Source organism: Euprymna scolopes, chromosome 2, assembly GCF_053919585.1.
Source record: "Euprymna scolopes isolate OS-2025 chromosome 2, ASM5391958v1, whole genome shotgun sequence".
Classification (NCBI taxonomy): domain Eukaryota; kingdom Metazoa; phylum Mollusca; class Cephalopoda; order Sepiida; family Sepiolidae; genus Euprymna; species Euprymna scolopes.
The window spans coordinates 41297073-41369161 of NC_136483.1; positions in this window are offsets into that span (position 1 = coordinate 41297073).

Sequence of the window (72089 nt, forward strand, 5' to 3'; positions counted from 1 at the left end):
TACATACATATATATGCATATATATACATACATATATATATATATATATATATATATATATATATATATATACATATGTATCCTCGGCTTGGGAGAGGTGTTAGTCTAGCGGCACTGATGAGTTGTGAAACAACGAAGCAGGACTGTATGTCGATTACTAAAATATATTTTATAAAAGCCCCCCTCTTGGGTAGAGCACCATCGTAAATTATCTTATTCGCTACTTAATTTAGCTGAAAAAATGCGAAGCTCGTGGTTTGTTTACAAACAAACGTTTGAGCCCTCTACGAGTGGCGGACGGATGTTTATTTAAAATAGACATTCGGACAGTTTAATTTCGGCCACCGATTCCGTAGTCAGGGGGTAGAACTGCCGACTGTCATCACGACGATTCTAGGTTCGATCCTCGGCTTGGGAGAGGTGTTAGTCTAGCGACACTGATGAGTTGTGAAACAACGAAACAGGTCTGTATGTCGATGACTAAAATATATTTTATAAAAGCCCCCCTCTTGGGTAGAGCACTATCGTAAATTATCTTACTCGCTACTTAATTTAGCTGAAAAAATGCGAAGCTCGCGGTTTGTTTACAAACAAACGTTGAGCACTCTACGAGTGGCGGACGGATGTTTATTTAAAATAGACATTCGGACAGTTAAATTTCGGCCACCGATTCCGTAGTCAGGGGGTAGAACTGCCGACTGTCATCACGACGATTCTAGGTTCGATCCTCGGCTTGGGAGAGGTGTTAGTCTAGCGGCACTGATGAGTTGTGAAACAACGAAACAGGTCTGTATGTCGATGACTAAAATATATTTTACATACATATATATACATATATATACATACATATAAATATATATACATACATATATATATACGTACATATATATACTAACATATATATACATACATACATATATATATATACATATGTATACATACATATGATGATTGCAACGTCTTGTCAGACGAATGCCACTCCCTCAGACATTTAAAATCCATGAGCTCAAATGTCTGAGGGAGTATCTATACACAGATGATGTTACAGAGTCTTAGCTTTGTACGACAGCTAAGTCTCTCTCTTGGTTCAAAAATGTTGAGATCCAGCAACAAGCAAGAGCAAGATAGCCAACAACAAATTAAACTGCAGACCAGGTTAATGCGGGTACTGGTCTTCCGCTTTATGGTTTTTTAAATAAGAGATTTGCTTCTCCTAGAAAGGTTGCCTTCACTACGGCTTACATATACATACATATACATACGTATATACATACATACACACACATATATATACATACATACACGCACATATATATACACACATACATACTTACACACACATTATATATATATATATATATATATATATATATATATATATATATATATATATATCGCGTTCGAACTAGGGGATTTTTAGCCTGTTCCTCCTATCCCGATTTTTTATGTATCTCCGTGTATTGCTTATGTAAAGGAGAGCAATTTCACTGATAAGGCTTCAATCGGTTAAGTCAACAATAAAGGAATTTCTAATGAAGGATAGTGTAAGAATGATACTGACGTAAAGAGGCAGAAATATTAATTGTTATGAGTAGGTTATGGTTTGACGTGGCGAGCCGATTGTTCGGATCGAGCGTCTCTGCCCGCCTGTCTAACTCCGATAAGGACCAATGTGGCGAGTTTTAGAGCGCATATCCACCTTCCCGGGTTATTAACTACTTAGTCACCAGGATCTTATCCTTAAGCGTTACGGGTTGTAAATCACGGCAAACTGTTAGCACTATAAGGAGAGAAGAAGTGAAATAGAGAAAGAAAAAAGAAAGAAAGAAAGAAAGAAAGAAAAAAGAGACAGAAAATTTTTGTTTTTTGTGTTTGTTTTGCAGAACATAATTGAGCTTTGCAAAGGTAAAAAATCAATGTTTGCTGCATTTTAAGTCAGAATGTCGGTATCTTCCGATAGCCTAATCTAGTAGAACAAGTAGAGTATCAATTTACGTAACTTTAAACGCTAAACTTCAGCCCTAGTCTAAAAAGTAAATAAGACCAAAGAAAACTGGGGAAAAAATCGAATTCTATTTTAAATTTATTTACATTAAAATTTTACACTTATTTATACTTATATTTTTCTTTACCCGTTTCCAAATTATTTGTAGATATATTCTTTGTTCATATTCCTATAATTGTTAAGGAAAAAATTGAAATACTCCATTATCTTTAATATCAATAATTTATTTTTGGACATGATATTTTTAAACATTTTGGTTTAACAACGGGTTTTAATTCAACAAAGCGAATGCTATTAGTGAAATTAAACAACGAATCCAATTTTCTTTTTCTGTGGAGATGAGTGAGACATGCAGGCAAAGTAGAGATTTATTTGATATGTTACATTACCAGAGAAACGAGGAGTTGAACTATTCAGTATAAGTATTGATCAATTCAGATTATTCTGGTCTTTGTACTTCTTGCAAGGTCGATTGTTATTATCGAGTAAAACCTCTAGAGGAATCTAGCTGTCTCTGTTATAGAGCGGTTCTTCTTCGGGCGTCACTTTCTCGTGCAGGGTCATTCTTTTGACTAGGATTATGTCTATATCTCCTGTAACTTCTTGAAGATTAATGATCGAAAACCTCTTCATTTGACTGGCACGTGATTGCCTTTTTTGAGACGCAAAAATCCCAGTACTTATTAATTGCAATTACTTAACACAAGTGATTGTAATACAGACATCATCGTCTTTTAGTAACTTTTTTTTTTTTAAACATTGTTGGGATTAGAGAGAGAGAGAGAGAGAGAGAGAGAGAGAGAGAGAGAGAGAGAGAGAGAGAGTATGCTATCAATGTTGCGAAATTTTACTGCACAAGTTTTCTTTTGTTCAATTTCGACGTGTTCTTACTGAAACGTCGCCCATGTTCGTAGATCATGTCACGTGATTCACTTGCTCCCTCATTTCGGTTTCTGTGTTTCAACAAATGTAAAAAATGACCCATGAACTCCTTGAAAATCATTTTCCTCTTGGTTATATCATTGAATGGACATCAAATAACACAATATACAAAATCTCTTTGTGAAAAACTCCCTTGGCATATTCGCTAGATACGCCATGGACATAAGGATAGGTGGATTTGCAGTAGTAACAAGCAGTGGTGACTCGTGGCTAAGAATAGTTGGGTGCTGCTACAGAAAAGTTTTACCTATTGTCTTAATATTGTGTAAAAGGAAAATAAACATATAAAAATATATACATACATATAAAAAATACAATACATAAACCTAATTTTATTTACAAATACGTTTTGTGATGCGCACTTTTTTAATTAAAAACATTTTGAAAATTAAACTGTTATTAAAGAAAAAAAGAACCCTTTTTCCAAATAGCAAATTGCCCTCCTGGCGGGTTTCCAATTTTGTTTTAATAAAAAATAAAAGCTATAAAAAGATTCATAATTAAAATATATTCAAAATATTTTTTTGTTTGTTTGCTTACAGAAAAAAAGTGTACACTTTTTATTCCCTAAAGTTTACCAAATTAAAAAGAATACTTTTAATTAATTTTTTTCCGCATTACGCGTTTTCATCTGCTAAGAAGTTAAATGGCAAAGTTAAAGGTGTGCATATTAAAAATTTCAGCTTTATTTATAAGCACATTTTGTTATATGCGGATTTTGAATAATAAAACTTTTTACAAATGAAGCTATTTGCAAATAAAACTTCTTTTATTTAAATAGCAAAACATTAAAAAATACTTCATTTGGTAATACCTTTAAATCGACTTTATTTAATATAGGGTTCGTCAACTAATACTATTATTCAATGGTAAATATGTATCACCACATAATATATTTTTCTCCAAAATTTTGTTGTCATTTACATAAACGAATTTTAAAGTGTAAAATAATCTGAAATTCTTTTATAGTAATGCTGTTACCGAACCATGCCATACAGTACAATTGAAACTAAACATTAAAACAATTAAATGCAGTAAATATATATAAGAGCATATTTTTATATGCAACATTAATACTGTTCTCAATAAATAGAGCAATAGTTAATAAAAAATTCGATACTATGAAATATTCAATCTAAAATATAAATTACACTTTAAGGATCGGGTCAAATTTGTATTCAAGGGGATTATTTCCTTGTGGTTCGCAGGAAATTATTTCCCTTTTATATTGTTTACATAATCAAATGTTGGGAAGATTAATCTTATAACGCATCATTCAACAAAGAAAAACATATTAAATATATTATACTTTTAAATTAATATAAACTTTTTATTGAATACAACAAAATCACGTTGACACACTAGTTCTCGCCAGATCAGCGAAGTTAAGCAATGATCAGTCTAGCCAGTACGAGATGGATGACAATTTGGGAGAGCTAGGTGCTGTTCGTATCGCGCCGCGTCGTAGAAATATCCACGTTGGTATCTGGGGGCGCATTTGACTCACTGGAGGAAATGCACCCTCGAAACAAGATGGAAAGCAACGGGAAATTACCGTCTTTACTTGTCTTCCCAAGATTACTATGGCTCTAGAATTTGGAGAGCCGTGGTCACCGGCACTGTTAAAACAGCAGGGCCGCTGATGATGCTGATTTTAAATACCTATGTTTAATAATAATTTGTAAAATCTTTTGCATGTAAAAACTTGTCCAGAGTTTCCCATTTGTTGTGAAGACACCCGTAAATACTTATTTATAAAGAAAACCTTTTAATAACTGTTGTAATTTGTTTTCATTCACAGGGCTTTGTACGTGGAATTAATCTGTTCCCGTTTATTTACGAGTGGTACAACATTTGAATCAAGTCTATTACTTTTTTAAAATTACAGTAGACTTAATTATTTAAAAATATTTTAACAAACATTGTTTTAAGTTTTTTTTTATATTTCTAAAGTTATTGTTTTTCATTCTTAAAATTAAAAATTCTGTCCCCGGTATACGTAAGAGAGATCCTCCGATTTTAATTTTTTCTCAATACAGAGTCTTCGTTTTTTCCAACATGAAAAATCAAAACACCCTTGTGTCTAAGTTTCACCTCGTAAAGAAGCAAATAAATAGAGACTTAAACAAAAAAGGTGATAAATTTTCATTTAAAAAGTTATTTCTTTTTATTCACAAGTTTTTTTTACATTTATTCTGTGTATATTTTTATAAAATCTATTGTTTTATTATTAAAATAGAGTTAATTATAAAAATAAATTAATCACTAGTAATTTTTCAGTAATGTTTCTTCTAATGAATCACTACTAATAAGTCCAAAAATATTTGAAAGATCAGAGAGCCATAAAAGTACTCAAAGGTAAATTCCAGCTTGGTCCAAAAAGCTGCCATCAAAATGTAAAAAGAAAACAGAAAGATTTGAACTGCAGAAGAGATTATGTTCATCATCTAATAATGTGTCAACATCTCATGACCAGGATGCTGTTCTTACCTACTTCAGTCCTAATAAAAGTTGAATACTTTGAGCTTCATAAACTTTTCTCAGGGACTTTACAATCTTATTAAAATTTCTCGATATTAATCAGTGATGTTCCTTTCACTCTTGGGGCCAGCTTTGTTAATTCCTTGCTAATGTCTTACTACTTAGAGTTTTCTTTAGATATATAGATGGAACCACAAAAGTCCTACAACTTCCACTGTTTCCCTGGGTAAATTATCTGGTAATCATTTAAGTAGCATTCACACCAGTCGGTTGTCCTCTGGATGTTTGTTTTAGTATTGAAGAAATAAGCGAACTAACCTGTTACCAGAGATTTCTATTAGAATATGCACTTGGCATTTCTAAAGGAAAAGTTGACCCTAAATTTGCTACCTGGAAAATCAGGCAATATGGTAAATTTTGCCATCAGATAAATGAAAACGAGATGTTTATCTACAAGAAATGTTTGGAAAACTTTACAGCCGCATTAGGTTCACAATTGAAGTATATGTAGTTAGAAAGTTTGAAATAAAAAAGAGATAAGTTCCATAATCAGCAACTGTATATTTTCTGTATGATCAATAGGATCAAGAAACAGTTCTCTGAAATTCAACGCATTACGTTACCAAATTTACAGTATAATGCTTTCACTTTCCACGAAAATGTACTGTACGCTATGTTAAAATGAGATGAGCTAGTGAGGGAATAAACAAGAAAAAGATTTTCCACTAGGTAAGTAAAATTTATTCATATAAAGTTTATTTAATTGGTTATGTCGACTTATCGAATCATTTTAAATTTCTATTCGAATTTCATTATAAACATTAAAATAGGTAGGATTACATTTTTAAATTAACTCAATAAATTAATCTTAGATTCTGTAAGGAATAGCGAGTCATCCAAAAAAATTAAAAAAAATTATATCAATTAACATTTAAACCAATCATTGACCCGAGTTAATTAACTTTTCACAAAGTGGAGTTTGCGACCCGGCCATTAAAAACCATTTCTGAAAATGAAGTCCACTAATGAATGGAACTAAGTTGAAGTGGTCAGATTTTCCCTCACATTCTCAAAGTGTTGAAAGCGCAGTTAAATTAAAAGTAGAAGCTTCCAAATCAGTGTATGGGTTTGCAGCAAAGACACAGACATATACTTGAAAAGTTGTTGTGTCGTACAATATATTAGTTTGCTTCTAATGGATCTTACATAGAGCAATTTAATACAATATGTTAACCAAACACACAATTATTTTTGTAATGTATTATTATAAATAATTTACATTTTTAAGTCGGACAATTAGTAGAGACATTCTTTATGTGGTTTTCGTTCTCATATCTAATCCATGGACATTTTGAGAGATGTTCAAATTAAAATAGTGATTTCTAAATCAAATGAGCGCCTATTTTAGCCCAGGAGTACACATATTTTTTTCTTTTTTATCACATTTACTACTACTACTACTACTACTGTTTTTTTCAATCTTTTAGAATGTTATCAGTGTTCAAGCTTAATTAATAAGGTAAAAAGCAGAATGTCGGGGCTGTCGATGGTGATGTGAGTGCGTGGAATTTTCAATTTTTAGTTCTTTTATCTATTTAAATGGCAACCTTTTCTGGTTAAAATATTGGAATTCTATTGCTATTTTAAATTTAATTGCACCAAAGCATCTTAAAAATTATCCAAAACTTAAGAATTACAAATAAAAGAAAATGCTACGCAGAGCATAACAGACTAATAATATATCTCAAGCTTAGGCGTTGCAGATCGCCGAATACACTATTAAAAAAAGCAAAAACAAAAACATAAGGGTGACAAACCCACATGCGGAAATAGCTTTGTATATAAACGCGTGGATGCATCTAAAATAAATTGCGTCTATTCAATATGCACATTTAGTGATGCAATGTCGACCTTTTTGGCTAGGAGGAAAATGTAGTATCTGTTCTGATAATACACTTCATCTTTACTGTCCTCAGCCAGTAAAAAAGTCCTTCTTGATTGAGGTAATTTTTATTTTTGGTTCAATCCAGAGTGCCCCTTTGTAAGGAGCTGGATTTTAATTCATATTAAAAATCGACATTTTGTCTAATTATGTCCTCGCAGAGAAGGCAAGTAAATAAGCACTCGAGCGGAAAATAAAATATTTAGAAAACACACTTTTTATTAAAATAGGGAAAATGGAACGAAGGCTAAAAGTACATATACGTCTGTAGAATAAATAGCAAATTTGTTAAGTAGAAAAAGTCATTTTGGATAACAAATGAAAATGTGTAAAACAAAGAAAACGATCTCTGCTTATTACGAGCATCCTTTTCTGTTTGTTTTCTTGTTTCTTCATCTCTTCGGCTTCAAGAGTCTCTAAAAATAAGGCCAGCTCCCTCACTCTAGCCTAAAGCGACAATATAGACAATAAGAATGGCTTTTCTTTTTATTTTATCGATTAACGTTTCTTTGCGTTGCATCGTCCATTTTCGTAATCATCCGTTTCTTCATTAGCATAATATTTTTCTCATGTTATTCTTTTTTGTTTGAACGTATTTTTACGGCCTTTTCTTTTTAAATCTAAATTTACAGCCTATTCTTTTATTTACCTTATCGTTTGTGATGTTTACTCCAAACAAAAGTTACATAAACCATTAATTGGAGCCTCTGGATAGTTTCTTTTCGTTGTCTAGGTAAACTCTGTGGTCTGACTACTTCTATTGGTCATGAAACTGGAATTTAGACTTACTCTATTAAACCTTTCTATTGGATCAATTCCTTAACTATGGGTTTCTCCTTAATACATTAGTATGCGTTCCCTTATAGTGGAAAAGGCAACATTAAATAAATAACGAATATTATTCACACAAATAATAATCAATATTCATTTAGTAAGCTTGACTTAACATATCCAGTAAAAAAGTGTCTATAATAAAAAGAGAAAGGTCAGTATTTTAAAATAAATTCTGAAAAGAAAGATTCACAAGGTACCAATGTATCTTAATAGTAATTAGTTGTGCAGCGTTTCTATGGGAACGTCAGACGAGGATTCATATGAAAGTTTTAGGCTGACTGACTGGCTATCTCCAAATCGCCGACAAACCTCCCAATATGAATGTATTATTCTGGATTGACTGAACTCCAATTTCAGTAACCTATAAAAACCAAGGAAGTTCAATTTCAGTAGCCAATCAAAATTAAGTATTGCATAAAAAAATATTTTGCTTCTGTTATTACAATAAGTTCCTTTAGCAAACTTTTGGTAAATCGTAAATTTGGCGTCTGCATTAATTATTGGCATGGTTGTTCTAATTGCAAAAATAAATCTCATAATATTAAAAAAGAAAAAAAGCATTAAAATATAAGAGTAGATGAAACTAAAAACAAAATGAAGAAAACTTGTTTTCTATCACTACTGCATAAAACATTCTTTTATTCCCCAGTGTATTTAAAATCAAACGAGATTTCTAGGAATAGAGTTTATTTCCAAGAACTTTATATCTGTAGAACACATTACCGCAGGGCCGCTTTCCTGAAAACGATGATATCATCGTCTTTAAGTTAAATCTCATCAAATACTTGTCGATCCGTCCTTCCAGTCATCGTTATTAACCCTCTCCTAGTATTATTCATAATTCAATTGCTAGCCTCATTAGCTCTTATTCTCGAGTTGTTTTTAGCCTTGGTAAGTGGTGATCTATTTAGTACAAAAAGAACGCTAATCATGTGAAATCCCAAATAGACGGAAAAAAACTAGAAAATGTGTATGCTGATTTCCAAGAACAACTTCAGAAATACATCACTAAAAACGAACACCACATGAAAAGGCATGTTGTTAGCTTCACTTTGATCTTGTCAAATGCGATTTCAATGCAGTTTTCAATAAAACGATGCTAAAGCTAAAATTAACGCATTTGAAACAATCGTTTTATTTGCTTTATCTTATAATTTGCATTTATTTAAGGGTCCAGCGATTGTTTGTTTCTCTTCAAACTACGGAAAATAGGCGAGCATCTCGCGCTTCGGCATTTACATCTTCCAACTTGGGACACCGTGGCACAACTGGCTTCTTAAAATTGTTTAGTTACCTCGTCGGCATTCCTTGGTGAGGGCGACTCAGTCAGCAATTAATTAACTCCTTCCTAAAGAAGGAAGTAAGGACTTGAAGCTGGACCACCTAAGGGTGCCCAGATCTAATACCATAGCACGACAGATAAAATGTAAGTGCAATAGCCCAGTCACCGTCGGTCTGATTATCGAGGACGGTTATATACTGGCATATACCGTGTCCGTAAGTAAGATTGTTATGCATCTCTACAACGTTTTAACACAGGCTTTGTAGGCTATATCAAAATCATCATAGCCTCAATATACAATGACTACTCCCTGTACGATATCTATGCGTATAATTATGAAGCAAGGGTTACGAAATATCTCACAACAACTCTCCTGAGTTGGCATTTCCGGATTGCAATAGCAAGGAGAAATCCAGGACGATTAGAAACAATGCCGAGATAAACAGAGAGCGCATACAGCACCTAGTATTCCCAAATAGTCACCCTTTTTGGTACTGAGCAGGTTCCACGTCACTTAGCTTGAGTGATCTAACGTGAGCCAGTGTGTCAACGTGATTATGTGCATATCGCATCAATAGTGCGTGGACCACGCTATATTGACAAAACATCGTAATTTATTCTGGTCATGAGTGTACTAAATGACACTGTTATAATAGCCACAATAAAACTTGAGAGTTTGTGAATTTTATTAGCGTTTTTAAATAGTGTCGTTTTTAAATGATTACTTGAAGACTTATCAATGTCCCTTATTCGCTTTTCATGTTTCTACTTTTTTCTTGGTTCTCGAAAAAAACCTATGAACGACGATATTGCTTTTGACTTCTCTCTGGGCGCAGATGTAACAAAAACCAAAAATACGACACGAATTAAAAATTCTTTAGATCTATTCTTGCATCTATGTGCATATACATCATAATTACGTCGACACACGGATTTTCGCAAGTATCAGCGACGTTAAACAACGTTAAGTCTGGCCACTATTACATGAGCTATCATTTGGGAAGACCAACAACAAACATCTCTTAAGAAATGAATCTACAACTAAATCTTATGCACAAGCATGCCACTAGGCGTGTTACCCACTCATCTTTCGCAGCAACCAAATAATGTCACCCGCATGTTCACGCACTTCCACTCATGTCCCAGCGTTAGTTGATGTAGAGTCGCTGACTTTTGGTCGTCTTTACGGGACACCAACGATGATGTTCTATTCCTCTGAAGAAGACGAGTGTTTTCGAAACGTCGTTATCGACTGAACTGAACTCCCTCACGTTGTGATTATTGAACAAGAGATACAATCGTTACGGCTCGGTTTATCAGCTGAGGGGAAGAGAAGTACATGTGAAAGAAACAGCACACGAAACAAGTAAATCAGGGCATTGACAACACAAATATTCTTTAATATATATATATATATATATATATATATATATATATATATATATATATATATATATATATATATATATATATAAATACTAGCTGTACCCTGCCACGTGTTGCTGTGGTTCAGATTGGCGCAATGGAAAAAGTTCCAAAATAAGAAAAAGCATGTTTCTTATAGGTTATAATTTTCCATTTCGTAAAGGTACACAGTTTTTGTTGTTCCATTTTCTTAGCTGATGTAGAGATTTTCTGGTTTGGTGCTGTTCAAGGTAGCAGTAATTTCCAAATAACTTCTATTCTCACAGTCAGTAATTTAGGTGACTAAAATAGGATTTATCCATGTTTTGACAATGCCTTATTCACTGTAATTAATTTAGGAGACTAAAATAGGATGAGGGATTAGAGATGGACAGATAGAGAGGAAGATATATAGATAGAAAAGAGAAAGTGAGAGGAAAATAGAAAGAGAAGGAGATAGAGAAAGATAAAGGGATTGCATACTAAATTGATAGATAGACGGAGAGAGGGGGAAAGTTAGAAACAGAGAGGGCGAGACAGAGGAAAGGAGAGAGAGATAGAAGGAGTTTGAGAAAGGGGCTCAAAGAGAGATGGAGAGGGTGATATAGAGAGAAAGATAGATTGAGAGAGGGAAAGGGTGAGATGGATAGAGAGAGATTAAGAGAGGAAGAGAGAGAGAGAGAGAGAGAGGGGAGAAAAACACTTCACCGTTTTTTCCTCGTTCAGTAGAGAAGAAATCTTTCGAGACTGAGGCAATTTTAATTTTTTATTACTATCCAAAGTACTCTTTTTTTTTTCGGGAGCTAAATTTTCCACACATTAGAAACCGACCGGGTTATCTATACTTTCACCTAACAAATTAATAAAAGAAAAAGATATTGTAAAATTTGAATTTAGTGAAAATACTATTTTAAAAAATAGCACGATAACATAAGTGCATAAGTGCCACTTTAGGTACTCCTTTGGCGTTGAGTTCCATGGCGACCAGCAGAATTATTTAATGGTTGCTCCCTTAACCCCCCCCCGAGTCAAGGCTAATGCATACGCACGTAACATTTTTATTTACTGACGTTGGCTTAGTAACTAAACGATTTATTGATAATTTCGTAACCCTTACACGCATGCCGGAAGATTTAAATTGGTTCATTATTGTTGTAATGAAAAAAAAAGTTTCATTCAACACAAAACCAAAAACACATATTAATGATAAATGATTTATTATTCTATTCATTGAAATTTACTAATTTTTAAATAAAAAAGTAAAAAAAAGTTAATAAAAAATAGTTGCTTATGTGCGCATGTAAAAATATTTGTAAAAGTGAGAAATTATTTGAATCATTTAAAAAACTTGGTATTTTTTTTTTTTAGATTATGTCCACCTTATAATCACACCCAACCTCCTCATCTTAAGAACAGCTTCCGGAATAAAACCATTTTTGGAGGGGGGTGGTGGTGGAAATATTTGCAAAATTTAACTGATATTTGTTGTCAGCATATCCACCCGAAAATACTAATTAAAAAAAGGGAGGGGTTCAGTGCCCGTTGCAGAAAATTAGATTTATTTATCAATAAAAGTTGCAGAGAAGTAGATTTATTTATTAATAAAAGTCGTCATTTAAAAAAGAAAATTGTGAAGGTGGACCTAAATGTAAATATTTACCCAAAAATTATCCACTCATGTAAATTAAAAATGTCTGTAAAAGTGAGAAATTATCAATACATGGTTTAGTTATTTTTTTTTAATATTCATGAAAAGAGTTAAGCCTACGTAAGTAAATACATGAATTACAAATGTTTGTAAAAGTGAGAAATTATTAATAAATGTTTAGTAACTTTTTTCTTTTAATATTAATAAAGAGTAAAACTTTTTTTCCAATATTCATGAAAAGAGTAAATAAATAAATGTTTGTAAAAGTGACAAATTCAGGTTTAGTTACTTTTTTATTAAGCCAACGTAAATAAATAATATTTGTGAAAGTGCGAAAGGCAACGTAAGTAAATAAATGATATAAATGTTACGTGCGCATGCGTTAGCCTTGATTAAGGGGGGCTAAGGGAGCGACCATTAAATAATTCTGCTGGTCGCCATGTAACTCAACACCCAAGGAGAACCCCACATTATTTTAAATATTTATTTTCCAAAGGACTGTTTGAATAAATCAACAATGAATAAAATGGTGCTTCTACCCTTTATTGCCGAAATTGGAGACGCCATTTTTTTTCACGCACTTGCTATCCAAATATAGGGGATACATCATTATATGGCCGAACGATTGCTTCCGTAAAGGGAAAGAATAAATTTACCAAAATTAACATTTAATATTTCCGGAAACGTTAAATTAAACTAAAATTATCATTTATTACTTCCAGAAACTTGGTAAACCGACATTACTGGAGAAAATGAATCTTGACAATTGTCAAAAGAATGTTTAAAATTATTTATTTGTTCGGAAAAAAACAAAAAGAAATTAAACTTCCGGAAAGAACTATGAAAAAAAAAGTAAAAAAAAAGTGAAAAGAACATATATCCATAATTGTTTAATTGGAAATGTTTCGATTTAATTAATGAGACGGGAAAGTTTTTCATGGAACATTTTTTTAAATTAAAAACAGAAAATTGAAATATATTCACATAGTTTAAACTGGGCGAGCGCCATTTGAAAACCAAAGCATTTATTAGTTTTTTTTGTTTATTTTTTCGTTTGTGTGTGTGTATTTTTTTTTTCGAACAAATACATAATTTTATACATTTTTTTTTGAATTAAAGCAACTTTGAAAGGCCAACAATAAATTAATTTAAATGATTGTTTTTTTTAACGGAGAAGTGGGGTGTTTTTTATTTTTATTATTATTTTTTACTGGGAATCGAAATATAATTGTAAAAACATTGATTGAAAAGTTTGCGTAAAAAAATAAAATTTTAAGAAAACAATTTTGAAATGAAAGCAATAAATAGTTATATAACTATAAAATAGTTTTTTTTTCGAACAAATAAATAATTTTAAACGTTTTTTTTGAATTGTCAAGATTTTTTTGTCAAATAAATAAATTTCAAGCAATTTTTGCAATAAATAATAAATAGCAACTTCGTTAATTTTACGACTCGCCCCAGCATATTATAAACACCCTAACCTCCCCATGTTAAAACGGCTTTCGGAATGAACACCCCCAACCTCCCCATGTTAAGAACGGCTTTCGAGGTTTGTGGAAGGGCGTGTTTAATTTGAAAGCCGTTTTAACATGGGGAGATTAGAGTAATACGCTGAGGCATGTCGTAAAAATGAAACAGTTTAGAAAAAGTTAAAACAAACTTTTTTATGTAAACAATGCCGTGAAAGAAACTAAAAAATTAAAACGTAATGTTTCATGAGTGAAAAGCCTTAAGATATTTAAAATTAAAAAAATTGTTAAGATACATAAATGAATTTAAATTTAAAATATATGGGATTGTTTTGTGCTAATGCAGTATGTGATTCGCGCTATTTTTTAAATCGTATTTCCACGTTTAATTAAAGTTTTATGATATGTTTTTTTAATTCAATTGTAAGGTTAAAGTACAGAATAGGTACAACACACCTTCCCTTCTTCATGTTAAGAATGGCTTTTTAAATAGTAACGTTATTATTTCAGCACGGATCACTCTCTGCATGAGTACCTTCTTTTTTTTTTTTTTTACTTATCTTGTAATTCGAGAGTAGTTGAAACGGAAGTTACCGGAAATAAAACCGGGCAGTTTCGCAGAAACGACTTACGAAAAATATTTATATTTTAATTAATATTTTTATAATTCGCAATGTTAAATTATTTTAATAACATGCAAACATTCATTGACTTTACAGATAGATTTTTTGAAAATTTCAATTAAATTGGTAATGTAGAAATATGGTTTTATTGATGTTGAACGAACTAAGAATTACACACACACACACACACACACACACACACACACACACATATATATATATATATATATATATATATACTCAGTCAATTTTCAGTCTACAGACTTGAAACTTAACTTTAACCTGTGGAACAAATTCGATTTAGTTTTAAGCCGGTAAATTAATGCTAAGGTATTAAAATTGAAAAAAAATGGAACTTGGCATGCGTAAGTCGATTAAACGTATTACTTCTACGCATGCACAAATACACATTTATCTGCTTAACGACCTTAATTTCTAAGGTATAGATATACATATATGCTTAGCTCAAATGACAACGGATAATGCCGAAGAGCTACATGTTGTGGTTTCGATTCTAGCTGATAGCACCCAAGTCATATTTTTTAAAAACTTTTTGAAATCGCTATTATATATTGGGTACACTATAATAATCAATTGAATATTAGTTTTCTAATAATGAATACGAAATCTGCATAGATTAAAATATATTCAAGCATATTTTATGATCGGGCCACGCCGGGCGGCCACTATCATAAATTGAGCCAGTATAATGATTAATAGAGAATCTATAATTATAAATAATAAATTTGCATAAATTAAAATATATTTAGGCGTTTTTTACGATGGGGCAATGGGGCCTGCTAGTATATATATATATATATATATATATATATATATATATATATATATATATATATATATTTGGCTATTCGTATGTCTGTCCGTTCCACTTTCTCTCGAAAACTACCGGGCCAATCTGGCTGAAAATTTATACGGACTTGTTTTATAATGAGTTGCGGACTAATTATTATGGTATCCGTTCAATGCATAGTAAGGGATTAATAGAGGTTAATAGTGATTACTTACCACAATACCACATTTACTCTATTTGTTTTCTCAGAATCCATTGAGCTAATTTGGCTGAAATTTTGTATAAACCTTTATTATGATTAGGTACAGCGAACTAATGGTATCCGTTCTATCCACAGTTCAGGATTAATAGGGATTAGTATTTAATTAAAAAATCAGCATAATTTTAACTATATTTAAGTGTCAATTTGGCATAAAGCACTCATCCCAAGTAAACGGGCTATAACTTTTCTATTTTAACGGGCTAAAACGTGCAGTAAACACACACATATTCCTTTGAAATTACATTAATAAGGGACTTAAAATCTTTCGGGAGTTAGGGACATAATGCTTCGGGTTCTGGATGGAAACTGGTGTTCCAACTTTGACTCGTTAACTTGCTTGGTTAATGGACGACCGACGTTAAAGCTGTTCTCCCGGTTAGAAAGCAATTTACCCAAAAGAAAACGGTAGTTCTTCCACTTTTAACTACTCAACTCTCTTCAACTCTTCTTACACAACAACTTCAGCTGAATGATGTGTGCTCCATTGCACCTTATATATAAAAAAAGCAAGGTCATGCAGCGTCGTCCGACCGAATTCTACTTGCTCCAGCCAGTATGCGATCTAACTGCCGCCTCTCGGGTTGAATTTTCTCCTTGTCAATCAATTGCCCCTTTCTTGGCGTTGCCGGTTGCAACTTGAAGAATGCGTTCTCACCGCGAATCTTGGCCTCGAATACTTTTGCACGAACTCATCTCAATCTGACATCTTCCAAATTATGATAGGTCCAGCAGTTGAGCTGACCTCTGTCCCTCTCCCTGACTCCCAACACTTGAAATACCCAACAATTTTAACTACAAACCATGTCTTCCAGAATAAAAATAACTATTTCCGCGTGAACAAAAATTTCATCCCTCTTTTTTCTCCAGACGCGGTTTCCCAAATATATATATACTAGTAGATTAATCATCGTAACTGCGTCGCAGGGTCTTGGTACTCTGTCATAGTCATCTACTTATTAATATATAGCTTTCAGATGGATATTTGGCAGATTATATAGTTACAAAAAAGCTGTGCTAGAAAAATATTCAAATAAAAATGTCAAACAATTTCATTAAACTCAAAGATAATTCGAACTAATAAAAGATTCCGTCTTATCGAAGAATATTCTAAAAATTTGTATTCTGTTTACTAATGTAATACTTTAGTATGCCACCATACTTTGGCAATTCCATTTTAAGTGAAACTGGAATGTATCTCATTCTTCCCGTTTTTGATGTCCATCACAAGAGAATGACATGTCGCGGAATATACTTATTATTTATGGAAGTCAGTAAAACTAAATGAAATAGAACGAACACAACAAAAACGAAATGGTGCTGGAGAAGTAGATACCGTCACGAAATAATGACTAGGTGTGCAGTAGCCCTGTTAGATCCATAACACCACATTCACTAATGATGTTGGCAACCTTCATGTGGTCCTTTTATAGAGTATCTAATTTAAAAAACCGATGCTACGAATGAAGCAATCAGAAAGTGATAAAATACGAATTGAGTTTTTTTTTTGTACAAAACATGAATTTGATTGGTTTGGTTTGGTTGTTTTGTTTTGCGGCATATCAACCCTTTTCGTTTTTTTAATGCCGAATAAAGTTATTTTGCAAACAGTTTTTATGCTTCAAGTTCTTTATATCTTTAAATATTTATTTTTAGAGTTTGGTTTGGTTGTTTTACTGCATATCAACCCTTTTCGGGTTATTTAATGCTGAATCCAGTTATTTTGGAAATAGTATTTATGTTGCATCCAGTCATTTTGTAGATGTTTTTTTTTATTTTTTTTATTTTTTTAATTTTTTTAAGCTCTCTGTATCTTCAATCGCTAGTTTGTAGTGTTTGGCTTGGTTGTTTTATTATATATTTTATCGTTTTTATTCCCTGCCCTGCAGAACATGTATCAGTTTTGCAATGGAAGAGGGAAAAGTATTAATATTTGGTACATTTTAATTTAGGAAACCAGTCAGGAAGTGGGGTAGATAGAAAGAGAAAGAGAGAATGGGAAGAAGGAAAAGAAGTGGGGAAAAGGTTGGTTGTTGTTTTTGTTTTTTCAGAACATAATTAAGTTTTGCAAACGGAAGTAGAAAACAAAAAAGCATCAATGTTAGACGCATTTTGTCGCAGGAAGCCAATATCTTCATACAGCCTGATCTGGTAGCACCAGAAAATGGATTTGACGGTTGTTACTTTGATCAGAAAAAAGCCTTGCGGGAAGGAGGAAATAAACACAAATGATGAAAAGCTTAATAGACTGAACCTTGTAGATACACCCTGAATTTTACGGCGTCGTAAATGGTGAATAAATAAAAGAATTCGAATGGTGGCTTCGATCAACGTGGATGCATTACGATAGGAACTTTTATGAATTGTAAAAGACGCTTAAAACAACCTTAGGCATCTCACGGATCGTTAAATATGTGGTATAATTCACGGGAATAATAGCGTCGCCAGTTAATGTTTGAGTCATGAATACATATTGTAAAATACATTTTTTACATGATGTCGTTTACATATCATGCAAAAGTATATATTTTCTTTACTTTCTTTCATTATACTTTTATTTTATTGTACAGGGTGTCCAAAAGTCAGTGAAGGGTTTTGAACTTAAATAGATTCTTTATGTTTGATGATATCTTTCTGTAATTTTAATACAATCTGACTAAGATATTGCAAATATTTTTAATGCAAAATTCAAACAATGTTTATTGTCAAAATAATGTTGCACATTTTCAGCTTCGCATATTTGTGCTCTTTCCAAAACATTATTCATGGCAGATTGCAGAATCTCTGGGTTACGATTTAACTCCCTTATTTCGTTCTTGATGTTTTCCTTCAATTCTTGTAGGGTTTGGGCTTTGACGTTTCAAGGTCTCCAGCTCGTGATACGAAATAATGGAGTTAAATCGCAACCCAGAGATTCTGCAATTTGTCATGAATAATAAAGCTGAAAATGTGCAACATTTAAAAGACATTATTTTTCATAAATAAAGATTATTTGAATTTTGTATTAAAAGAATCCAAATATCTTAGTCAGATTGTGTTAAAATTAAAGAAAGATATCATCAAACATAGAGAATCTATTTAAGTTCAAAACTCTTCAGTGACTTTTTGGACACCCTGTATGAAATTGTTTTTTATCAAAGCTGAATGCTTATAGCCATTCTCGGCCGTATCGTTATATTCACTGGAATATCTTGCTCCACTCTGTAAGCATTCCATCTCAAATCTGTTGAAAAATAAATTTTAATTTATGTTCTAAGTTATCGACCATGACACTATAAATAGGCAGAATGAGACCATGCTCTTCTCAAATTGTATTAGTTATAGTCAATATATTTTATCTGTACTATTATATAAAAGGAACTTTGTGTACGTGTATGCGTGTGTGAGTTCGTTCCCTATGGATTCGGACAATAACTTGAAATTTCACACAAATATATTTAATGTGACTGGAAGTGTTTTTACGTAAGTTTTGTATCAGAATGCATTTGATAAGTATCGAAAATCGATAATCGAAAAATCTGATTAAAGAAGGAAGTCCGATTTTGACCAAAGTTAACATTTTTTTTTTACATGGAGTTCATCACTTATCAAGGCCCAATGGCCACTCAGGGATAAGGGTTATTGTGTGTACAGTAATCAAAGGGATAGTGTAGCAATAGTATTGGAGAAATTGTGAGGTGTCATTACTTAGGGGGGGCGGTTCATCAGGAATTTGTTTGTGTTGGACTTGAAGACATCCAGGTTGAAGTCGGGAGGGAAACAGGCAAGCGGAACATAGTTCCACAGGCGTGCAGTTCTAAGAAAGAAGCTTTGTTCATGGTATCTACGTTTTGATTTAGGCACAGATAGGGAGTGGGGAAAATTATTGACGGTGGTTTCAGCTAGTCGGGTGTTTTTTGAAAAAGATTGGCGAGGGGGGACCAGAGAATTGAGCTCAGACGAGCACCTGCCATGGAAATAACGATAGAACAATGACAGGCTCGCTACGTCTCTTCTTTTATACAACCTAACATCACAAATGCACATGAGAAGTTGTATCACCGTACAAGCAGAAATGCCCAGCCTATAAAACCAACTGTAGATTCTTTTATGTTTCTTTATAGAGCACAATTGAACCATGATACTTGACTTTTGTACGTTTAACTTCAATTCAAGTGATTATGTAAAATTTATTTTATGAAATCAACTGTTGGTTCTTTGATAAGACAGGTGGGCGTTCGAAATAATGTTTGTTTGAAACAATTGAACCATGATACTTGACTTTTGCATTTTAAAGTATTTACAGATAATTTTATAATGTCAACAGTAGATTTTCTACAGTGCAATGTAGACTGTAATGTAGACTAAGTCACTGTTGGGAGGCATGTGAAGTTTCCTCCTGGTACACTGCCGGCAAATTCCTAACTAGAGCAGATAATCAATCGGTTGGCGATTTCACCGATTTCGATAACAATAAAAGTATGTGAGGGTGGAATATTTGTTGATCCTTATTCAATCCCAGACGACGTCAGATCTCCTTGCTAGTACCAATACATTAATTATGCTTAAAACCAATGTATGAGATATTTTCAACATATTTTATACCACTATATTAGTTATGTTCAACATATATTATACAAATATATTAATGAATGTAATGTTAATATCCGGAGAATTTCATATATATATATATATATATATATATATATATATATATATATATATATTAGCAGGGAGACTCGACGTTGCCCGGGATTAAATGATGATCAACGAATATTTCACACTCCTATATTTTTATTCTCATCAAAATCTGTAAAAATGCCCGGGAGGAAGTTTCACATGCCTCCATGCAGTAACTTAGTCCAAAATATGTTATTCCACATTGCACTCTAGAGAGCCTACTGTTTATTTTATAAAATCATTTTATATAAACTTCTTTCCAGTTAACGAAAAAAAAAATATTAAGAAATTTACGTGCGAGCTTTAAACCTACAGACCACGTCATGCAAAAAACAAACAAAAACCAACCAAACAAACAAACAAACAAACAAACAAACAAAAAACAAACGAAAAATAAAAACCCCGTAAATTTTCAAGTCCTCTAAACTTTTTTGCAGTTAATGAAAAAAAAAATTGAGAAATTTACATGCGGAGTTTGGACCTAAGGCCACGTCATGCAAAAAACTTACCCCCCCCCAAAAAAAAAACAAAACAAACAAACAAACAAAAAAAACACGCTATCAACTTACCCACAGTAGAATTTTCACGACCCGTTATTCTAACATCGTTGCTAAGCGACGACATGTAAATAATGGCTTTACCGATGATAGATAAATTAAAATAACGGTTTCGATTATCGGTAATTATTGGGGTATTATGAGACAAAACTTAAGTAAGATCATTCCCAGACTCATGCACTAAAGTTCTATAAATTTAAAGAAAATCTGGTCATCCGTTTCGGGATCTATAAGGAACGCACTCAAACACACAGACAAAGTTGCATTTATATAATCGTAGAGAAGATATATATAATTAGTCCTTGTTAATATTTTTCAGAGGTGAAACAACCAATGAATGTAACAGGGTTCATACAAGAGTGTTCAATACCGAAGTAGGGCAAAATATACTTTTATTTGTTGTACATAAGCATTTATATGACGCCAATCGTTCAGCAGAATGTTTCAGTCAGCCAGTTACTAGTGATTAGACCTCTTTAGGTGATGATGCTTATACATTAGTAGAGTCCGTAATGAAAATTGGAAAAAGTTTAGAATAGATCTTGGTAGGAGTCACATGATATTCACAAATAAAGTAATTTAACTGCATTTAAATAAGTGAAGTGTGTGTTTCTCTCTCTCTCTCTCTCTCTCTCTCTCTCTCTATATATATATATATATATATATATATATATATATATATATATATATATATAAAATCATTTTTTTACTATAATAATTAACTACCTACAGACACTGGTGTTTCATCCTTTCGGGAATCTTCAGTGCAGAGTGTCACGATTAACACCAGTCGAACGATTCGAACCTAGCAACACAAGACATCTCTGGCTCGATTAGCGAAGACCGTATCGGCTACCATTAACCCCGTGAAATAAGGTTGAATTTAAACATTTTAATTTTAAATGTTCATTTACGTCAGTCAGACAGTGGTCTAATCGTTATAGGATGATCTATGCATCATTCGTGGTACGGGTTCGAGCCTGCCTGCCTACTTCCACTTTTTTTTGTTGTTGTTCAACACACAACTCTTAACACCCGGGCAACACCGGGTACTCAGGCTAGTATAAAAATATAGAAGACAATAAAACTAATCTTAAGTTGTCTCTGAAACGTTCTTACGCCAGACCATTGTTTATCATAATTCTAAGAACGCTACAAACTAGCAATAATGTAAAACCTTTTATTTGCTTATCACTATATATATATATATATATATATATATATATATATATATATATATATATATATATATATATATATATTAAATTTATTTATACGAACATTAATGGCTACATATGTGCATACATGTTTCTGTAATCACCCGCGTTGATATATATGGGTTGATTTATGAGGACGTGTATCCAGTTGGGCTCCACGGGTTTTGGAGTTCCCAATTATACAGTATTATTATTATTATTATTATTATTATTATTATTATTATTATTATTATTATTATTATTATTATTATCATTGATATTGGTTGTGTCATTAGTATTATCAATATTACAAGAATTATTATTATTGGATTATTAGTAGGATTAATATTAGTTTTGATATAATAACAGCCATGATGTATGGTACCCAAGTGTGTACATGGATGTCTGGATTTGAGATTCCACGTATGGATATTACTACGTATGTTGGTATGGATGTAAACATGTCATAACTGTATATGACCATTATATGTCTATGTATGTCTATATGTGTGTGTGTATATATGCGCGGGTGTAGCAAGGTGTAGGCGTTTATAAGTATATTAATATATATGTACATGTGGAGTTTAGATAACTTTCGAGGTTTTATGTTTATTCTTATTTTGTTTGTTTATTTGCTTTTATTTTTTTATTTTTTATTTTTATTTTTTATTTATTTTTTATTTATTTGTTTTATTTACCTTATTTTAATTTTAATTTTATTCTTGCGTAGTTATAGTTATTGCCTAGTTTCAGTGCGTGTGTGTGAGTAAAATAAAACGAACAGCATATATTCGCTTCTGAATATCTGTATTAACGTGTGTGTGTGTGTGTTGTGTGTGTGTGCGTGTATGTGTGTGGATGGGTGTAGATTGAAAGACACCGGTCAGTACTCAGTGACCATAGGAAATGTTTTTAATTTACAGACTGCAAGACAAAAATACTAAATTCTCAAGTACCTTATCCCATAAAAACCAAAAGATAGGATGGATAAAGAGAAATGGAAATGAAAAAGAAGATGTTTATTATCTTCAAAGACCTCACTTGTCCTCTCACCGCTTTATGGCTCCCACCCAGGTTACGTTCTAACTTTACAAACGAAATAGGAAAATGTTTTTGATTGAAATATCAGTTTTCGACGGTAATTCTTGGCCTGAAGACGTAGTCCCCCAACGCGGGTGATTACAGAAACATGTATGCACATATGTAGCCATTAATGTTTGTATAAATAAATTTAATATACCTGCTCTGTTCACTCATTGAGCACTCTTTGGTAGACACATGTTGTTTCATTTGATGTACTTCTAGGAAACTAAACTCTACTGGCTATATACATATATTAAATTCAATAAAAACCCTTCAAAATTTGCTGATGAGGAGACCTTGCTTATCAAAAATCTATATATAATTATTGTACATAACTTGATGTATACCACAATAAAAAGCATTGTTTTCCGAAACGATCGTACAGATAATTGATTTTGTTGTTGTTCCTTCTTATGAAACGGATTTTTAATTTTTAATTTAATTATAATTTGATTTTTAAATTTTAAATTATCAATCACATTACTTAATATTATATATATATATATATATATATATATATATATTTATATATATATATATGTCTGTTTAATATATAATCATCCACATACAGATTGTTTCGCTGTATCATAGCTCTTCAGTGTGGCTAGACTAGCACTCATCCCAAGCCCCTGGGATCGAAGACAAAACAACCATCGAGTTATATATATATATATATATATATATATATATATATATATATATATATATATATATATATATATATATATATATATATATATATATAGAGAGAGAGAGAGAGAGAGAGAGATAGATAGATAGACATATGAAGAAAATATGAGGAAAATAACGTTGAAAAAAGTGACGTGTTTGCGGTATCGTCTATCGCCAAACCGGAAGAGGCGAAGGTTTAAATTAAGGACAGTCAGGGTATGGAGATTTGGGAAAAATCTTTGTAATCCGTATTCGGCCAGAAATTTGGCTGTTCAACGATTTTACCTTTAAGAACTCTACCACACTCCTCCGCCAATTTGGGGTGTAGACACTTGAAATTTTAGATATGGGTTCCTTGGACGTGGATCTAACTTAATAACTTGACGTGAGCGCAAAACAATAAATGTTAAGGAGTCATAATAGAAGTCAAATTTTAAAAAAATTTACCTCTGCGGTCTCTACCAAATTACTCAGACACTTTCTGATCTAAACATTTGAAATTTTACATAAAGGATATTCAGAGATAGGGCAAGCTTTTTAATCGGTTTAAGTCGAAAATTTGAGCTACCAATATATGAATGTATGCATGTGTGTTTGCATGGCTGCCTAAAACTTTCGACAGAGGCGACGGATTTTCACAAGATCAGTATCGTTTTAAAGCTCAACCCTTCAAACGACAAATACCGAAAAATTGGCTAAAAACATTAATTTCTTCACCCTCAACTAGGCACTTTTCTACAGGGAGGGGTTGATTTTTTCGTCGATATTTTCGAAAGTAATCCCCTCTTTTCAATTGTTTCGCCGTAATTAAAACCTACGTCACATCCAGTAAGAGGTGGTCGTAACAGCAAAAACGTCACGTTTTTTTTCACGTTATTTTTCACCTTCGCAGTACGAGTTCGAGCCTACCTTCCTACTACACTTTTTTTTTTGCTGAACACACGGGCTGAAATGCTAGTATATATATATTCTATACATACACATACTTACGCGTACACACACACGAACATATATGGATCTCTGATGAGTTGCTTGGTAATGAAACACGTGTAAGACGTACCATACAACCACTAAAATAATATGAATGTTATATAAATATACTTGTGGTATTGAGATCGTTTAGTAACGATATTTATATATCTGTGAAAGTGTGCGAGTGTACATTTCCCTATTAAACCACTCTCTCAATTTTCAGTGTATAAATTCGAGATTTTACATAAGGAGTATTGAAATTTGGGAAAATCTTTTTAATCGGTTCTCGGCCAGAAATTTGGTTATCAAGGTGTATAAGTTCAACGATTTGACCTTTGAAAACTCTACCAAACTTATCCGTCAATTTTAGGTCTAACACTTGAAATTTTAGATATAGGTTACTTGGACATGGATTAAACTTTTTAATTAGATTTAAGCCCAAAACAATAAATGTTAAGGGGGTCAAAATTAAGGTCAAAGTTAAAAAAAAATTAACCTCTGCGGTCTCTACCAAATTACTCTGCTAATTTTTGCTTTAAACATTTGAAATTTTACATAAAGCGTATTCAGACAGAGAGCAAGCGTTTTAATCAGTTTCTGGCCCAAAATTTGGCTGCCAAAGGGTCAAAGTTCAAAAATGTTTTACCTTTGTAGTTTCTAGCAAAATATTCAGACAATTTTGGATCTAAACGTTTGAAATTTTACATAGAGGGTATTCAAATATGCAGCAAGCTTTTTGGTCAGTGTTGGTGCGAAAATGTGGCTGTCAAGAAGTCAAAGTTGAAAGAGTTAACCTTTACAGACTTTACCAAACTCTTCCGCCAATTTTGAGTCTAAACACTTGAAATTTTAGATATAGATTACCTGGACATGAGTCAAACGTTTTAATACGTATATATATATATATATATATATATATATATATATAATTATTTTTTTTACTATAATAATTAAATACCTACAGACACTAGTGTTTCATCCTTTCGGGATTCTTCAGTGCAGGGTGTCACGATTACTACCAGTCGAACGATTCGAACCCCGCGACACGAGACATCTCTGGCTCGATTAGCGGAGGCCGTATCCATTCGGCTACTATTAACCGTGTGAAATAGCGTTGAATTTTAAACATTTTTTAATTTAAATGTTCATTACGTCAGACAGACAGTGATCAAATCGTTATACGATGATCTACGCATAAGAGCTAAATTGACCGACTTTTAATTCAACGGAAAGTGCTCAACGATAAGAAACGAATTTCTTAAAGGGGCTGTCATAATTATATATATATATATATTCAAGCAAACATTATTAAATGCAATCGAGACACTTTGTTTTATGATTCTTTTTTAATTTTTCGATTTTCCGTATAATCTTTTTTGTATTAAAGTAAAAAATATTAATAAAAGTTCCACAATTGTTGCTGTCACGAGCGCTTTCAATTCATCCACGAATCATCGTCAGGTGTTGAAGTAAAAGTACGAAGGAGCGAAAATGAAAATTAAAAGTGAAAACTAAAATATATAGTAAACGGCGTTAGAATATACAGAGTCGATGAAAGTCGTTCAAAAATATAGGTCGATTAAAAATGCGAGTATTAAAATCAGCAGGTTCGTGGACACCGTTAACAAAGCCCGTCCAATGCGAACTACGCAATACATTTTAGAACATTACCGCTTTTCTCAAATGCAATATCATTTATAGTGGGTTGAAGGGTTCTAATATATGACGCTTCAATAATTTTTAATTTTTTAATATTGTTTTCATATTGTATAATTTTTATGTTGTCAACGAAGACCTTTCTAAGATTGGAGAGGGGAGAACAATTATGTTGTTTTATCAAATGTTTATATATAGTACTAGTATTATTTAGATGCATGGTTACTCGCCGGGACAACATTGTCGTTCATCAGTCAAAACGTGACAACACTTCATTCATGGACGAATGGTGGAATTGTACAGACATAAAATACTGGCAGGTGAGAGAAGTTTTTAGACCGGTAAAGGGAGCTCAACTTCCATGCACTAGACTTGGAAATGGATGTTATTTATTTCAATTCATGTTACTTGTGTGGAGTTTGAATTATGAACTCTCGGGTAAGATGCTATTAGAAAAGGTTACTGATATTTTTTAAAGGAAATGAGCTTTGTATCAACAGCATTAAACGTTACTATTCACTTATGATTCTATTTCATTAGAGACTGATTATTTTCTAAGGATTCAGTTATTGCTTTTGATATATGTGTGTTCGTTTTGAACACATATTAAGAAGAGAGCGTGGTGTTCTTTATATCCCAGACATAATAACATCAGGAATGCCATTTATAAAAATAAGGAATAATAAAAGGTTCAAGAAATGATTCCAGGGGCACACCCGCATTAATGTTATGGTTTTAGATGTGTGGCCATTGAGGAAAATCTAGATCTTACTTTTGGCTGAGAAGGATCTGTTTATATTAAATATTCTTTCAGTGACAATGTAAGACTTATACGGTACAATCAGGTTGACACACCCGTTCTCGCAAAATCACCGAAATTAAGCAACGATGAGTCAGATGGGTAACCATTTTGGAACGCTGAGCGCTGTATATGCTTTCCTCTTATCTAGGCATTGTTTTCAGTCGTCATAAACTTATATATACTTGAAACTGAAATTAAAACAGTGACGACCAAGGGAAAGTGGTTAGAATTGCGCAACTCTTGCCACAATAATTTCGCGTGCAGGCACTATTCAATAGGTACCCATAGTCTGACACGACTGAACAGAGCCGTTTTTTTAAAGATTTTTTTAATACCGTACGGATTAATTTTACTGAGACATTCATGCCAGACCTTGACTAAGGCTTCGGGTATATCAACCGCTATCACTCTAGCTTCACCTAGCTTGTCCAGTGTATATGCGTTTAGAGATGGATGTTATATAAACAGTAGAACGGACTTGCTTAAATCTAAACTGTTGATCAGAAAGAAGTTTAGCATTGACTAGCGTTTCACCATTTTTATGTCCCATTACGAAGTTTGATATCAAGAAACGTTTTAGTTTGCAAAGTTGGTTAGTTAATTTTTTATTGTATATAAACATCGGAATTTGATTCAACTTTGTCTAGAAAGTTGGAACTGTTTACCTTATGACTACAAATTTCTGGATACATAGTTGTCAAAAAAAAAAAAAAGAGAAAACAAAAAAGAAGACCCCCCCCTCCCAGAAAAAAGACACGCACCAAAAACTCTGTCATCCACATGCAACAAAAAGAATTGAAGGAGGACGGAAAAAAAAACATCCCAAGACAAAATATTTTATTGTAGAAAAAAGAACCCCTCCCCCAAATAGAATAAAAAAAATATGACTCTATTTAACACATACTTCCATCTAGCACAAATTTTTAATAATAATAATAAAAAAATGGTTTCACGTTTCCATATAAGCACTAAATGTCCCCAGAAGTGGGTGCTTATTTTACGTTATATTTACATAGAAAAGTTATCCCCACTCTAAAAGCTAAAATATTGAATTTCTTTTAACATTTCCTTTTTTGCGGATATTTTTTATAGTGTCCCGGCGTAAAAAGTGCGCTAAAATGGTTTAATTTAAAAAGAAGAAAAAATAAACAAAAAACATTAGAGCGGCAGCACTTTTTATGACCGCTTCTACCCGTCACCAAACTCTTTCCTACGCGGAAGAAAAAAAAAAAAAGAAAATGCACAAATCAATTGCAACCATATTAAAATAAAAAAAAAGAATCGTCTATCTGCAACATTTAAAAAAAAAAAAATGAAATAAAAAACAATAAAATTTGGTTAATTTACTCGAATGTTAACCGACTTTAGCATATTTTCTTCGTTTTCGTTTCAATGAATTTTTATTGTGTTACTTTTCAAAATAGAATTAACGTAAACGTTTTTTCGTTTCACTTTATTTATTATTATTATTTTTTACTTTTCAAAGTAAAATTAATTTTAAAGTGTAGTATCTGTTCTGATACTATACTTAAATGCTTTCTATCATCGACCAGGAAGGAGAACTTCTAGACTGCTGCAACCTTTACTATTGTCTCAATCTAAAATGTCCCTTTTTTTAATTTTTTTTTTTTGAGAAATGAATAAGTTTTTCCTGTCGGAAAAAGGCATATGTTCACATGAAATTAACCGTGCACTATTTGATCAGTTAAAAATAAAATAATAAAAAGTAACAATATTATACGTCCTTGTTTTAATCGTTCCTTTATATATTTAGTCAATTTTTCATTGTATTGATTTTAAAAGTTCGTACGCTTTTCAGATCCGGTCGCTCTTTGAATATTCCCCTCCATACATAGACCGTTCTGATTTTTCTTTTTTAATTAAGAGAAAATATTTAGGCACATATTAAGAGCATTTATTACAATCGACACACAATTTTTCCTAAAGCTTTTAATTGCAAGAATTGCTGAAACAAATATAAGCGTAGCAATTCGATCGACCGACAAAAAAGTTTTCATAAAATATAGAATTGCTATTAGACATTTTTGGAACCAGGAGAGTAGGAAAGGCATGTTTTACTCGGGATTCTCATAACAAACGTCCGAATTATAATTGGGTATTTGAATGATATGTATTAATAAAAATATGCGCCTTTTCCTTTAGTCTACATATTGCATTATTATTTCTTTTACTAACAATAAAATATTTATCGAAATCAAAAACGTAATAACGTAAATAAAAAAAAAATCTTAAAGGTCATATTTCAAGTTTCATTCTCTTCTCCACGTTCGCATACAAGACTAACATTACGTATTCAGTTCCACCATCTCCGCATACGTCACGTAATCAGTACCCCTCTCTCTATCGGCCTGTTTGCTAATTTGATAGCTCTGCTTCTTATCTTAATCTATATAAAGTTAACTACATTTACATGTTTATATATCTGTATTAAATTCACTTCTAAAGAAATAAACCGCTACTTATGAATTTTAGAGCACAACTGCTAAGCGTGATGAGTCCAAATGTTGGTTATATTTAGTGTAATTTAATTTTAAGCAAAAAAGTAAAGTTAGGGTGGAAGTCGTTCGTGAAAATTCAGATACCTCCGAATTTTATGAATTTTTAAGGATATATACATTAGAGATCAATTAATCAATAATTCACAAATTTCATTTATTTCGGAGTATTTTAAAGAGTTTTAGCTTTCATAATATATTCGCAATCTGCAATATTTCAGATTTGCATTAAATTTGATTCATAGTCACTAACACAAATTCCATGAATTTCATTTATTCCTTAAACCCCTTAAGCTCAACATTAATATTTTCGGTACTGGTACACTTTTGCCACCGTGCTGAAATAATAACGTTATTATTTTGAAAACCATTCTTAACATGGAGAGGGGCAGGTGTTTTGTAACTATTCTATGCTTCCACCTAACATAATAATAATAATAATAATAATAATAATAATAATAATAATAATAATAATAATAATAATAATAATAATAAAACAAGATATCGTGGAGCTTGAATTTAACCTGAAAAAAAAAAAAACTATTTAAAAATAGAACGGTGTCAAAAGTGACAAGCATCATATTTCCTAATAAGAATCAAAATCATGTAATGAATTTTTAATAAAAATGGAATAAGGATGCTAAACATAAGGTTTAATATCATTATATTTTATTCTTTGTAAGGGGACATAAAAGTGGCACAGTACTGTTCTATTCGAGGAATTAATTTTACCCGTTATGGGATGGGTATTATTTTAGTTATTTATAAATTTAATATTAAAACAAGAAAACTTGAATGTATTGACAGAGACAAAATAATAAAGCGAAACAAAATATTTAGCTATGAACAAGGTGTAGTATCTGTTTTGATACAAGACGTAATCTTTTCTATCCTTGGTTTTAACTGATGCAATTTTTATTTTTGCCCGAATCCAGACTGACCCTTCATTAGAAGCTAGATTTTCTCACATTAAAAACCGACTATGTGTGTTGTTTTGTCCCTCATGTGGTCGCAAATAAATAAGGACTGAAGATCGGATGAAAAAATAAAACCATCTAAATCGTTACATATGTATATCGCACAGTGGAAACTTGCTGTCACTTGATCCGATTTTCTACACAATCTGCCAGTTATTATTTCTAAAACAGAAAGTCAACAATCAATAAATTACATTCGGATTGAGACTGACATCGCAATACTGCTGATATACAAAAATTGCTAATCAAGTGAAGCGCATGAACGAAGAAAATATTGAAAATATTTGCTAATCAATCAGACAGAAAAATAAAACAAGGTTATTGCAAATGAGAGAAAAAGGCGAATGACTCTGCTATTAATGGAATGAATAGTAGTTCGATTCTTAAACAAATTAAAATTAGTTCAAATAATCCTTAATTTTCCTTCGCTTATTCTACTTTCGCGTGCATTCTTTAAAGTAAGAAAAAAATCTGTTTCAAATATTGCGATACCGTTGTCGAAGCCGAGGTTTTTATAGTTATAATTTTCATTGAATAGGAGATATATTTTGTCAATTATAAGATACACAAAGAGAGTCAATGAATTAATATTAATACTTTCCTAAATGCCGATAGATTATTTTTACTTTTCCTCAGTCCATCAATTATTTTCTCCAGCCTAAAAAATATTCGTATTTATTTATTTAATACTAGATCTACCTACCTGGCGTTGTTCAGGAGTGTTTTTTTTTTCTATTACTTTTTGTGTTAATTTTTTTCTTTAACGATTTTTTTTCAACGAAGGCCTCGAAAAATATCAATTCCATGTTGTTTGTTTTATGGTAAACTAGCTGGTTTTACCAGCTAGCTATCTATTCACGAAGTTTGCTACTTAAAATACTCGAAACAAATATGTTAAATGATAAACATTTGAGTCATAATTTTATTGTAAACATGGGACAAAAAATTAGCATTTATTAATATAATAACATTCATTCGCATACATAAATATTAACATTTTTATAATTTTAATATAAATTTATATATCTTTAATAAGGCACCATAAAGAAATGAAAAAAGGAAATCAATTCGCCTAAGCGATGGCGTGTGAGTGTGTGTGTGTGTGTGTGTGTGTGTGTGTGTGTGTGTGTGTGCCCTGTTTTTAAATGTGAATTGTTTTTATTGAATTTATAAACCGTAAACAAGGTGTCGTTGTTCGCTTACGGGAGGAAGCAGTGTCACTCTCTCCTCTTTCTCTATGTGATATTGCTAACAGGATGGGAGGGAAGGCTATATATATATATATATATATATATATATATATATATATATATATATAGAGAGAGAGAGAGAGAGAGAGAGAGAGCGAGGGGCATTCACCTTCTTTCTCTGGACTTTTTTGTGCATTTTTCTTTGCAATAAGTTTAATTTAATTTACCTCCCCTGAAAATTAACCAGCAAATATTTTAAGAAAATAATAATGTCTCCCTTTTTTAATTAACTCACTTTATTTGATGACAGTTGATATTGACAAAATTAGTGCATACATATGGAAACAATAGAACGTTAAAATTACGAATGAATAACAGCATTAATATATATGAACTGTTTAAAAATGCTTATATAATTTGTGGCATTCAAACTTCCGTCGTTGGGTCTCTACGATTTAAATATATTTCAAAATTCCGTGTTGTGTCAGTGATTAAAAAAAACAATCGCCCGTTTTGATTATGATATAGGATAAATAAAAATAAACTTTCGCATTTATTCACTTATACTTGCATAAAATACACTGTGCTTTTAAAAATTGTTTAATAACCTCAGAATTGTGTGACAATCAATATAGTAATCTGAAAAGAAGTATTTTTAGAATCTTGTAAAGAAATCCTCAGAAGATATTAATTCTATATGGACCAGTTTATATTAAACTTACATTGCAAACTTAGCACCTTACAAAAATTGAATAGTAATTTTGTTTCCGAAAAAATATTTAATAATTTGAATATTTCTTTTAACTATGTCGTTTCTTATTTTTCAAAGTTTTCCATCAATCTCTATATCAATACACTTGTGCGACCACTTCTCGTGGGTCTGCTGCTTACGTGTGTGTTTCGTTCTCGTCGCCGCTATACAACTCATGCTCTCTACCGATCTAAGTTATGACAACAGAACCATTTCCAGCACTCTCAAAATGCATCGCTGGGTTATCACGAATAACAGGGACGTGCCCAGGTTGATGAAAACAAAGTCTCCAGTCACGATTATGGTATTTGGTGAGGTTTCAAGTCAGGGCTACATCCTGCCATCTCACATCTTCAAAGTCGGCTTAAGAGTTAACACCAAAGTGTACCTGGATGTATTGAAGACAATTCAATTATCACAATATAAGTTTGCCATGAAAATTTCGATTAAACCAATAAAAAAATAAAAATAAAATGAAAGGGCATAAATCTATAAAATTATCGTCAATTTTTTAATATATGAGGATTTGCTAAGAATTTTATAGCCATAAATTACTTTCTATTCGACAGTATAATACAAGTTCTTTTCAAATTTCGAAGCTTAACGACTTAGTTCATTATATTTTAAATTATATCAACAAAAGATTACAATAACTGACTTATTTACAAAGAAATGAAAATGCATTTACTTTTTTAAAATTTATTTTGCATAATTAAAAGAGGTTTTTATCATAAGATTTTTATAAAGATAATTTTAGAAATTTATGTTAGTACATTGTTTACTTCAATAAATCAAAGTAAATAAAAATAGTAATTTTCAAGTTACGTAGAGGCGAGAACCAAACACACACGTAAGCAGCAGACCCACGAGAAGTGGTCGCACAATTGTATTAATATAGAGATTGATGGAAAGCTTTTTCTGTTTTTATTTATTGTAACTGATTTTTTGAATACAGTTTTGTTTTTATATTTATCATTTCCTTCGAAATGAGAATAATTGCAGCTAATTTGAGGTACAATATGTGGTTTATATGCGGAAACCCAGTGTCTTCCATTTGTTGGTTACTTCTTACAAACGTCCATAATTTATTTTCTTTTTTATTTACAAATGAGTTACTATTTATCAATAATAAAATGAGGTGTATACATTGACATTTGATAAATATTATGAGCGGATCGCAAGAAAATAAATGCAATTTATAAAATAAAATAACTTATGATGATGGTTTTGCAGACATACAGAATGGAACGATAAAATTGTCGCCTTTAAAAAGACGATATGATTCTTTTCGTTTGATAAAAACCGGTTTTCCATTTTTGTTGTAGACTATCTACTAGTTGGCCAATTGTGTACAAATCCCAAGAGCTATAGGAGTTTTCTATCATATCTGAAAGTGACACAATGTTTAACGAGCGAGATCGGAGATGCGCCACTATACAACTCTACCGATCCAAGTTATGACAACAGAACCATTTCCAGCACTCTCAAAATGCATCGCTGGATTACCACGAATAACAGGGACGTGCCCAGGTTGATGAAAACAAAGTTTCCAATCACGATTATGGTATTTGGTGAGGTTTCAAGTGAGGGCTACATCATGCCATCTCACATCTTCTAAGTCGACTTGAGAGTTAACATCAAAGTGTATCTGGATATCCTGAAGAGTGTGGTGACCCCTTGGTACAATCAGATGGCCGCTAGCAGATCCTGGATGTGGCAGTAGGATTTGGCGCCGACCCACAAGTTCAAAGAGACCCAGGCTTGTTTTCAGAAGGAGTGCTACGACTTTGTACCCTTCGCTCACTGGACCCCTCCTCTCCTGACTTGAATCCGCTGGACTACTTCGTTTGGTCATGTCGAGAACATCACCAACATAACCTCCCACAACACTAAAGCCAGCCTCATCGCCGCTATCCACCGAGTATTTGATGAACTCTCACCAGCGTTTGTGGAAAAGCCATCTTCTTAGTTCCGGATCCATATCGAGGTGGTGATTGAGGCTGAAGGTGACTACATTGAATAGATGTCAGCTCTATTACATAATCAAATTACCTGAATTGACTTTTTTGAATAAAAGTTTTAAAATAAAGCTGTTGTTTTATTTTCTTTAAGGCGATAATTTGGTCGTACCACCCTGTAGTTGAAAGCAGCTGTGACAGAGACCGTTGTTATTACATATCGCCTCTTCATTGGAAAAAAGTTAAAATCAGTAGTTTATTTCAACCAAGTAAAACGAATTCCAGCGCGTATTATAAAAATTCAAGCACAACTTTTTTCTCTTTATTTTAGTATTTTTTTCCCTATCCGACACACCGGGGTAAGTTTTTACAAGTTACATTCTTTTTTAAATTTTACAAAGGAGTAACCACTTATCAAGGCCCAGAGGCAATTTGAAGATAAGGGTTAGTGGAAATTCGGTAAATTGGATTACTTAAGGGGACGGCTCATCAAGAATTTTCAGTTGGAAAGCGGGCAAAAGGAAGAGAGTTTCACAGATGTGCAGTTATAAGAAAAAAGCTTTGTTCATGGAATCTACGTTTATGTTTAGGCACAGATAAAGAATGGGGGGGAAATTATTGATAGTGGGTTCAGCTTGACGAGTGTTTTCGTGAAAGTCAGGCAAGAAGGAACCGTAGATTGGAGTTCAGACGAGCACTTGCCATGAAAAAAAACGATAAAGCAGAGACAGGCTCGCAACGTCTTTTCAGTAGGAAAGAGGTTGGAGGGGAGAGAAAAGGGCACCCCACATTAGACTACGAACTCTGTTTGGAAATCTCTCAAATATATGATAAGGGCGCATTTACAGTTTATCCACTCAAGTAAAGGCACATAGTTCTAACGGAAATGCACACAAGCATATGTATAATATTTTCGCAAAAATCAAAACAACAAAATATAAAATGAGAACATCATATTGTGTATTTTCTTATACGTTACAGTTGTTCCATAACCATTAGGACAATTTTAAATATTATATCATTTTAAAAATATTCCAAAATAGTTACTCTTCAAACGACAAAATACACTAGTTATACACTCATAATCTCTATTTTAAGAGATCCAGCATATGGACCTACCTCTCCACCACTCTTATATTTACTTTTTATTTTTTATTTTTTCGATAGCCTTCGAGTTAAGTAATCGATATATTTTCGTATTTCTAATTTTTACATGATATTTGAACCAATTACTTATTTTAATATAAATTTAATCTTTTATGTTTTTTATTTTAATAATTATTTTTCGTCCCCAATTTATTTATTTAATATATATATATATATATATATATATATATATATATATATATATATATATATATATATATATATATCTTATTAATATGTTCTTAACTAAAGATTTTAATATATTAAAATTCCGGTAATGTTCAAATACCAATAAAATCAAAGTCAAAACTAATTGACTCAATTATTTAAGCTTCATAATTATCGGTTTCCATAATCGAGCATGTACATAATATTTTCCCAAAAATTAAGACAACAAAATATAGAATGAGAACATCATATGGTGTATTTTCTTATGCGTTACAATTGTTTCATAACAATGTTAAATATTATATATTGACATAACCAATATCGGATGAAGAAAATTTTAATTAATACTATTTTTGATAAAATTTTTGAATTAATACTATTTATTTACTTGCATTTCCGCCTTTAGAAATAAAATGTTAAATAAAATTACTTGGAAGATCGTAATATGTAAACAAAGTTTATACGAAACTATGGTAGATTGAGGAAGAAATAGTGGAACATCTAAATTTAAACTAGAATTGGAAAGTGCAGATTAATATTTGGGAAATAAATAAATTAAATAAATAAATCATATTAGGTTGGTGCAAAAATAATGTCGTTTTTGACACGCAACTTAAAAAAAAAACGACATCATTTTTGCATCAGCCTAATATATAGCCGAAGAGCAAGATAGTATCAAAATACTAAACCAGGTCTTTAGGGCTAAAAGCAGAGGTGTGTGTGTGTGTGTGTGTGTGTGTGTGTGTGTGTGTGTGTGTGTGTGTGTGTGTGTGTGTGATAAAATGCAAAGGGTGAATGCATTAGAAGGATATAAAAGGAATTGGAGTTAAATGATTATTTTCTAATTAAAATGATAGAGGGCAAAACAACAAAACAAACAAACCCGGATTAACGGAGCAGTAAGCATGAGGAGAGAAAAGTATTTTGCTCTGACGAACTGCAAGCACTTGTACCTTCCCGACGTAACTACCCCCGACAAACCCGACAAGCTACTAAGTCTCATCCCTTTACAGTAGAGATCCCTAGGTGGAAGAAAGCCTTTTACTCCAATAGTTTCTTCCGCAGAACTGCGGGTCTTTGGAACTCCCTTCCGGGATTCTGCTTTCCCAACTGCAACGATATGCAGAAGTTCAATTGTAATGTCAACAAACATCTTTCTACTCATCTCCCTTCATAATGACCCCGCTAATTAAGTCCCTGATAGTAGCCCCCTGCTTCAAAGCGGCACTGTGCCTTGTTTGGGGTGAAAATTGAATAAATAAAAAAGAAAAAAAAGAAAGGTAAATAAAAGAGAAAAGGAAATTATAGGTAAAAGAGAAATTACAGGCCAGGGTGATATAAGAATTATAAACTAATGACTCGAAGATGAAGTGAATGGGGTGGGTGGAAATAGTTATGTTATTTCGAATTGGCTATACTTGTATTTTCTTTCCTATGATTGCAATGGTAATCTTAATTTTTGTTTTGAACTTATATAAACTATACATAAATGCTGCTTAAATTTGTATATTTTGTTTTCTGGTAAAAAGATGTCTATTAAATAATAAAAAAACACGTTATGTTTATAAAAAAGTATTTTGTTTTAATTCTTAGTTGTACGTTTTATTTAAAAACAAAACACACTAATTGTTCTTGTGGGTTGTCTGCCCTTGTCAAGTTTTGCTTTCATTCAAGTATGGAAGTTATTTTTTTCCCCTTATCGTCAACGATCTCAATTTGATTTTCATGAATAATAATAAAAACAAAACTACTTGATCTAATTACATGTTTTTTTTTTTAAATATTTAATCTTCGTGACATGACTGATAGGTACATCACACATATTTTTCTTTATTTTCTTTACTTTTAATTGCCATCATAAGTGCCATTTTGATTAAACACCTGGATTTCTATATCGATTGGATACCAAAATGCTTAGACTATCAAGAAATTTCTTTTGAAAAAATACTGTTAAATTCTTAGAGTATTGTTCAACTTGCTTAATATAAGTTTAACATAAAATTACTTCATCTTTCCCTCCAAATTCTGAAAAAGCGTTTGTAAATCTAATTATTTTGTGCTTAAAGACAGTCAAAAGAACGGATAATTTTACGTTGAACTTACAAAGAAACTTGAACTCTGTGATAAAAATTGAAAAATAATTAAATTTATTAAAATGTTTTTATTACGTCTGTTTCTTTCCTTCATTTACTTTTTGTAAATCCTAAGCATTTGTTTTGTTTGTTGATTCTTCTTCTGTTCACTATTGCCTTTCTATCTCGACACGAGCTGCAGAGTTGATTCTAACCACGACTACTATTTCTTCTGCTGTTCCAGATTGTATTCTGAAACCGAAAACCATGACAGCGCTTGATTCGATTCATTCCGCTAGCAAGGCTAGGCACCTGTGTCTGCTGAGGCTTTTACCATTCAATTCCTCTCCAATCCCTCTCAATCCCCCACCATCCAACGATCCGTTCGCTTCCGTGAACGCCTCCCTCCTCCATGTTCTTATGCTCACGCGCATTAAAAAATAGAGTAAATCGAAGATGGCAGTACCGTCACGTGGTACAAACGAGACAATTTCGAATATAGACAAATAGATAACACACACACACACACACACACACACACACACACACACACACACACACACACACACACACACACACACACACATATATATATATAAATTCTTCCTTGGTGTCCCTATTTGTTCACCCACCCACCGCTTCATGTCTCTGTCCGCTTCTTGTCCTGGGGTGCCCAATTATTGTATGTCTCTCAATTACGTGATTAATCCTACTTAATTTCACTATATAATAATAGCTTCTGTGTATTGTTTGTTACACACACACACACACACACACACACACACACACACACATATATATATAATACAATATTTATTCTTACTTTTTAATTTCTATCATTTTCAGTTCACTAATAAAATCAAATCGAGTAAAACCCGGTATTTCTTTTATATGTATTTTCCAGCGTGAACACAAATCACACGATATTGTATGTCAAAATCAAATATATTTGCCCGAGTACACAATGTAATGGAGTTTCAAAATATATAGAGTAATGATGATTTATCTCCTCCAATTAAAACTGTCCCTTATGGATGTCCAGCGCGAACGCAAATCACACGATATCATTGTTCCTTTTTAATAAAAATGAAATATACTCATGCGAGTATTTTCGGTGCTCTTGTTTCAAAATTAAGAAAAGTAAACCGTTGCATTTTTAGTTCATAAACGCAAACCATTCGATATTATTGCTCCATCTTTGATTGAAATGAAATGTAACTATTCCTTTTTTATAGATGTCTTGCGCAATGAAGATCCCACGATATTGTTCACACTTTAATCAAAATGAAATATATTATCCAAGTACCTTGGGCAATAGACTTTCAGAATATATATATATATATATATATATATATATATATATATATATATATATATATATATATATTAGTGATGAGCATTTATCTACATTTCAAGTTATAAATACAATAAAGTTGAGTCGTTTGGTGCTAACGTTACCCCAAGATATTTTGTTCCCTTTTTAATCAAAATGCAATATTCTAATTCAAGTACGGAGTAATGTAATTTCAGAATATATATGCTTATGGAGTCCATCGCTCAAGTCCTTCGAGTAGTTCGTAAACAAATAAACTAACACACAATTACACACATAGAAAGAAAATACGACCTTATATATCTTAGATACAAGCTAAAGTCAGTTTTCCAAACCGCATTTGTGTTCGATGGCTTTCTTAAAAAATTTCATAACGAAATCTGTTTTTTAGCCGAAAAGGGCATATGACTCTAATCCGTGATGTCAGTATATTTTTATTTTCGATCGATTTTTTTAGACTTTCATATTTAATCCTGATCAATATCCGTTTTTAGATACTTTAAAAACGCTCATAGTTTCTAGTACATTAAATTGCACCAAATGTGAAATAAATTAATTTCACTCACGAGATCCTGTTTTCCCCTCTTATTATATCACATATCACTTATCTATATTGTACGATTTTTCTAACAAGTTAGACAAATTAAACTAATGTTAAAAAAAAACGGTAGATTTACACCCATGTTCAATGCCAACTAATCCAATGCCAATACAATGTAAAATTATTATTTCATAATAGTCTGAACTTTTAGATGTTTCGTGTGTCGAATTCTATGACTTTGTACTCATTAACATCTGATTAACATACTTTCTTTTGTGCCGACAGAACCGACCACTTACCAAGTCTCCGACTATATTGTGTCAACACCCACATTCTGTATGTGTAAAACGATTGACAAAACAGTCCCTATTTTTGTTTCATTTGCCATTACGAAAGAAAGTCTTAAAACGCAATGTCTACGAATCAACAAGTTGCGATATTTTGATTCGTATGTTTCTATTCTGATGGTAATAATTTCTCCCGAAAAGGACCTGGCGAAAGTTGCTAACATTCCCAGTGAAAGTAGTGCTATGAAACCGACATGATTCGCGCCGATACATCAGTTCGCGTCCGTATTCATTCCGCCACAGCCCCTCCAAAGAAAGTTAAGGCAATATCCAGCGACTCTAAGGTGCGATTAAACATGCCCGTTTCCCAGGAAGAGATTTCTATCAATACGCCCTTTCAAGCTGTCCTTGCATATTTCATTGACTTACACTAGATGGTTGGCAGCAACATATCTTCCTGACACTCTCTAATGAATTAACGTGATATCAGTTGTAGCGTTCAACGTGATATCAGTTGTAGCAGGAACGGCATGATGCTGGATAATAACGGGCAAGTGAGATACCACATACATTGATTTTAAAATCCAACATATAAAATTATCTTGTCGAATTTTCAAAACAGAATCCAAATAGTAATCATTCTGACGTATCAATTTTAAGCAGCATATTTTACGCTTTTATTATCCCACTATGTTCATGATACAAATATATTTTATTTAGCTTAAGTTTTTTTTTCTGAAACTACTTATTTCGACCAAGAAAACTTTTAGAATAGAGAAAATTTATCTTACTTAGCGAAACAGATTAAATGAAAATTATCGTGTGTAAGTATAAATTATCTCCCTTACCTATTCTCTTCCCCCTTCCTGTCTCCCTCTCTCTCTCCACACACACACACACACACACACACACACACACACACACACACACACACACACACACACACACACATGCGCGTGCGCGCTCCTCGCGTATACATTAATTATGCATCATTATTTATGCAATTTATATTTTTCGAACTTAACTATTAGGTGTTATTCTCACAAAATTTCGGCAGATATAGAAGCTAACCCCTTTCAGCTTTATGTCGAATTCAAGAATTGTCACGAAATTTCGAACGGCATCCTTCATTTCATTTAGGAGATAGCTTTTATTTCGTCAGCTATGGTCGGCAAGAAGTCTAAAATAATTCGCATTGTATTCTTAGTATCGCCTGTTTTAGGGTTTGGACTTTCAACCCCTGGAAGACTATCATATAAAACTGATTACATTTAGCACTTATATCCGTTGCGTTACAGAGGTTACATTGACCGAAACGTTGTGCAAATAATATCCTAAATGAGAACAGTAGTTCGAATAATACAAATCGTTCAAATTATCAATCCTTATCTAAAATTCCGAAACAATATTATTCTTTATTAATAATTCATTAGCTTCAAGTAACTAACATTAACTTTAAAATAGTATTTTACAAAATAATTTGATTACGAAATTAAAGTTACCAAAATTATTTTCGATTTATTTGTAAACAAGTCGGTCACATTTTCAGCTTGTGGTCAATAAAGTTAATCACATCGACGGAACTCAAAGTTAACAGACAGGTGAGCGTGCGGCGTTCATCTTGTGACTACTCTGAGAAGAAAACATGAAGGAGAACGAGCATTATAAAGTGGTAGAAATTAACTTATGAAGCTATCATCTGACGGATGGTTTACCCATTTCTGCGTTAGATTTATAACTTTCCATGTAAGAATGAACGATTCATACCTTAATTATAAGATGATTATATTTATGATTTTATAACCCCAAGAAAATAATCTGCCGTTCAGACTCGGAGTCCCAACAACAACGTTCGGACACTGCATTAGACGCGCACGGAAAGGAGTATCCAAGTATGACACTAATTTGATGTAATCTCTTGAGAAAGGTCAAACCAAATTTTCCCATTTCTCCTTTTTCCTTTGGTTACTTAATAGTTTGATATCAAATTAATATTAGTGGTGAATTATTAGCCTAATGGATACCGTTGTGACTTAGTGAATCGATTATGCAGAGTTCAAATCCCATCGGATCTATTGTGTTCATTTACACACTAATACCATAGAGGAAAAATACGAACTCGGAATCTATTCCCCCAACTGCGGTTAAAAGAGTAATATATGTTGAACTAATAATAGACATGGAATTGGTGAAAATAAACATTGTTTTTATATTAAATTACTTCAAAATGATTGATTTGTTATAAACTTGACAACAACAATATTTTTTTTATTGTTTTGAACATGTATTATGTTGCGACATTAATCAATTCAAGAAAGGTTAATTCACTGTAAAACAGAAAACCCTAACCAATTAACAAATCATTTAAACAATTGCATTTTCATGATTAATCAAACCACAAAAAAGGTTGATATGCCGTAAAATTCACAAACAAGCCAAATTATCTAGAATAAAAACAAACCAAATATCGGCCAGTACATCTGTGATTACTATTAAGAATGATTGTAAGAACCTCGCTTTTATTTGAGATCCTGATATCCTGAATAACCTTATTTCTAACATTAAAACTCAAGGGCGGCCTGTATGGATAGATAATATTGTTGCTTAGAAAATAGCGAGAGAAGTTATCGTGGCCCCTCTCTCTATCGCACTCTTTTGGCTTGCTCTTTATCTCGATGTGGATCTAATAAAGAACAACGTCTTTAAAATCGTAATTTGTATGAATCAACATGTTACGTCTTTTTGTTTTTTTTTGACATAGAAGGCATCAAGGCCCAGAGGCCACTCGAGGATTAGAGTTAATGAGTGTATAGTAGTCAATGGAACAATAGCGTAGTAATCGTTACAAGTGGAAATTTGGTAAATTGGATTACTTAAGAGGACGGCTCATCAAGAACTTGTTTATGTTGGGCTTGAAGATGCCCATATTGTAGTCAGCTGGAAAGCAGGAATACGGAAGAGAGTTCCACAGGCGTGTAGTTCTAAGAAAGAAGCTTTGTTCATGGAATCTACGTTTAAGTTTAGGCACAGATAAAGATTGGGGGAAATCATTGAAAGTGGTTTCAGCTAGGCGAGTGTTTTTCATGAAAGTTTGGCGAAGTGAGGGACCATAGATTGGAGCTCAGAAAAGCACTTACCATAAAAATAACGATAAAGCAGGTTTGTAACGTCTTTTGTGTGAGAAAGAGGTTACAGGGAAGAGAAAAGAGCATCCCCCATTAGGCTACGAAGTCTATTTTGAACAAGAATATTTTGGAATCAAGGTTTTTGGTCAGCTTAGCAGCATCATGTACAGGTACTTGTATGTCGCATAGTGTGTGTTTCTGATACAGGAGGAAATACAGAGGGTTGGTGGCCTTAATCGCATAGGGTAGTATTAGCTGCAAAGTTCTTGGAAAAAAGTTTGGCATTGTCTGATCCTGACAAGATTACTGCAGGTCCATTGATGATAGTTAGGATAGAGCACACGCTTCAGTTCAGAATCCTGTTTACTATTTGCCAAAACTGGTGGGACCAAGCCACTGCTAAGCTACTTTGGACTTAATGGACTGAGCATACAACACTCTTGTGGTCTTTATTACTCTTTTACAGTGGTTGCTGACAGTTCTGAAAGCGGCTTTAGTTTCAATACATCTATTACATTGGAAGCAACAGAAAAAGTGATTTATGTGCGCAATAGCAGCAGCACATTCTGGAGAGAACCGCAGCTGGCTGTTTTTGCTTAAATGTTTTGAAGGATTTGAAGCGCTTTATTCCTACAATTAACCATTCCCTCAGATCTGATACTACAGATGACACATTCTTTTAAACATGGAACGCAGAGGTAGATTTGATATAAATGTACGGAAGTTAGCTTAGTCAGTCATAGAGTATCGATATTGATAGAGAGGTCCGTCTGAGAACTTATTACATTTTGTCTTTATCTTAACTGATACAACAGAGCGGTCGGAAAATCTCAGTGGAGACAGAACTATAGACGAACGTAGCTCAGGGCAAGTTGTGAGAAAAAGGTCTAAGAAACTTGCGTACTGACCGTCAGTGTCAAGCACATGGGTGGGTTCATGAACAATCTGAGTTAGGTCATAAGCGATGGAGAAATCGTAACAGAACACCTCATTATCTGTCTTGTTTGAGTGGGCTAACCATTTCAAATTGTAAACATTGAAGTCTCTATAGATGTGAATGTTAGACATGAATGTTAGAATGTGGATGAGCAGATAGGATATGGTCAATTTTCTCAGATATGCTCTTAAAGATAGTAACTCTACTGTTGTGGAGCGATGGCAAATATAAACGCAGTGGTGTGAGCAAGTGCTACCCAAAAGCACGTATATGGTAATTTCGGGTCTTCTCTAGAGATGTCCCTACCACATGGAAAGTCATCTCTAATGTAGGTACGTATTCCATGCCCATGACGATCTTGGGGGTCGGATTTTAATGATAAGCCAGAGTATCCTTTAATTACGAAATAATCTAGGGAAATAATTGGTCGAATGCTAGTTTTGCTTAGGAATAATAGGTCTGGTTTAGTCTCCTGTAATTGGGTTTCAACTTCTGGAAGATTGGAATGTAGATTTTTTATGTTGAAGACATGGTAGTGGGGGGTCTACACTAGAAGTTCGAGTTCTGAGTCTAATCGTGTATTTTTTCTGGAGACTTTTCATGATGGAATTTTGGAATTTGTGGAACAGGACGACAGACATGATTAGAGCAGGGAAAGTAAGGGAGAAAAAGAAACGAAAAAATATCTTTTTGTAGCCCATGATAAGGTAAAGCTGTACAATTACTCACTAATATGGCATTGAGATGCCCCACCAGAAGCTACTATATGGTCTAGAATCCATACACCAAATGGCAATACAGCAGCTCCAGTACTGTATTGCCATTTGGTGATAGGACAGCCTCCTTAGTGATTAATCCAAGGTTCGGGTCCTTGACTATCAGGCAGATAATGTCAGCCCAGTTAAAACGTTTACTTCCAGCATGCTTATTAGTGACATGGCTACAAGGATAGACATAGAAACAAAAGATTTCCGACATCTCAGGCGATTGCCCATGCAAAAAATACAGCTTTTTCTGCTCTCTTTGTTAGAAAAATCACTCATCCTAAATGAGGACTGAGGGACAAATAAGGAGAAGCAAGAATTACGGGAGCTACCGACAATGCATCCGCAATGCATTATCTACTCTCCGTATCTGACCTGAAATAGTGGTACATATCTGGGTACAATCTCTGGGTTAACGCTGATATACTTTTTGTATGGCACATGTATCTTGTTAATGGTGAAGTCCTCATTTTATCAAGGCCCGGAAGCCACTCAGGGAGAAGGGTTATTGCAAGTACATTACGTTAGTGTGGAGATTTGATGAAGTGTTTACTTAAGGGGGCAGTTCATTAGGAATTTTTTAACATTGGACTTGAAGACATCCAAGTTGTAGTCCAGTGGGAAGCAGGCAGAAGGAACAGAGTTCAACAGGCATGCAGTTCTAAGAAAGAAGCTTTGTTCATGGAATCCGCGTTTTGATTTAGGCACAGATATAGAGTGGGGGAAATTTTTCACAGTGGATTCAGCTAGACGGGTGTTTTTCGTGAAAGATTGGAGAGGGGGGACCAGAGATTGGAGTTAAGACGAGCACCTGCCATGGAAATAACGATAAAACAAGGATAGGCTTGCAACGTCTCTTCTGTGGGAGAGAGGTTGCAGGGTAGAGAAAAGGGCATCCCCCACTAAGCCACAAAGTCTATTTTGTACTCTGTCAAGGCAGGATAGGCTGTTTTTAGCAGCTCCTGCCCAGATATGGCAACAGTATTCCATCCTTGGACGTACTTGGCTTTTATATAGATAGAGAATTGCATCAGTAGTGAGATATCTTCTGGAGCGGTAGAAGGATCCCACCATCTTTCCAGCGACCTTGGCAACAGACTTGATGTACGTATTCCATTTCAGATCAGGAGTAAAGTTCAAACCCAGAAGCTTGTCAAAACACGGGGCCTCACCCAGACGAGAGCCATCCATCCCAATTGATGCCAGATGGGGATCAGAGCGTTGATGATGTAAGGATAGGAGTTTGGTCTTAGATGCATTAAAGGTAACCAGCCACATCTTCCCCCACTGAACCACGCGCTCGAGATCAGAGGAGAGAGAATCATTTACAGTCTTTGATGTGTTGCCGTAGATGGTCGTGTGATCAGCATAGATGTCAACGAATTATTTAAGTATGTGTTTAGGGAGGTCATTGATGTAGATCAGGAAGAGAGTTGGGCCCAGGATTGACCCCTGAGGGACTCCAGCATTTATATTGCAGGCCTCCGATTTTTGTCCATCTACCACTACTCTTATGAGCCTATCGGAGAGAAATGATTTAATGATTGAGAAAACATTTCCAGTTATACCGTAGCTGGAAATCTTATGAAGTAGACCCTTATGCCATACCTTGTCGAAGGCCTTTGATATGTCAAGAGCAATTGCCCTAGAAAGGAAGCCTTTGTCAAGAGATTCACTAATCCTGTGGGATATAACCGTCAGCACATCTGCGGTAGATCTTGCAGAGCAGAAACCATATTGTGTGTCACTAAGAAGGTTATTCCTGCTGAGGTGGTTGACTATTTCTCTATTTAATATGGATTCCAGCAACTTACCCATAACACACACGGGACTTATTGGTCTGTACTGAGAAGGAGATGACTTATCACCTGAATTCTTAAATACAGGGCAAACTGATGAGGTCTTCCAGGGAGTCGGAAAGCACTTCTCCTTAAGGCAGCGCTTAAATAGTTTCATAAGTATGGGAGCAAGTTCTAGTTGAAGCTTTTTTAACACTATAATTGGGATGCCATCAGGGCCAGTTGCTTTACTGGAATCTAGGTTCTTGATTAGCTTGGCGACCTCATGCACAGATATTTGTATGTTACCTAGCTTGTTCTGTGTTATAGGAGGAAATATGGGGAGTTGATGGCCTTCGTTGCATAGGGTAGAATTAGCTGCAAAGTTCTTTGCAAATAGTTTGGCCTTGTCTGACGCTGACGAGATGACCTCTGGTCCATTGATAATGGCATTGATAATGGTTGGGATAGAACGCACACTTCTGTTCAGGATCCTATTTGTTATTTGCCAAAACTGGTGAGAACCAAGCCACTGCTCAGCTACCTTAGATTTAACAGACTGGGCATATAGCTCTCTTGCATTTTTTATTACTCTTTTACAGTGGTTGCTGGCAGTCCTGAAAGCATCTTTAGTCTCAGTGCATCTATTACGCTGGTAGCTATGGAAAAAGTGATTTCTGTGCGCGATAGCAGCAGCACATTCTGGGGAGAACCATGGCTGGCTGTTAGGTTTTTGTTGGAATTTTTTAGATGGTATGAATTGGTCTATGCCTACAATTAACCATTCGGTCAGATCTGATACTATAGAGGAAACTTCCTTTTTAAACATGGAGTGCAGAGGTAAATCAGATATGAATGTATGGAAGCTATCCCAGTCAGCCATAGAGTATCGGTATACAGTACGGTGGAGGGGTACGTCTGGGGGACTTCATACATATCGTTTTTATCTTAACTGATATGACGGAGTGGTCGAAGGATCCTAGAGGAGAATGAATGGAACATGAACATAGCTAAGGGGAAGTTGAGAGAAAAAGGTCTAGGAGGCTTGCATATTGACCGGGTGTATCGGGCACACGGGTGGGTTCGCGAACAATCTGAGTGAGGTCATAAGCAATGGCAAAATCATGACAAAACCTCCCCTCATCGTCTGTCTTATTTGAATGGGTCAGCTATTCCACGTTATAGACGTTGAAGTCACCACAAATGTGGATGTTAGCCGAGGGATGTGCAGACAGTATGTGATCTATTTTCTCAGATATGCTCTTAAAGATAGTAACTTCGCTGTTGTGGGGCCGATAGAGGGCAAATATAAATGCAGTGGTGTTAGCAAGTGCAACCCTGAAGCACATATAGGGTAAATTAGGATCTTCTCTAGAGATATCCCTGCCACACGGGAAGCCATCCTTAATGTAGGCACATATTCCATGCCCATGGCGATCTTGGGGGTCAGATTTAGCTGTTAAGTTAGAGTATCCTTTAATTATGAACTCATCTAGGGAAGAAATAATATGTTCGGTTTCGTCTCCTGTATCTCCTGTGTTTCAACCTCTGGAAGGTTGGAACATAGACCCCTGATGCTGGAGAAGGAGACCTGGTAGTAGGGGTCTACGTTGAAAGATGGGGTTCTAGGTTTAATCGAGTTTTTATTCTGGAGATATTTCATGTTGAGGTTTTGGGATTTGTGGAATAGGTCGCCATACTTGGTTAGAGCAGTACAGAGAGAGAAAAGTAAGAGAGAAAAAGATAGGAAAATTTTATTTTTTTGGTAGCACACGAAAAGGTAAAGCTGTATTAATTACCCACTAGTATGGCATCGAGAGGCCCCACCAGAGACTACTGCATGGTCCAGATCCACTCACCAAATGACAATACAGCAGTCCCAGTACTTTGCACCTGCTGCTGCCTCCTTAGTGGTTAATCCAAGGTTCGGGTCCCTGACTATCAGGCGGATAACGTCAGCCCAGACAAAACATTTACCTCCAGACCCCTTACTAGTGACATGGCCACAAGGACAAACAGAGACAGAAAAATTTCCGACATCTCAGACTACTGGTCACCAAGTACTACCGACCTTTAAGCAGCTTTTTCTTCACCCTTTGTCAGAAACATCACTCATTGAATGAGGACTGAGGGACAAAAAAGGAGAAGCGTTACTGGAGCTGCCGATAACACATCCACTGTATTATCTACTCTCCATTTAAAAAAAAAAGGGGGGGGGGAGGAGGGGAATGGGTACAAGTGACTTATTTATATCTAAGTAAGTCCGATGCTAAGTTAATTCATGACACTTTTGATGATAATCTCCCCTCCCATATTAATGGGTGGAAGTTTGTCGTTATCTATCGAGTTTAACATTGGAGTTTCACCTTATAATTAATTAAAATCCAATAATTAACTTTTATAGATGCATCTCTATCCTATATGTGTATCGAGAAACTGAATTTGGTGTTACGGTCCTTATTTGGGATCCTTGGGAGTATGGTATCCTCTTTTATTTCTCATTAGCCCTGGTCCACTCTATGGCATGAGATTCATATGTGTATATATATATATATATATATATATATATATATATATATATATATATATATATATATATATATATATGATATAAAGCTGAACGTCTGTGTGTGTGTGTCTGGTCACAAATAGGCTCCTATATGGTTGACTATTATAGAAAACTGATCACATATAATGATAGAAGATGTATCGACACACAGGAATGGGTATGTTTGATCTGGCAGAACGGTGGTTCATTAAAATTGTGGGGTCTGCGTTCGCGCCTGGTCCACAAAGTATGGCAATAAATTTACAAATAGAAAAAAAAGTTTACAAGTATTTTTGATATAGATGTACATAAGAATACTTTGATAAGTATGTTTTAACTTAAATAGGGATGGTATAATAAAATTGTGGGGTCTGCGTTAGCGCCTGGCCTCCATAGAATGGAAATAGGCACAAACTTTAATAAAAACTTTTCATATCTATCTGCATAACTATACTTTGATAATTATGTTTCAGTTTGAAGAAATATGGTATAATAAAATTATGGGGTGTTCGTTCGCACCTGACCTCCATAGAATGGAAATATGTCACAAAGTTTAACAAGGTTTTTTAATATATATCCACAGAATATTGCGATAACTGTGTCAATGTGAACAGGTATGGTATAATAAATCATGGGGTTTATCTATTGTATTTTTACTGTCATCATATTTTACTTTGGTTTTGATACCCCCAAATTCGAAGCTATCTCTTTACAACCCTTCCTTTTCATAACCTATCATACTTTGATAAATCAGAGTCCATTTTCTGTAGGCTGTTTTTGAACCCAGTCAACGACGGGTACTTTTGCTAGTATATATATATATATATATATATATATATATATATATATATATATATATATATATATATATATATATAATGGAGATATACACATGCATTTATATCATGAATTAATGAAAACGCTATGAATAGATAATTAAATCTAGTAAGTATTTGAAACAGAAATTACTAGATTCAGCATTAAATTATCTGAACTGGGTTGATATGCCGTAAAAACAACCAAACTTTCCCCAATCCAACGGGTTTAAAGTTAATTGACATAGTAGTGACTATTTCAGTGGGTTGTTATCTCTCTAAACCTCCCAACATGTTAACCGTCATGGATTCCTTCCACTTCCGATTATCACATAGTCCCACGTATATCACAATTTATCATTGAACTCCTGGACAGCTGACATCCCATATTCGATTTCCCAAAGTTACTTAACATATAACATCAACGAACATTATTGCGGATTATGAATGTACACATCTTCAGAATATTCGTTCTTTCTATCAATATCAGTACTTATTATTACTTATTGAGTGGCAGATTTTTCTCACAACCAATGGCTGTAGAGATTTATGAAGTGATGTATCCTCTGATTGGATGATTATTGCGTGATACCGGATATAGAATTTCTCGTTTGACGGATGATACCGAAAGATGCAGAGGTGTTGTTTCAACATTTTGTGCGCTAATTGCAGTTTCTAGAGCTTAAATGTAATCTGCATTTGATTCAAGTTAACCAAGAGCAAAAGGAACATGTTTTTTTCCTTTTTTAAATAAAAATGACAGTTTTTATATACACAAATAAAAAAATAAAATCATTATCTGTAAGAAATTGCATTTTCTTCAAGACAATTATATTTAAACTAAAACTAACATTGAAGTAAAAAACGAAAGCGATTTATTCTAAACATGCAATTTGCAAAAGTCTTTCTAAGTTTTTTTCCCAATTGCATGACCCCTAATACGGATTATGACACAATCTTTAAATACACCACAAAAACATTTCACAGAACATAATAATGGCTGCCAATTCGGCTGAATTAGGAAAAAATGTACGCCTCCGCCACTGAGGAAATAATATATCACATGCCTTACACACTCTGCACAAACTTTTTGGACATACTGATAAGAAGTGATTGACACAAATGAATACCAAACACCACTGATCAACAAAATCCAGATTTTTATCTGGAGTTTTCATTCTAAACTATTTGTCCTTTCTGAGGATCTAGAGTCAAGTATTCCCTACTAGTGCTTCCATAGCTATAAGCTCTAGATTAATACTTTTTTGAAGAATATTAATGAGTGGTCCAACAACTCGACCATGATTTGAACACAGCACATTGATCCCATAATCCACAATCTAACTGATTTCATATAATAATTATGGAGAAACGCCGGGTTAGGAGACTTTGCTTTTAACCATAGTTATTTTTGCTAAAGTTTTGGACACGTCTAATTTTATTGATATTATTGTTACGATACAATCGATCATTTCGTACGTTACACGCTATATCAATCTCTTCGACAAATGGAATAGGAATATATGCCGCCTGCTTGTTTATTCTCTGCAGGGGGTATGCCCTCCTTGTCTACGTCTCGCGTTTCTCAGCCGTTTCACTTTCTTCTTTTCTCAGATGCCAGATTCCTTTTAAAGAAAAAATCGTTTTAAAATTACCTATTTTGGGGCGAGATTCGACTCAAATCTCTTCTCTCTCTCTATCTTTCTCTTTTTTGCACTCTCTCTTTCTTTCTCTTTTTTCACTCTCTTTTTCTTTCTCTCTCTTGTCTATTACGGAATGGATAGTTCCACGACCCCCTTTCACTGCATTCCATGGAATTAGTCTCGTCACGTTATTTTTAGTATTGTGCTTATGCCCCAGCCTAGGAAGTGGGCATCTCCCCAGGGTCGGACCCCCACGTCCAAACTCTCTGCAGAAGATGTCTACATTGTAATCAACCAGTTAACGCACGCTGAGTGACCTTCTTGTCAGCCATTTTGGCTAGACTAAAAAGTCTGTTTGATAACACCAGGAATTTTTCACCTTTTTTCTTTCTGCTTAATTTTTGTTTTCGGTAAAGCACCCGTCGCGTTCGTATAATAAGCCAAAGTGTTGTTTTGGTGATCATCCAAATATGATCCAATATTTTTCGGAACTCTTCTCGGCTAAATTGATTGATTTCTAATCATGTCGGTTGATACATTGTTGCCTTCTTTCTTAAAGAGATTTCCTACAAAATCCTGAAAGTTCAAACTTTCAAGAAGAACAGAATCATGTTCCACACATCTTGGTTGGAGCATGGTTTCGCTTTCTTGGCATAACTATCTACATTTTAGGTCTTGACATTTTTATTGTAAGGTAAACTTATAGTCAAACTACGCAGGCTCTTCTTCATCACGACATCACATGTTTTGATGCCATAGAATTCATCAGGAAATTAACGCTTCCAAGGTTAAATGCTCTTTGACGAAAGTTTGGTTGTATGCATTACTTCTGGTTTTAACAATATGATAGTAAAATATATATTATATAACCAATTTAGCCGATATCCGCAAAGCTTAAAAGAATTCGTTTTTGCGTCACTTTCATTCAGCTTACATGTAGTTTTTGATTGAATTCATACTGTATATTTGACCGGAACTTTATCAACACATGGAATATTAAATGCTAACAGTATTAAAAACATGCAGTTTAGATTCACTCAGAAATTCATTTAAATAAAAATAGTATTTTACAAGTAAATGCATTGAATATATTTTCCCACAAAAACAGTCTCAATTTTCTCTAATCGTTTTGATATGACTAGATACTCCCCACTCTATCAAAAGTATTCTGACAAACATATGCACGAGCTCGAAGTTTATATTCGTAAGATCCTCTCCTTGACTAGAGAACATAGTTCAGAATCAGATGGTCAAGTTTATAGTGCTTTAGAGTAACCTTATAACACAGCGTTAGTTACTTATATTTTATCACCATTATTCTTCGACCAAGGGCTGTAAACTGCTCGATTTAGTATCTGATAGCGTAAGTGTAGCACTTCTATTAGACCCGAGCAATCAGATACATGTATTTGGCGATTTTAATGTCCACCACCGAGATTGGCATGGATTCTTGAGCTACAGAAAAATCAGAGTGTAGCCCCACAGGCAGATCAGTGTGGTACTTCGACTGTCTCTGGCAGCTACTGTGGTCGAGCTGATCATAAACGCATTGGTCCCACCATTTCTTCAGAATACACCAACGAGATCAGAGAGGGGGATATTGATGCTTGGGCAACTCAACTTCTCCATACACCCTTGCACCCTGGAGAGAAACTTCAGCTACACATCGTAGAACCAATCAGAAGAATGGCAGTTACCGGTTATAAACCCAAAGCTGGATTGGCATACAGCTAGGTGCCAGGAGCTATTCCTGACGGTGGAAGGGGTTATTCAACCCCAGCAGACAGCTACCGCCCTCCTTAACAGCTCTCAGCAAGTAAAGTGCTGTCCCGCTACTGGCCACCTGCTTCATGGGGTGCATGGGGCATGGGATCTCTTCCGAAAAATGCACCAAACAATCAAACAAAACACAAAAAGAAACCAACACTCAAGCTTTGGGTGATTGAATGTTCGCATAATGCTGGCCAGCTTAACAAACGATCTCCACTTCATCTCTGACATGCAGAAAACCGCTGTCTTCAATAAAGAACTACTAAGCCTACAGATAGACATTGCTACTCTGCAGGAAACCCGTATGGCAAATTCAGGGAGCCTCAGAGAGCCAGACTACACCTTCTTTTGGGCAAGGGAGCACGGTGTTGGCTTCGTAGTCAAAAACGTTCTCCTCGACAAGGTCCAATTAGGTCAAACCACCACTACCTGCATAGTCACTATATGTCAACACCACAGATGGACTTATCACTCTAATATGTGTCTATGCTCCAACTATGTTAGAAACTGATGACATCAAGGATTCATTCTACAGCGAACTTGATGCTTACATTCAAAATTTCAAGAATCATGAAATCCTGATAGTTATGGGTGATTTCAAATCTGGAGTTGGAAATAACAACGATGCTTGGCTCACCTGTCTAGGACACTTCAGACTAGGAAAGTGCAACGAAAATGAACAAAGATTACTAGAACTCTGCTCAATGCAGACCTGTGTGTAACCAACACTTTCTTCTCTACAAAACCCCATGAAAGAGTATCATAGAGACACCCAAGATCAAAACATTAGCACCAACTTGATCTGATCCTCACCAGGAGAAAGTTCCTACCTCTTGAGTTGGAATCCATGTTTAGTTTCAGAAGAGTTTCCGATGGGTAATTATTCTATATGCTCTGGAAGGCGAATTCTCAGTAGACAGCTGTTCTGAACAGGTTCCGGACTTTATAATTTTGCAGCCAAAGAGCAGAAGATCTTTTACGTGTTGAAATGAAGAAAACATATGCAACGTTGCTAAAAGGGTTTAATTTTTATGGAGCAATTCTGGTTTCGGATTGGTTAATAGCAAAACGTGAATTAATTTGATTCGTCAGTTCCTAGCAGCAGCGTTTATGAATAGAATCTCCTATCTGTAAGGGATCATACTCCATTATGACTCGTTCGTGATGGGACGAGTCTCCTAGCAGCTTCAGTGGCTTGGAGACTGGGTAGAAAGTATTCGTCAAGGATCTGTTCTTGACAATCAACCCAACAGGTTCAGAGCCGGGAACCGGCTCAGTACCTAAAGGACTGAGATACGCTGCCTGGGTATCACCCAGGAGGTCCACTCTCCCAGACCTTGCCACCCGACTTTCGGGTGGGGCAAGTTTATTGCTCGTCGCCTGAGGCGGACCGACCGGGGAATGCCGACGGGGATGCTCAGGCAATTTTTGTCGAGGCAAGAGTGTCCCTTCTTTAGGGGAGCTTGCCTATTCCCCACTTTCCGACATTGTGTCACACTTTGCTGTGGTGGGCAACAAACAAATATCTACCCTATTATGACTCAAAAATATTACAACAATACGATGGACTGAACTTCACAGTCACTAGAACTTATCACTACTGACTGTTACAGTCCAAGCACTGTAAAAACTGCTCCTTTGAAGACAGGAGAAATTCTTACATATAAATCCAAACAACTTGACAGATGTGTCGAACACTACTCTGAGTTATATTCAACAGAAAAAAAGTAAGCTAGAGCGTCTTCAATAGCATCCCACACTATGCACAATTATTTAAGCTGGACATACCACCCACCATCGATGATGTCTCCAAGGCGATCGACAAACGCACACTGGGGAAAGCTCCAGGTACTGATTCCATCTCAGGCGAAGTGATCGAAAATGGCAAGTCTACTCTCCTCAAGCCATTATGCCAACTCTTGCTACGTTGTTGGAAAGAAGATGCTGTAACTCCAGGACATTAGAAACACAAACATATTCTCCCTGTACAAGAAAAATGAGGATTGCAACGGCTGCAATAATTATAGGAGTATCCCGCGACTGAGCATCATCAGCAAACTGTCTGCCCACATCTTTCTGACGAGACTGCAAGTTCTTGCTGAGAGAATATACTCTGAATCACAGTGTGGCTTTCGCTCTTAACGTTCCACCATTGACATGATCTTCTCACTACACAAACTCCAGGAGAAGTGCAGAGAACAAAACAGGCCATTGTACCTTGCCTTCATTGACCTTACTAAGGCATTCGATCTAATCAGTAAAGATGGGCTATTCAAGATGCTGTCTATCATTGACTGCCCTCCCAAACTCCTGAACCTTATAGAGTCATTTCATGACGGTATGATGAGCACTATGCAATTCAACAGAGACACCTCTGCTGAGTTTGGGATAAAAAGTGTTGTCAAACTATACTATTTGGCATTTTCTTTGCCCTTCTCCTGAGACATGTAGTCAATTAGTCAGAAGACAGAGTTTACCTTCGCTCCAGATCGGATAACCGCCTCTTCAACATCAACCACCTTCGATCCAGGACTAAAGCCCAACAAGTTACAATCAGGAACTTACTGTTTGCTGATGATGCAGTGGTAGCATCTCACACTAAGGAAGCACTCCAAAAACTCATGGAAAGGTTTTTCAATGCTTGCAAAGGATTCAGTTTTACCACCAGCCTGAAGAAAACCCAGGTCATAAGCCAAGGAACCCCATCATCTCTCATCATCACTATGAATGGGCAGTGCTTAGATGTAGTCCATCAATTCTAATATCTTGGGTCTACAGTTTCAGACAACCTATCTCTTGATGTAGAACTCAACAAGCGCATTGGAAAGGCATCTACCACTCTTGCAAAATTGACAATTCAGGTGTGGGAAAATAAACATCTCACCATCTTCACAAAAGCGAACGTTTACGTGGCTTGTGTCATCAGCACCCTTCTGTATGGCAGTGAAGCATGGACAACTTAGAGCCACCAAGAATGGAAACTGAACACATGTCATATGCATAGTCTGTAGATAATTCTTGGAATTTCTTGGAAAGATAAAGTTACAAACAATGCTGTGCTTATAAGGGCTGGTATCCCCTCCATGTTCACCCTCTTTGTCAAAGGCACTTAGACTAGATAGGCCATGTGCACAACATGATCAATGGTAAGATCCCAAGACATCCTCTATTGTGAACTCACCACTGGCAAAAGGAAAATTGGCCAGCCTTATCTCCACTATATCGTGGTGTACAAATGTGGCAAGAAAGCATGTGATATTGACTCTACCAGCTGGGAGCTCAAAGTCGGCAACATCTGGAGACAAAGGATAACCAAAGGCCTGACCACTAGCGAAAGGTCTATCGAGAACAGGCAGAGACCAAAAGACTATTCATGAAGGCCAGTCAACAAAATTCAACAGACCACCGACCTTCACCTGCGATGCTTGCAACCGACAATGTAGATCAAAGGTAGACTTATCCAGCCACAGAAGATGATGTTCAATCATTTCTACAGGCGCAACGTCATAGTTTTCTAGACTGACGGAAGCCAAAAATAACAACTGACACAGCTGCTAAGAGTATGCATAGTTTCTCCATTGCACAGTCCCTTTCACAGACTGTCATTTTCCTGCAGGTTGTATGTATTATCCAACCACAATGATGTCGTTTGCATAGCAACTGATAAGGTTGAACTACTTGCCTAGGGGTTTGTCTTGAACTCCATCTTGAATTTCACAAACCACTTCCTTCTAAATTTCTTACCCCATGTTTTGGATATTATAAAAAACCTTCACACATCCTAAGCATTTGGGCCTAATCTTACCCTTGTTATAGTAATAAATAAATGCTCTGCTGAACTAGCCCCTGTCCTCTCCAAACACTACAAGTCTTGTTTTCCTGATAGCTGGAAAATTGCTTTTGTGGTATAAGTGTTCAAAACTTCTGGTGAATAAAATGACTTTAAAAATTATCGCCTCAATGGTTTACCTCCTTTTTGTTAAAATTTTTAATCAATTTTGAGATAGTCCACCACCTCATTAATGTTAAACTTCTTTCTGTAAATCTGTATGGATTAAGGCAAGCACGTCCTATTGTGAATATGCTAACGGTTAGCTCTGAATGCATATATCATACACTAAATAAGACAGATTAAACTAGAGCGATAGCCCTTGACAAGTCTTTGACAAGGTATGGTATGAAGGTTTTGTCATGAAAGTTATTTCATATGGTATTACTGGACCAATATTTAATATAATTAGATCTTTACTAAGCAAAAGAAAGTTATCCTCGGTGACTGTACATCCAAACAATTTTACAATGGTGCGGGCGTATTTCAAGAGTCGATCCTTGGACTTTTAATGTTTCTGATTTTAATGAACGACCTTTCCGATAAAATTCTGTCAGAGATGGGTATATTTGCTGATGACACCACAATCTATTCCCAATATGTGGATAAAACAAACATGCACTTATCCAAGACCATGGCTGAATACTTAGAAAATGATCTCCAATCTGTAGTTGAATGGGGTCATATTTGGATGGTAACATTTAATGCTACTAAGAGAAAGCTTGTTTCCTTTAACAATTATCACAAATCTTTTAAACCACAAGCTGCCATGAATAATAACACCCAACACGAGTATCCAACATTAAAAATACTCGGCCTAACATTCACAGGTAACAGGAATTGAAACAAAAAACACAAAATATTTGGCTAAGTTTGCTACAAGGAAAGTATGCTTTCTTTACAGTACCAGAAAACTTCCCACTTGCCAGAATTCTATATCTTTACAAAGCCACCATAGGCCTGTACCTGGAGTATTGCTATCACATCTGGACTGGTGAATAAACCACTTGTGTCTCCCTCTTCCACCAAATATTCTCCATTTTAATAAGCCTCTCAATGTCCATCAAACTCACGCTCTTATCTCACCGCTGATACGTTGCATCCCTGTGCTTCAATTGAATATGCTCCATCGAACTGCTCTGCCTTTGCACCCATGTAAGTACACCCGACCAATCCAATCTCTTTATTGTAGTGGTTGCCAAATGCCGTAGGGTTTTCCAGTCTAATAGATTATTTTATCAAACTGCAGATCTTTAGAATTCCTTCCTTACTCCTTGTTTCCCTGACAGTACCAACACGAAGACATTTAAATGCAATATTAACAAACATCTCAATTCACAACTTCTCAATTAGGAGTCCTTCTAAAAATGTGATCCCTAATTCACAGCAGCTATTTCGTGGTTAATGTGCCCTGTTTGGGATAAATTAAAGTAAAAAACAAACAAAATAAACAAAATAAAGAATGACCCAGGCAGATAGACAAGCATCTAATATCCTACAAAGACTCAACGATTATTGAAAAACTAAAGGTTAACGCAAAGACTGCAATCAGTGTATGATATAATGCAACTCTTTTCCAACCCTTTGCCAAACAAGCACATACTGAAGTGGTCTCTTCGCTGTCCGCCCTTTATCAAGTCTAACTAACCCATAAAAACCCTCAAGAATATATCATCATCAAAGACAGCGAATGTTTTCCTATTCGACTCATTTTCTATCTTTGTTAAACCAACGGAGAGCAAAAACCACTTATGAAAAGTTTGCATCGGCGAGACAAAAGAAGATATCAATCTGATTTTTTCCTGTTTTGGAGACAACCAGTCTGTGTTCGACAAAAAAAAGAATTTGAGGTTTTATTGTCGGCCAATACCACCTTAAGTGTTACAATCCACTTGGTTTAAGCACACGCTGCCAATCTTTACCAATTATCGGAATATGTCTCTACTTTTGCTATTTCTCCATGATTAATGAAGATATCAACAGATCCGTACTCACATCAACAAATAAATAACAAATACAGTGTGATTTTATAGAAATGCTTACCAAATGAAAGAATAAAAATTAGGAATATATATATATATATATATATATATATATATATATATATATATATATATATATATATCCAAAACAGCTACATAGTAGGCAGCTGATGATCCCCGTTTTTTATTTAACAATTGTAGTTAATTTTCTTTTCTTTTTTTCATCCTTACATAGTTGAATTCTGCTTTGTAATTGTAGACTTCTTAGAAGTCGGCTTATGCTAGTGCTAAGCCTGCGATAAGTTACATTTAGTTTTTCTTTTTTTTTCAGGGAATTTAATCTGCATTCTTTATTTTTATTTTATTTTATTGGGCTCAAATTAGATTAAAATGTTGGACTCATGTCCAAGTAACCTATATCTAAAACTTCAAGTGTTTAGACCAAAAATTGGCGGAGGAGTTTGGTAGAGTCTGCAAAGGTCAACTCTGTAAACTCTGACTTCTTGACAGCCAAATTTTCACCCCAAAAACAAATTAAAAAGCTTGCTGCATGTCTGAATACTTTTTATGTAAAATTTCAAATGTTTATACCCAAAATTGGCTTAATAGTTTGCTAGAGACCGCAAAAGTCAAATCTTTTGAACTTTAACCCCTTAGAAGCAAAATTTTCAGCAAAAAATAAGAAAACGATTAAAAAGCTTCCATATGTCTGAATACACTTTATGTAAAATTTAAAATGTTTAGACCAGAGATTGGCTGAGTAATTTGGTAGATCCGCAAAGGCCAATTTTTTAAAAACTTTGACTCCAATTATCACCCCTTAGAATTTATTGTTTTTGGTTCAAATCCAAATTATAAAGTTAGATCTATCTCCAAGTAACCTATATTTAAAATTTCAAATGTTTAGACCCAAAATTGGCGGAGGAGTTTGGTAGAATTTTCAAAGGTGAAATCGTTGAACTTTAACGTCTTAACATCAAAATTTCTGGCCGAAACCCGATCAAAAAGATTTGCCCAAATCCCAATACCCCGTATGTCAAATTTCGAGTATGTAGACCGAAAATTGACAGTTATTTAGTAGGGAAGTGTACACAGACACACACACACAGGCATTTTCACTTTTATACATATATGGATTGATTTATTTCTCATATGAGTCACTTGGACACTTTAAGTTTTCGTTGGTGTAATATTTTGTAACTGAAAAAAAAACACCCTATTAATTTATACTAAACTCATCTATGAAAATTGTAAATTCATATGACATGATTACGAAGTCATTTTCCTTTAACTTGCACAAACGTTTCTACTTATCTCCACACACACATGTCTAGGATTTTCGTTTGAATTAAATAAAATTGATTTAAATGGAAATATCACGATTAATAAAAAAAAATAGTCATAAAAACAAATAACTAATAAGGCCAGGACGTTTGCTAAAGTGTTAGATTGTTTTTAGATTGTGAGTTCAATTCTTAGCAAAGACAGTAATACAGCTTAGCTGAAAAAAATTTCACTTCGTCTCAAGAACAGAATACAAACATTAAAGGTTTATATATATATATATATATATATATATATATATATATATATATATATATATATATATTTACATGGAGTTCACCACTTATCAAGGCCCAATGGCCACTCAGGGATAAGGGTTATTGTGTGTACAGTAATCAAAAGGATAGTGTAGCAATAGTATTGGAGAATTTGTAAGGTGTCATTATATATATATATATATATATATATATATATATATATACATATATATATATATATATATATAGATATATATATATAGAGAGAGAGAAAGAGAGAGAGCAAAAAGAAAATAGAAGTTACCTCAATTTCTTTCGGTTGTGACCTTAGTCTCTCCCATAGGACAGGGAAAAAGACAACCGGTGCCCGAAACCCCCCCCCTTTTTACTAGGTAGGAAAACTGGTCCCTTATTGAATAAATATCGTTTGAAAACACATTTTATTACCGTTCTTGAAGAAGATATTGTTTTTAAAAGAGACTCTGCACCCCATATTTTAAAAAATCATTTTTAACTCTTGCTTAAAAAAAAAACTTGATCACGGAATCAAGATACGAAAAACGAAACCAAATATTTATTAAAAAAATACTCTAGTTTTAACACTTTTTTTGTTATTACGAAACAAAAAGAAAGAAAGAAAACACGTATTATCAAAGAAAGCAATTATTTTATTTAGAAGAATTAATTCAGTTTAAATAATTCTTGTGTTATTACAAAACAAAAAAGAAAACACGGTCTTATGTAATTTTGGTACCGTGCTTAAATAATAACGTTATTATTTCAAAAGCCATTCTTAGCATCGGGAGGGGAGGGTATCGTTTAAAAGTCATTTCGGGGACACTTGTGCAGTAATTAAAAATATACAAATTTATTTTCTTTTGGAGGTGGGGGAGGCTCGTTTTGAAACTATATCTACCTCAGTATTTTCTTTAATTTTCGGACATTTTTTGTTAAAAATTATTGACTAAGTAATGTCGAGTCTGACATTACTTATTTCTTTCTAATTAAATAAACTCTTTAAAATAAGTTTAAACACCAAAAACCTACAAAGCTAGGTAGAAAACGAAAACTTAGAAAAATCAATTTAATTTTTTTTAAACAATAAACATGTAAAAATATTTTTAAAAATATTATCGGATGTACATTATTACCTAAAAATATACAAATTTATTTTCCTTTGGAGGGGGGGGGGCTCGTTTTAAAACTATATCTACCTTAATATTTTCTTTAATTTTCTATTTTTGAGCAATTATTCTCCTAAGACGTGATCCTCTTATGTCGGATATTTTTTGCTCATAAGTAACGCTCGACATTACTTTTTTTTTTTTTTTTTTTAACTGAATAAACTCTTTAAAATAAGTTGAAAGACCAAAACCTTCAAAGCTAGGTAGAAAACGAAAACTTAGAAAAATTAACTTCATTTTTTTAAAACAAGAGTAAACAAGTAAAAATATAAAAAAAAAAAAATATTATGGGATGTGTATTCTCTTTTAAAGACAATATCTCCTTCAAGAACGATCATAAAATGCGTTTTCAATCGATATTTATTCAATAAGGGACCCGTTTTCCTACCTAACAAAAGGGGACGAATTTTCCGGGGTCTAGTTTTCCGGGTACGAGTTTTCCTAAATTCAGGCAACCAGCTTGTCTCCTCCTTCCTTCGTTAATAAAGTTGCACGAATTCATATGTAGATACGGGATAAGTATCCATTTCTTGTTCCACATTTATGCTACTTATAGTCTGAACGTGATACAAGATCGATTTAATTTGGAAAAGATTCAACCCTTCTCAAAAGAGCAAACTGGAATTGGTTAAAGTAATAGAAATGTTTCAGTCAAGAAGAATTTCTTCTCATTTTTTTTTTACTGAATTTAGAAAAGATATTACACAACCTCGAACGCTAAGTAGTAATGGAAACAGTCAACCCATTACCCGATACGACTGTCGCGATTAAATTATTGATATAAATATAATTCAGTTTGTGTTACTGTTGAATATATGGAAAGTATTTTAACAATCTTTATGCATTAAACATTTTATATAGATTATTAATAATGATTTCTGGTTATTTATATCATTTAAATTTGGTAGTCTTGAAATGTGGAACAAAAGAAAAGTATTATTACGTATGCAAATAATTGAAACTTTAACCACCCACGCACACATACACTCAGAAACAAAACATTTTTACAATCTTTTAACCCGTATAAGATGAACACAATTTTTCTAGAACTATTTTAAAGATAATTAATAAATTTATGCATCAATAAAATGTGTTTCTGAGAAAATATGTTTTTACTCAAAATTGTATATTCATCTTGAAAAAATACTTAACATCACCAAAATTCGCCTCTCTACTCCCTCTTTCTCACAGAAGAGACGTTGCGAGTCTGTCTCTGATCTATCGATACTTTTATGATAGGTGTTCGATTGAGCTTCCGCCCCTTCATGGAAAACATTCACAACAAGTACTTGTCTATCTGAAACAACAGCCAACAACTTTCCTCACACACTATTTGTGCCCAAAACTAAAATAAAATTCAACAAGCAGAGTTTCTTTTCTAGAGCTGTCCGTCTGTGGAACACAATACCGTCTATCTGATTCCTGGCTGACTATAACATGTATAATGTGAATAAATTCCTATTGAGTCGTCCATTTAGATAATCTTATCCTACCCAGGTTTCCCCCATAAATGATAATGTCTCACCACCTACCTGACACTTAACTCTTAACTTTGAGTGGCTTACGGACCTTGATAAACAGTGACATTTTTAAGTAAAAAAGAATGTGCAGCTGCAGTGCTTGTTATTGATCTTACAATAACTGATTTTCAAAATATAATTTGATTCGTTGTAGTTTAAACACTTAAAAGGTTAACTAATCGAATATATAAAATCTATTCATAGCTTTTGAAATACAATTTATTCTTAGCTGTTGGCTTTAATTTAGCTCTAATTTTAGCTCCTTTCGTTATATCAAGAAAATACTTATTGATTCTGTATTACGCTTCTAGCTTTCGTGTTGATTAAACCAAAACAGAGTAGTAAAAATGAAAAGCAATTATAATTAAACATTAGGCAAGGAACGAACAAGCACCACGAAGAAAATACAAAATAGAATGATTTCTTTTAAACTGCCGACCGCAATTTTATTAAGCATTTTTTGTACAAAAGTACCTCCAGATTTACTTTTTACATTTAATTAATTTATAGCACATTGAGTTAGGGTGCGTCAATCCGAAAATTCTATCTTTTTTCTTTTTTTCTCTCACTCTACGTGTGTGGGTATATTTGTGGTTCTTGGCTATTGTGTCAAGGCCAACGTTGCGCGAACACTGATTCTGTTTTAAGCAGAAGCTTTCGTCGACAATTACTGATTACTGTGTATCCAGCGCCCGGTTTTAATATTTATTAGCATTTTTCAATTTAAAAAAAAAAAGAAAGAAAATCTATTAGCAGATGAAGCTGAATAGCAAAATAAAACCCCTAAAAATCTGTTTACGTTTGTTTTCAGTTTATGTCAACGTGTTTAAAGTGTACCCTTATCGGAGAGTGATAGATCGTCTTGATTTTCTTTTTATGCCATAAACAGGACTTCTTGCCCCAGTCTGATCACATAGCGACTTTCTGTTTTTGATTTGGACTAATTTCATGTTAACATAAATTAGACGAAGAAAATAATATAAATGCTGTAAGAATATCTTTTACGTTGTTGATAAAGAGATACAATCGACAATATTATTACCGAGTGGAATGAACAATCAGCACATAGTATAAGGAAGAAAGAACAAAAATTACAACAGAAAGCACAATAATAGATAGGTATTAATAAAATAATACTAAGACACATGGCTACTCTATATATAGTAAGTTCATATAGGAAAAATGGTATATAGAATATTTTATTACAAGAGTTTCTATTCTTATTTTTTTAATCACGTTCACCCCTAACAATCGCCACTTGGACGTAAGGGGTTACTATTTGGGACCATGCCTAGGAAAGATTAACAAGATGTTGGTTTACATTATATTTCAACTTCTGCATATCAGTACAGTCAGGGAAGCAGGTAACGGGAAGGGAATTCCAAAGTGTAGCCGTTCGAGGCAAGAAACTATTAGAATAGAAAGATTTCTGGCATTTAAGGACCTCAACAGTGAAGGGATGAGATTTTGTTGCTAAGCGGTTTGTCGGGGATATGTATGTCGAGGGGGCACAAGTGCAACGAGTTCATCAGAACACATTCCATTAAAATATTTGTAAAACAGGCACAGAGATGCAACATTGCTGTGATGGAATAGAGGTTGGAGCTTAGTTGACAAAGTGGGACCTATTAGATTGGAAACTCCTTTTTGGGCCCTATCCAAGAGGGAGAAGCTAGTGGTAGATGTACCAACCCAGATGTGGTAACAATACTCCATACATGGGCAAATGGTGGCTTTGTAGAGGTACAGAATATTCTTAGGTGTGAGTAAATTTCTAACTCGATAGAGGGAACCCACCTTCTTTATTATACTGCTTGGATGTACGTCCATCAATGACAACCTGGGTGGTCCTATTGTCTAAGAAGAATCTAATTATATTTAGTATACATCCAATTATATCATTGGATTCAATTTAACAAACGATGATTTACAAAAGATAACGAAAACCTACGTATAAAAAAAGCAAGATTTATTTGCATTAAGCAATATACCAAGGATGTACACATGCAACTTTTTATGCACCGAAGATAATGAAAATGCAGATTTATCAATATTGGCAGAGTGATTCTCAATGACATATCATAAAATTAAATTAGTCAGTAATTGACTGCGATGTTATTGCAAGAACAGTATTGTTGAAAAAAAAAAACCCAAGAAAAAGTGAAGCGGTATTTCGTGGTACCCCTGTTATATTTGTTAACCGCGTGGTTAGATCAACCAAAACTGAATTAACTAATGATAGACCGCATTGTCACCATGTGATCTATCTCGATAAAGTTATATAACGAAATTTACTTCAATTCGTAAAAATTCAATAAATCATTTTTCCAAATTTCTTTTTGATAATCTGAAAATTATTTGTCCTTAATTGATACATCATTACAAGAAAAAATGAATGCTACACTAAGAATTGAAAACACGACTTTTGGGTATCAAACAATCACTTGCAATTAAATGTTCTTATCATGACGACCACAGCACATACTAACTTCCGGAAGTTTAAAACTACGAATATAAAGGGAACGCTTCGTTATTTGAATGCTGTAAAAAGATGTTATGACTTTTACTCAACTTGGTTGGAATCCTCGACTCTATTTAGAATCAGGTACTCACAAAAAGGATCACGTGAAGGTAGTGAAAAACGATGCTACGGATATGGCAGGACTCGAACACTGTACGCCGAGTTGTTAGTTCGAATCAGAATTCTCTACTTCGCCTTTACCTTCATTTCAATGCCATTAGTGAGTCTTTTGTTTATCTTTTTCACATTTCTGTTCGCGTGTACCTATTTGTTTTGCGATTTCTTATCGTGCTTATATAGTGTTCGCCGAAAGCAGTTATTCGATCCCATCCCTTTTCTCCTCTCATCCACTAACGTCTGACATGATCCTGATAGCGGCAACCAAATCTATGGCCTCCACAGCGGACCGAGACTCAGCTGACACAAGTTTTGGTTTTGGCCTTTCCATCTAAAAAACAGGTGTAGTCAATAATCGTTCAATAAGGAGCAATTGGATTGCTCGTCCTACTGACGTTATGTTTATTTTTTGTTTAAGAGTTTTATCAGCCAAGTTGACGAGAAAAATGTTTTATACTAGTTCTCATGTGTTGTTTCTTTTACTTTTTTGTTCTTTCGTGGTTTCTTGGGAGGGAAAATATACATCAAATCAAATTCAACCACAGTAAATCTAATGATATCCCATCATGGATGTTTTATGTAAAGATATTCTATTATGATCAATTCTCTTTCTTTTACTTTCTCTATTCGTTCTCTAAGAGAGAGAGAGAGAGAGAGAGAGAGAGAGAGAGAGAGAGAGAGAGAGAGAGAGAGAGAGAGAGAGAGAGAGAGAGATTGCAAGAAAGGGCGACAGAGACAGATAGAAAATGTAAAAGCCAAAACCAACACTGTTTACTAAATATTCATCAATATAACGTTTTTATTTCAAAACTTTCTCAAGACGATTGAATTGGAAAAATACTACACAAATACACTATTTAAAAATGTATGGTGCGTTTGTGACATGAAAAATTTTTTTTTTCAATTATCATTCAAACACTACGGTGTTTGAATATATGTTATGTGTTAGTTTTACTCATTAAGAACTGCTTTAAAGCTTCACCGATCACTCATTTTGTGACTAAATTTCACACAATTTTTTTTATGTCATAGGTAATCTTCTCAGTTATACTTTGAAATAATTTTTTTAAATTTTCGTTCATTAAAACAAAAGTTATAATAAAATTACTGGTGTTGAAAAGTCCTCAGAATTAGTAAGGAACGTGAGAGGCGGTTTCTTCTGATTGGCTATTGGTTACCATAGCCACTTTTCCAGCATTGACGTTTTAGAAACGGTTTTTTTTCTGATTGGCTGTTGGTTATCATGGAAACTTTTTCGTCATCAATACCTTCATAAATCATATTGGGTTATATATAGAGAGTTAACAAAACTTATGCTCTTTGCCGTGCTAGTGCTGATAATATTTCTCTCATTTTGTCCCTTCTTTCTGTTTATTTACTTAATTACGTCTTTATTTGATTTTTTTTTATTTAGTCAATTTAAGGAGTTGGTAATAATTTTTATGGATTGTTGACAATGCGTATGATATTAAATACAAAAAAATATTTCAAAGCAAAATATGGAAAAATCATGGATTACACAGAATAGCTTGTCTTTTTCTTTTCCAGTTTTTCTATGTAGCATAGATACAATGCCTAAAACTTGCAACTAAGATAAAATAAAATAATGCACTTTGTGAATTAAGTCTAAACGTCTTTTTGTTAACACACACACACACACACACACACACACACACACACACACACACACACACACACACACACACACGCAAACAAACATATATTAATAAAGATATAGAGCTACTAATAACATTTATTTTTAAAGTTTTGCTTACTATTTAATATTTTAGCATATTTTATATTTTATATTTATATTACATGTGTTTCGAATTCATTTCTTCTTAGATATTATGTTAGTTTTATAATTTTGATAAAAACATTGTAGCTCTGAAAGAGTATTGTTGCTATAACAAAAGTGGATTCAGTCCTCTTATTAAAAGTTTGGCGAGCATGCGTCGTGTGGTTTTGGACAGGTAAGTTCACATTCACTATCTGAGTCATTTTCAGTACATCTTGGGGTTACTTGATATGAAGTCAGGGTGGGGTGGGATATAATTTATGATAGTTGTGCATTCACTTCGTTATAGTTTTATGATCGCTGTCTTTTATGCACGAGCGTATGTGTGTGCGGGCGTACGTGTGTTCAAATTAATGTATTAATTTTGGTTGCGTATATGTGTCTGTATGTATTCATGTATATGTTTTTACCTACACAAACATACTAATATTCTTTTTCATACGTATACTTGTGTGTTTTGTCTGATGCTTGCTTGTCTGTGTGTGTATGTTTTATTATGAATTGTTCAGTGCGATATAAATATTGTTATAATATTTTCCTTGCATAAGAAAGTGAGTTTAATACAATTTAATTTAATTTTTTTTGTGTGTTTTTTTTTTTATATGTGAACCCTGTCTGTTATGTATGTGTGTATGTGTGTGTGTGCGGGATGTGTGTTATCTTTCAAGTCAACGCATCTGTTCTGAGTTGTGTATGTGGGTGTATACATGTGTATAAGCATATACATGTTCTTGTCTATAAGCATACAACCACACACGCATGCGCATTCATTATCATATATATATATATATATATATATATATATATATATATATATATATATATATATATATATATGCCGTGTGTTAGGATTTGTTCATAACTAGGGCGAATTTTGTCATAAAGTTTTTTCTTGTGTAAGAAGGTAGGCATAATATTTAGTTAAAAAAATATCGGCATCATCTTGAATCTACCTTTGCTGTATGTGTTCACGCTGTGAAACAAATAAATGTTTGTTTTAGGGGATGTTTATGTTGCTTTTATGTAAAGCAACTCTGTTATTGAGCATTTTGATTTTTTGCATGTTGTGCATTTTAGTATACAGGCCACATATTTTGAGGTGCAATGTAAGTAATTTTTACCTTGAATATTTGTGTTTTTGAATGCGTATGATTACGCATTATTATTATGTCACAAACCCTCACATTGTTGTTTGTACCACTGTGTTGTGACCCCTTGTGTTGTGTGCTAGTTGAGTTCAGACTCTTGTTTTCAGTAGAAGGAAAAAGAAAAGAGCACACGCTATAACAGTACAGAAAGAGACAGAATAATCAGGCTTTGGTAGTAATCTCACTAAAGTAGGCAAACGTTAACAATTCACGGATGCTATTCCATCTTCTACACTCAGTAAACTTAATGATATTTAAACAGTAAATAGAACGCACGAATTTGGGTACGCATTGATAAACACCATTCAATATTTAAATTTCACATGCCTTATTTGCTAGGATGACTGTCAGACGTTTAGAATATTTTGCATTAAAAAATGAAAAATTTAACTAACGTCACTTGAGAAATTATTTCAGATTCCTAAGATGTTATGGATTTCTCAGACGTACTCTACGCTTTTGCATGGATTAAGATCACGTGATTAATTTGAATGCATCATTTCTTTAGATGCGTCCTCGCATCTCTGTAGGTGGCTTTGCCCACTAATCTGTCGCGCTTCGGTTTGAAATAATGCTTTCATTACTAAGGGTACAAGTTGAATAGATGCAGTCTATATTTTTTGTACTAATTAATCATAGCTTATCAAGACAAAAGGCTACTGGAAGATAACGATTAATGAGATTGATGGATTGTCAGTTGAAGTATGAAGAATATTATAAGATGATTTAAAATGATTAATGAAATATAGCGGTTTATTATGGCATATATTTATTGACATTGAATATAAAAAAGGCCATGTTGTAATCTGTAGAGGAGTAACCTTGTGATAATATGTTACACAGAATGAAAGCCATTGCATAGACTGTTTGTAGAAATTGGCATTAGATACTTGGAGGAAGATTATGTTTCCCCGTTGTGGTTGCAACAAGAGTTGTTTCCATGAATGAATTACAAGGTAAAGCCAGAGATTGAAACTTAGACGAGCACCATTCAGGGGCCATAATGATAGAATAGATCAAAGTAGAGGAGAGAGAGAGAGAGAGAGAGAGAGAGAGAGAGAGGGGCAACGTTGTGTTTGTAAGAAAGGGACCATAAGCCTGTCAGGCATCAATTTAAAATAATATTTTTGACGGTTTATCTTTTTTAATGTAGAAATAAAATATTCGTTGGTCGGTCATATTTCAGCTTGAAATATTTTATCGGATTATCACGTTTAGGTTTGAAATAAAAATGTTAATTTTGTCTGTCTGTTTGTCACACTTAAGTTTGAAATATCATTTTTATCGCTGAACGCGCCGATAAAATGGTCGTATCTTATGAATGAATCCGTTTTTGGTAAAAAAAAGGGTTGCCAATATTTCAATAGTTCCCAAACGAGTATTAAATTTTCTGATAATTTTCTGTTATTTCATTTAATTTCCTCACTTCTTTTGAGGGAACCAATCGTTATCGTTTTCCCTTTTCATTTATTTGTTTTTTAAATTTATTTCATTCTGTTTGAATGAACTCGATTCTAATATTCTGAGACGTGATCGTCGTTCTTTTCCTGTTCAACGTACCGAACATTCATTGGTTGGATAATTCAAATTCCTTTCTGGGATTAAAAAAAGGAAAGAAAACAAGTCAAAAGCATTGCCATTTTTTTTTATTCCAATATCTTGGTCGAACAAAAATCTTTATTGAAAACCAACAGGTCTCCATTTATTTCTTTAATTAATGCGAAGCATTAAGTTCATCCTTATATATTAGATTGTAAGGTTTTCCTGAACAACTTTATCTGCTCTTTTTCAATTAAGTGCAAGAATCGTTGTGATAAGGTTTAGTCATTTCTTTATGGAGGGATAGAGTTCGAAATTATGTCTATCCTTTGAGATATTCCAGGTGCATTCCAACCGACTTATTAGACGATTAAATGATTATTAAAAAAAAATTTAAACCCAAAATGAAAACGAAATAAAAAATCCTATTTTCAAGTAATGTAATTAAGAAATTAAACCACCAGAAAGCAGGTATAGGTTTCTTTGTAAATAAATCAACCATTTTAATATTTTGTTTATATGGTTTTACTAAGTGAACTTTTCAAATTTGTAGGGAATTTAGAAGCATTTAAACCTATGAATAGAAACTCATTTCTGGCTGTAAAAAGATGGGCTGAATACATAATTAAACGACACAATGCAAGCAACCAATTCGTTTGAGTAACTGATATTTCGTCCGAGATGTTTTTAGATCAATAAGGACGAAGCATTAGTTATTCAAATGAACTAAATTGATGCATTGAACTAGTTTATCACTGTCCACTCTTATTCTCAATATATATGTAAAATTGAAAACTCTTTTGCATTAATACTATTTATATAAAAATTAAGATTTCACTTACCCGTAATATGTTTCAATAGACTAAAGTTTAGGAGCTTTGACTGTTAACAATATTCGAGTTCCGATTCCGGCTTGAAGCGTTTTCGCCTCTATCCATATTGAAAAGCTGTGATGAAATGGGTGTAAATTGACGTATATGCCCTCAATCGTATCGTTGGTTAATCATTGTGGTAAGTGAAATCACTAGTTGCGTTTAGCGATAATGCAAACTCTCTGTAAAAACTAACTGAACACCGGTGTGTTAATAATTGTATATAAATATTCAACCTGTGGCCTGTTGTCGGTTAGAAGCAGCGACTGCTCGATCTCGATTTCACAACATCGTCTGTATTTTGTGAAACGGTTACACAATATTCATGACTTGGAAACTGCTTAGTTCTTAGTACTATTACTTTTGTATCTGTTTTATATTTTACTAGCTGTCCCACCATGCGTTATCCGAGATTATTT